Source organism: Cucumis melo, chromosome 10 (assembly GCF_025177605.1).
Source record: "Cucumis melo cultivar AY chromosome 10, USDA_Cmelo_AY_1.0, whole genome shotgun sequence".
In the NCBI taxonomy this organism is placed as follows: domain Eukaryota; kingdom Viridiplantae; phylum Streptophyta; class Magnoliopsida; order Cucurbitales; family Cucurbitaceae; genus Cucumis; species Cucumis melo.
This window is the reverse complement of record NC_066866.1, coordinates 7,470,989-7,543,077: the sequence shown is the minus strand read 5'-3', so window position 1 is coordinate 7,543,077 and position 72,089 is coordinate 7,470,989. Positions and strand designations below refer to the sequence as shown.

At 33.2% G+C, this 72,089-nt stretch overlaps 2 protein-coding genes and 1 pseudogene across 2 annotated transcripts; 2 read left to right on the top strand and 1 right to left on the bottom strand.

The window, feature by feature from the left end:
• Positions 1 to 14,844: 14,844 nt before the first annotated feature.
• LOC103500257 (cucumisin-like) lies at positions 14,845 to 43,584 on the bottom strand (annotated as a pseudogene).
• A 5,308-nt stretch (positions 43,585 to 48,892) lies between these two features.
• On the top strand, positions 48,893 to 52,308 carry LOC127151364 (uncharacterized). Its single transcript, XM_051090935.1, has 6 exons — positions 48,893 to 50,332; positions 50,428 to 50,945; positions 51,118 to 51,402; positions 51,474 to 51,579; positions 51,676 to 51,891; positions 51,952 to 52,308. Exons 1-6 carry the CDS (start codon positions 48,893 to 48,895, stop codon positions 52,306 to 52,308), a joined length of 2,922 nt encoding a protein of 973 aa, XP_050946892.1.
• A 940-nt stretch (positions 52,309 to 53,248) lies between these two features.
• Positions 53,249 to 62,907, top strand: LOC103498394 (uncharacterized). The gene is made up of 7 exons (XM_051090806.1): positions 53,249 to 53,441; positions 53,527 to 53,616; positions 53,693 to 53,800; positions 61,881 to 62,159; positions 62,248 to 62,328; positions 62,412 to 62,673; positions 62,765 to 62,907. Exons 1-7 carry the CDS (start codon positions 53,286 to 53,288, stop codon positions 62,770 to 62,772), a joined length of 984 nt encoding a protein of 327 aa, XP_050946763.1. The 5' UTR covers positions 53,249 to 53,285; the 3' UTR covers positions 62,773 to 62,907.
• The last annotated feature ends 9,182 nt before the right edge of the window (positions 62,908 to 72,089 follow it).

Here is a 72,089-nt window from a genome sequence, read left to right as displayed (position 1 = left end):
GTCGGATCACTTACGTCATGTCTATGTCAATGTCAATGTCAGACTGGTAATCCCGTCAGACTACGCAGTCATAAGTGTGAGCAACCCCGTCGGGTCTCTCCATCATGTCTGTGTCATAATAGTGGTGATCCCGAAAGACAACCATGTGGGTACGACTCTAATAAGAAGCGAACATACACCCTACCCATAGCATGTAAACAACATCGCATCAATCACATCATAACTTATCATACATGTCATAATTACGTCAATTCATGCTATAACATAACAAACCATAGTGTACCAACCCTAACATATCATATCAGTCATGCTCAACACTACAACCATGTCGTTAGGACGAAGACGGTAGCATCGACATACTATTCACACTAACCATAGAGTAAATCAGCAGGCACAATGTCAATATCAATCTCTCTCTCTCAACAACCTTGAGTTAAATACTTAGCTACCATTCATACGTAACCATAAATTCAAACATGCGGTCTCCTTAATATAAATCGAAGGGCTAGTAGGAGAATCTCTTACCTGGAGGTTACTCAACAAGTCCTAGCAGTAACAACACGCTCCCCAAGCGGCGAAAGTCCTAAATGGTCAGGAACCCACAATTTAATAATTTAACCCTCAAAGAAATTTGGTCCAAAAACTCATTTGAAGTGACTTACCCAATATCAAGGCCAGACTCGGGTTGGACTTAGTTGGACAAATCCCTAGCTCGGCTTCCAATCAACTCAGTCAATTTAATCCAACAACAAACTTAGTTAGGGTCAAAATAACCTTAGTTGGATAGATTAAAACCAAAATCAACCTACCGAGGCTTACAAAAAACGTGGGTCAAAACAAGGCTGAAAGAGAGTTTGGCAGCTCAACTGGCTCGACTAAAGAAGAGAGAATCGACTGGCGGCTCGACTGGGACGAAAGCGCAGCTTGCGACAGAAGGCGTGCGGCTCGACAGAGCACGCGCGACTCACGCGACGTGCGGCTAGGCTACAGTACATGCGCGGCCCGCGTGCGGCTCGACGGGAAAGGGGGTTCGACTCGGGTCGTGAAGGAGAGGCGCGGGTCAGGTCGACTTCGCGAGGTAGTGGACTCACGGACGCGCAGGTCGCGTTTTCGGGTTCGGGCGAGGGCAGAGACGAAGCGTGGCCGCTCGACGACGACTTTCAGGTGGGAGGAGATGCGGGTCGGGTTTTCGATCTGCAGAGGTCGGGCGACTGGAGGCACGGTCGACGAAGCGTTTCGCTTGGCTACACGATCGGCTGTGCGGGTTGAGTTTTCGATCTACGGGGAGCGATCGGCTGGCGACGCGGAGACGGAGCGGCGGAGACGCGGCGAGTGGTGGGCGGAGACGCGACGGTCTACGGCAGCGGCAACCTAGGGTTTTTCAAGAAGGGATTTTTTTTCTTTTCTTTTTCTTTTTCTTTCTCAAAGAATGTGATGATGGCTTGCACGGGTCCCAAAGGTCCTTTTTAAAGGGAAAATAATAATAAGCTTGATATTATTCTCCTTTTCTCTTTTCCTAATTTAACCAATTAAATCACTTAATCTTTTTCTTATTTAAGCCCAACAATCTCCATCAAAATAACAAAATCACCCAATCACCTTAATCCTTTCCTAAATAAATATCACCCTTAGATATTTTCTTGATGTCTGAAAATCAAATGTTCATATTTAATTCAAAACATCCCAAAATTAAAATGACTACACTTAAGATAATAAATTAAATTCCAAATTGTTGGGGCGTTACATTCTTCCTCTGTTTTTCCTTCTCAGATGATATCGTTATGTTTTCCTTTACTTTGGGGTGTATCAGCATTACTGTGTTGTTGATGATTTGCGTTTCGTAAATCAAATTCTGATCAGCAATGTTGACTATTGGCTCAAAGGCTGTTAAAGTCATCTGAATTGAACTAATTATCAGCAATTGATAGTGACCCCAGGTTGACTTCCGATAACTTATCCTCAATCTTCCCTTCCTTTATGCTGATAGATTGAAGTTGCTGCTAGGATGAGGAGGATGCTTGCTGTCTTTTAATGCAGTAGCAGGTCTTCAATGGTTTCTTTTTTGTTTTTCTTTTCGGTTAAAAAATTCTTTCTGTTTGTCCTCAGCTGGGCTTCTAATTCTTAGCTTTCTTCTACTGGCATGGTTTGAGCTACGGGATGATGAAATTTGGGGAGAGAAAAAGGAAACATTCCTTGTTTAGGATTTTGAAAAATCCTTTCCATCATTTGTCATAATTGCTTTGCTCTTCTCTTTCGTTCTTGCATTCAATTTTGAATCTAAAAAATTATTTTATGAATCCATTGATTTACTATCTTGGTCTTTGCGTGATCTGAGTCAGAGGAATCGTCAGTCACTACTACAAAAATAGACGCTCTTGACGTTTTTAAACTGTCAAGAATTATTATTCTTAACGATTTTAAAACTATCATGGAAACTAGCGTCAAGAAAGTCGAAATTCTTGATGCTTGACAAAAACGTCAAGAATAGTGAAAGTTGACGTTTTATAAACGTCAAGTATACAAATTTTCATGACAGTTTAAAACCGTCAAGAGTATAATGTTCATGAACGTTTAAAACCATCAAGAGTATGAGTATTCATGGCATTTAATAACCATCGACAAATTGATTGTTTATGACATTGAAAAATCGTCAAGAATATATTTATTTATGAAATTTTAAAAACGTCAAGAATGTACTTCTTTATGACATTTTAAAACCATCAAGAATGTACTTTATGATGTTTTAAAACTATCAAACATGTTCCAAACTTTTTAAAAATTGTAATTCAATTATATTTTTGTTCCTGTATTGTGCTCTCATTGTCTTGTATAGTGGTCCAACAACAATTTCATAAATATATATAAACGACAATATTCATCAAATATAGTTGGAAAAATCGAACATAAACATTCGAGGACACTTTCAAAACATTAACATATATTAACATTTTACCATATATGTATCAACATTTCAAAAACTTTGTTCGATATTGTCATATATAAAACATCACTTCTATCAACTCAACTTAATATGATAATTCCAAAATTAAAAAATCAATCAAACTATGCTATTCCAAAAATCATAAGACTACAATTCTAGTTCAAAGAAACACAAACTTAACTAGGGGTGTAATTGGGTCACGTCCGGTTCAGGTTTCCTTTAAAACCGACCCGACCCAAAATATACGGTTAGTTTGGTGGTAGAACCCTACCCGACCCGAACCACATTCAGGTCGGGTCGGGTTTTTTTCCCTCAAGTAGAAGTAAAAGTAGAACTCCTGAACCCTTTAATCTCTATATCTCCATCAGCAAGTACAAGTAACATTCTCACAATCCCTTAAATTCCCCTTACACCTATTCAATTTAATGGATTGGAACAACAACCTGGGAAGATTTATATTTTATAGCATTCCTTGTTGCCTTCCTAGATGCCTTGATTTTGTACAAACATCATCGGAATTCATCTCAATACTCAACTATAGCCAACACTCTCACCGTTATGGTGACTAGAGATCAACATTCCTTTGTCCTTCATGTCAAGATCCTTCGTAACAATGGTCGTTCACAAAATGGTAGATTCCAAAACCATGTACTTTGTCCCTAAAATATTCACCAGCGTATCTATCTCCATTTCTACATATGCAATTTGGGATCTTAGTTAAATTTATGTACTCCCAACAGAAAACCAGCCCAAGATGTCTTTCTCTCACGCTGATTGTCATCACGTACACACCCCTCTTTCTTTTCTTCAATTGCATAAAAATGATTAGCCCTAAATAAATGGGTTGGGCTTTACTACAAAGGGAAATAATAAAATCCCATCAAATCTCCCCCTATTTCACTTTGAGGAGGAACTTTTCATTCTCACTGTGGAACGACAAAACTCAAGTTTCGCTCTTGGTACATTCTTTGTCAACATATCTGATCCATTATGATCGGTATGTATCTTCTCAAGCTCAAACAATTTATCATTTAAAGCATCTCTAAGTCAATGGTATCTCACATCAATATGCTTTGTTCTAGAATGAAATGTAGCATTCTTAACAAGGTGAATAGCACTTTGATTATCACAGTATATCACATATCGTTGTTGCTTAAAGCCAAGCTTCTGTATAAAGCGCTTCATCCACAACATCTCTTTACACGCTTCTGTTGCTACAATATACTCTGCTTCAGTTGTAGAAAGTGCAACACATTTCTGCAACCTTGACTGCCAAGACGCTGCACCACCTATAAATGTCATAAAGTAACCAACAGTAGACTTTCTGCTGTCTATGTCTCCTGCCATATCTAAATCAGTATACCCAATAAGTACTAGCTTTCCATCCCCAAATGTGAGCTTCAAACTAGAAGTACCTCTCAAATATCTCATGATGCACTTGACTGCCTCCCAATATTGTTTTCCTAGATTAGACATAAAACGACTAACAACACCAACTTCATGAGCAATATCAGGTCTAGTACATACCATGGCATACATTAAGCTCCCTGCTGCTGAAGCATACGGGACCTCACTCATATCCTCCTTCTCTTTATCTGTAGAAGGGCTTTGTTTACAACTTAGTTTGAAGTGACTAGGTAAGGGAGAACTAACTGATTTTGCTTGACTCATATTGAAACGTTCAAGTACTTTCTCTATGTATTGCTCCTGTGACATGTATAACTTTTTGGATGCTCTGTCTCGAACTATTCGAATTCCAAGAACTTTCTTAGCTGGCCCCAAATCCTTCATGGCAAAGGATTTGCTCAACTGTTTCTTCAAACTATCAATTCTGATAACATTCCTGTCAACAATCAAAATATCATCAACATAGAGTAATAATATAACAAAATCATCATCAGAAAATTTCTAGACAAAAACACAGTGATCAGAAGTAGTTTTTTTGTAGCCTTGCTCCCCCATAACTGACTCAAACTTCTTGTACCACTGTCTCAGTGCCTGTTTTAACCCATAAAAACTTTTCTTTAATTTACACACCAGATGCTCTTAGCCTTTCTGCTCAAAATCTTCTGGTTGTTCCATATAGATTTCTTTATCTAAATCCCCATGAAGAAATGCAGTCTTAACATCCATCTACTCAACCTCTAAGTCAAGACTAGCTGTCAAACCTAGAACAACACGTATGGAGGACATCTTGACAACTGGAGCAAAAATTTCATCAAAGTCGATACATTTCTTCTGATTGAACCCTTTGACAACCAATCTCGGTTTGTAACGTGGCTGTGAGGTATGTTCTTCTTGTTTAATTCTATAAACCCATTTATTTCTCAATGCAGTTTTTCCTAAAGTGTGGTTTGCATGTAAAGACTCCATCTCATCTTTCATTGCATCGTTCCACTCTCTTTTGTGCTCATCCTCTATAGCCTCTTCATAACTCTTAGGTTTTCCCCCGTTAGTCAATAAAAAATATTCATTAGGTGAATATCTTGTTGACGGACGTCGATCTCTGACAGATCTCCTGAGTGAAACATCTGTAGGAACAACTATTTCTGCTAACTGTTCTTGAACACTATCCTCTACCCCAATCTGTTATGAACTCTCATCTATATCAAAAACTATTCATTCTGAATCTCATCTTCTATCTCTGTAGAAGGCGATGTCAAAGAAGTTGAACTCAAATCAATGCGAGTATCACTGTGTTTAGACTTTGGTTCATCTATTTTCTCAATGTCTGCTATTGTTTGGTCTTCAACAAATACAACATCTCGACTTCTTATGAGCTTTTTCTTAACTGGATCATATAATCTATAACCATATTCATTTTGACCATAGCCAAGGAACACACATGGTTTAGTTTTTGCATCAAGCTTTGATCTCTCATCTTTAGGTACATGAACAAAAGCTTTACAACAAAAAACACGTAAGTGACTATAAGATATATCCTTACCTAACCATATTTTGTTTGGAACTTCTGATCCCAATGGAACACATGGTGTGAGATTCAAAACATGTACAATTGTATTTAATGCTTCGCCCCAAAATGACTGTGGCAACTGTGACTCAGATAGTAAGCATCTCACTCTCTTAACCAATGTTCTGTTCAATCTTTCAGCTATCCCCATTTAACTGTGGGGTCTTAGGAGGTGTCTTTTGATGTCGAACGCCATGATTTCTACAATATTCATCAAAAGGTCCACAATACTCATCTCCATTATCAGTTCTAATGTACTTAAGCTTTTCACTAGTTTCTCTCTCAATAGAGGCATGGAATTGTTTAAACACTTGCAACACTGGATCTTTAGTCTTCAAGGTGTAAACCCATATTTGCCTTGAATGATCATCAGTAAATGTTACAAAATACAATGCACCCTCAAGCGACTTTGTTTTCATGGGACCACACACATCAGAATATACCAACTCTAGTACATTTGGCTTTCTTGAATGCTGAGATGATTTAAAGGTAACCCTCATCTGCTTTCCTGCCAAACAATGAGGACACAGTTTTAAAGGTGTACTCTTTAAATCAAGAAGATGATTTTTCTTGGTTAAAATCTTTAAACCCTTCTCACTCATATGGCTAAGTCTCTTATGCCAAAGCTCAACATTCGCTTCATCATTTACTGTATTTATATCAGAATCCATGATTTTAGCATCCATGTAGTACAGTGAAGAAAATTTATGTCCCCTTGTTATAACCATAGAACCTTTAGTAAGCTTTCATATGCCATTATCGAAGGTGTTGCAGAAACCTTCGTCATCAAGCTTACCTGTAGAAATCAAGTTCATACGAATATCGGAAATATGTTTCACATTTTTCAGAATCAATCTAGAACCATTTCTGTTCTTCAAGTGTACATCTCCAATGCCAACTACATTTGCTGATTCGTCATTGCCCATCCTAACACTCCCAAAATCACCAAGAGTATAGGATGCAAAAACTTCCCTCTTTGAAGTAGCATGAACGGAAGCACTACTATCAATCACCCAACTGCTCTATTGTATGGCAAGATTTACAACATCACCATCAGACAATATGTAAAAAATTTCAATGGCTACAGTGATTGTATTAGTATCACTGTCATCATCGTTCTTTTTTTCCTTGCCCTTGTGATTTTTACTATCTCTTTTCAATTTTCGACAATACTTCTTTATATGCCCTTTTTCATGGCAATAATGACACTCAACATTTGCAAACTGGTCACTCTTGCTTTTGCTTTTGCTTCTGCTATTACCTCTCGAACTTTTACTTCTACTCCTCCCCCTTCTTTCAGTAACTAGAACATCTGACTGTAAATAAGAACTCTGAGATTTTCTTCTCATCTCCTTGTTCAACATGCTACTTTTTACTAAGTTCATACTTAGTATACCATTTGGGGCAGAGTTCGATAAGGAAGCTCTAAATATTTCCCACGAGTTTGGCAATGTACCAAGCACCCATAATCCATGTATCTCATCCTCAAACTTAATATTCATCCTAGATAACTGATTCAAAATACCTTGGAATTTATTTAAGTGATCTAACATAGGCGCTCCATCTTGATACTTTAACTCCATCATTTGTTTAATCAAAAACATTTTATTATTACCAGTTTTAAGGGCACATAGCGATTCGAGCTTATTCCACATAGTTCGTGCATGAGTTTCTTCACAAATATGGTTTAGAAAATTATCTTCTACCCATTAGCCTCATAAACCCACACACTTTCCTATGACATAATTCTCATTCTCTATCAGTTTTGTCGTCAGGTTTCTCATCAGAAAAAACTGGAATATCTCACAATATGTTGCATCAAACAACAATAACAATGAGAAAAATAAGAAATATCTCACAATATGTGGTAGCCAACTATCCACTAGAATCTGACTGTAGATAGCTCCAAACGAAATCTCCACTGTTCAGAATGAAGAACCTCGTGCCAAGAATATACTGTCAAAATTTCAACCCGATCGGACCATGGATCAATCCCCAAATAGCTGAAGAACGGAACTGCAGAATATTCTTTTTCTATTTTCTCTCACGCTGATTGTCGTCACGTACACACCCCTCTTTCTTTTTCTTCAATTGCATAAAAATGATTAGCCCTAAATAAATGGGCTGGGCTTTACTACAATGGGAAATAATAGAAGCTCATCAAATCCTTCATATTTTGGTTAAATTTACAGCTCCTCCTCAACCATAGTTTTTCACCTTGTAGCCTGGCTTAAGGAGGAGATTTTACTTCCCTTGTAAGTAACACTTGGAGATATGAGATATAAACCAGGTTGAATTTGAGGCAAAAACTTAAAAGTGGTACTCAAATCTGCTAGACAAGATCTTAACTGCTTTGTTGCATCAATTGATAGGAGTTGTCTTTCTCTTTTCTCACGTTGACATTCTCCACACCACCTAGAGAAATCTTTTTCGTATTTCTTCAACTCTCTAACACATAACTACAACAAGATTTTGCCAAAAAGAGGAGATAAAATGAGAACACCAAAAGCAGCTGAGCACGATATATATGGTATTTAAAGTTCAAAGATCAAACTCTTTCTAAGCATTTTAATCTCAGCCTCTTGAGTTTCTTGTAACAAAGCGGCTTACTCATAAAAAGAATCAAATGTTGAACAAATTAAAGTGAAAATAGAAACAGTGATACCTTGGACTTTGCCTGTAAAGTTTTCTTTTCTACTTCTTGGCTTGTATCTTTTCCTTAAGTTTCGAATAGAACTGTCCCACATTATATATAGAATTAATGATGATGATAAAAAATGTCAACATTGAAATCGTTGGAGAAGAGTAGAGTAGCACTAAAAAATTACAAAACAAAAATGCATTCAAATGTATGAAAAAACAAACCTCTTGTCTTTTCTCAGCACACTCATTGCATCTAAAACTAAAACCATAGTTAAGGAAGTTTCCCAACCCTATTTGGTTTTTCATCTCCTGCTCTGGGACTTCTACTAACAATTCAAGAATAAAATCTTGTATCCAACAAACAACAAGAAACAAAATAACGTGAAGCAATGTATAAATAGCACTACATTTTTTAATTTATTTTAAGGAAAATCAATATATAGTAGGGTAGGTAAGAAACAAAGGATACATAGAAGATTCCAACTCTCCTTCTGATTTACTAGGCAGCTGAGCAAAGAGGGGAAGCGGCGTTCGCGTTCGCGTTTGCGTTAGGCGTTCAGATGGAAGTTAGCGTTCGGCGTTCAGTGGTGTTCAGAATGGGTGAGCACGGGAAGCGTCGGCGGCGTTCCGCGACATTCGGTGGCATTCTAGATGGGTGAGTTTAGGATCATGTGGGTAGTGAGAAAGGAAGAGGGAAATTGGGATTTTGCATGGAGGGAAAGGGAAAATTAGGTTTTTTTTAAAAAAGAATAAGTTTTTTTATTATTATTATTTAGTAATTCTTGACGTTTCTAAAACGTCAAGGAAAAGTATCTTACTTAACATTTAAAAATTGTCAAGAAATTTAAAAAATTAATCCCCTCCACTTTTTCATAAAAATTCGAATTTAATCGATATTACTTAACGTTTTTAAAACGTCAAAGATAAGTACATATCATTTGACGTTTAAAAAACGTCAAGAATATCGAATTTATAAAAGTTCTTGACATTTTAAAAACATCAATAATTTAATAGATAATACTTGACGGTTTTACAATGTCAAGAAAAAATGCATATTACTTGACATTTCAAAAACGTCAAGAAAGCTGCAAATTGACTACCGTCTGTCGTTTCATAAAAATTATTAACGGTTTTTCTTTTAAATCACCCATTTTTTGACGTTTTTTCAAAAACCGTCAACAAAAACTATTTTTTTTAGTAATGAGTCATTATTGTCCTATTTTCAAATTTGCTATCTGAGACTTTCGGTGGGATGGCATGGTTTCTGGTGAAAGTGAAAGTTTCTACCTTTGCATTGTACTCATTGAACTCCAAAGCTGCTTCCTTCTTGAATGTGCCATGGATTCTTAAATTCCTTTCTATTAACCATCTACTATCTGGAGGGGAACTGTGCTAACAATGAAACCTTGTCCTTTAGCATGGTTAATAAGAATTGATGTAGGAACAAAACCAGAATAGTTGTAACGACTTTGATTTTGGCTTCAATCAAGTTGCTTAACTCTATAGTTTCCTTTGCCACGGCCAGAGAACCTCTACATGCTTTTCCAATATCTATGAAAGTTTTGTAGTTCTACATGTGTAGAGGCACTCCTTTGAATAATTCTAGTCAACCTCCATAACTGGGAATGAGAGTGTGTACTGCGTGAGAGGCTGAGTTCCACTTTTCAAATTTAACATAAAGCCTTCCAACTGTAGACCAACGCTCGCTGACACACTCGTTACTACATAATAGTAATGCATGTTCACAAGCAATGTTGATAATTGCTTTATCTGTATGGAAAGGTTTGTATGAGAACTCAAACTCAGTCTGTCGTTTTAATGTTGTCATGATCTTGCTCCAGTCATCGTTAAAGAACCTCCTAGTGATAGTCACCGAGTCCAGCTCCAGAGGATTATCCATTACACTTGCTGATTTATGCTTTGTTGATGAGCTTCTTTTGCTTATGCTTTCATCAGAGTGATTCTTGTGTCTTTTCTTTTTCTCTTCACCACTATTGTCTGAAAGTATATTTGCATAGGATCTTTTGGGTGTCACAAAATTAGAAGAAGAAATATACCTTGTTTCATGAACATTTCTAAGTGTGGATCTTGATCTTTTTGGAACCCAATATGAGGAGAAAGTAATGAACGAAAGTTAAAAGATCCATCCTTTTTTATCTTATCCCTCTGGCACCAAAATGCTACACTTTCTTCCCTTGTTATCAATTCTAAAGATCTCCTTAGTGTTTCCTGATATGTTTTTGTCTTTTGTTTTCCTTACCCACATGCAGTTATCAGATTGCCTCCTTTGAACAAAGAAATTTTTTGTGGATGGATTTTCCAGCAATGACTTGAAAGACTTCCTTACCCAACCGAGAGTTTCTGGGTGTGATATACATTGAGAAGGATTTGTGATGACATACTTCCTTTAACCACATGGGCAAGTATTTTGTCTTGCTATCTAGAGAAAGGATGAACTCCTTCCTTTCAAGTTGATAGTTTTGTGGAGCTGTTTGATAAACGACATTCTTCTTGTTTACTTGAAAAGGAAAGATTGAAAAGGATAGGAGAGGAATGCTCGATACCTTTTTTGGCAACCTGTTTTTACTTTTATCCTTGCAACTGTTGATCTCAAATGATTGAGTTTCAAATAGCCAAATAAACACATTTAAGAATAATTTTCAATTAATTAGAGTAAGATAGCTCATTTTCGATGTTGTCAAACATATTAGAGGAGAGGAGATGAGCAGATGCATCAAGATTTTTAAATAGGTTGATACACCTCCTTAGCATCCTTATCATCTCATAAAACCAAAAATTGTTGTTTTCATTACTTATACTATTTGGATCATAAAATTTAAAATGTCATTAGACAATGGAATCAAGATTGTCTGCCAAACACATAATTCCTCAATTCATTTTATCAAAAAAGAAAAATAAACAAAACAAAACAGAATTTTGATTATGAACTAATCAAGGGGTGTTTCATGTCTTTATATGAAAATATGTTATGATTAAAATTATAATTTAAATGAAATTTTATATTTATCAATATTTTTAAAGTTAATTGGTCTTTGAACTTTTCATATGAATACTTTTAATATGCTCCCTTAAGTTCTAATATATACATATCCGTGAGTGTTCGGGCCAGTTTACGTGCACCTTGACTAATCTTACGAGACAACCCACATGTCCCTACAATATTTGGGTGTCAAAAGAACTCGTAGAAAATTAATTCCTAAATAGGGGGCTATCATGGATTATATATCTTAGTTTTCAATTTATTTTGAAAAACATTCCATCTGCATGATCATTTTAATTTTGCCTTAAACAAATTTATAGTTTTATTCAAGTATGTATACCTAACCAAAACATGTATTCAAAGTATATACTGGTAACTAACAAGCTAGTAAAGCAATTTTGAAATTTTTTTTTATCTCTAGTACATAAACACTATAAGAAAAAACAAATAAGTTAGTATATACTCTAATAAATATTATGAAACTAAAGCTCAACTTTCAACCCGCTCAAATATTACATACTAATTATGATATTCTTTTTTGAGAAGAGTACCAAAGATCAAAGGATCAGTCTTACATCCGAACATCTTCAACTAGGTTGACATCTCATTTATGTTATCATATCACGTCCCTACATATTTATATATGTAGTAATTAAATTCAAAGTATTAGCATAAATAGCAACATTATATTTTTAAAACATTGCAAATATAGCAAAGTCTGTCTGGATATCTATTATTAATAAACTGTAAGAGTCTGAGCATTATAAGTCTATCCTTGATAAACTTTGTGATATTTGTTATTTTTTTAAAAAAATGTTATTATACTCTCTATTATTATCCTTAAACTTGTTATCCATCATAATTGCCCTAAAATCTCGCATTTCTTGCATATCTAACAAAATCAGTTTATAGGCTCATAGCACGAACTTATTTACTTTTGAAAAAAAAATGACAAAAAAATAAGTCCAACCCAGGTGATACACACTTGATACATCGAATATACTCTTGATACACCACTTTATTTACTCAAATGTCATTAGACATATTTACTTAGTTTCCGTTAAATTAAAACCCTTTTAAAAAATTTTATTTTCAACATTTATGTATATAAATATGTGTATAAGTATATCAAGTGTACATCATGTGTATCACTTGAGCAACCTTTTTTTGTTTTTTTGGTCATATTTGCAAAATGAGAAGAGTATATGAAAATTTCCAAATCCCTAAACTCAAATTGTCACCCATCACAATTTCTCTAAACCCTAACTCATTTAGAAAAGAATTGAGGGTTAGTAAAATAAACTAAAATATTTTCAAACTATAACAAAATTTTGGATTCTATCCACGATAGAAATTAATAATCTTTTATTAGTATCTATTATAAATATATTAGTATCTATCAATGTCTATTATTAATATAATCTTAAATTTTGTTATATTTTATAAATATTTTATCAAACTTATAATTGTTGACTACTTTCCAAAACATAATCCATCAAGAAATTTGTTCGGGAGAAATAAAGTAATCCACCAAAATAAAATAAAAAATAAAAAATAAACACGAACCGTAGAGACATTTAAATAAGGTCAACCATAATTCTCTCTCTCCTTTCAAATACTTTAATTGGAAAAGACTAATTCTCATTAAACAAAAATTCCCTCTCTTAATATTTTTAAACAACAACATACATCAAATTGATTTCATATATATTATTTAAAGGTAAAGCAGTATAGAAATATAAATAAATTTGTATAACAATTATACGAGCTCTATCCTTCGGTCAAAGTTGACCAATATGCATACGTATGTTAATTAATTCACAAGTTTTTCTGGAATTAACCTACATTTAATTGAACATTTTTTAGTAATTTAATTGCAACTTGTATATGTTTAAAATAAATTAAATTGATCAAGGTATAATATCAAACCAGAACTGGATGTACTATTTTTTATTCATGTATGATATGGTTACATGTACTTTAAATCAACAAAAAAGAAAAGAAAATGGTTCTTAAATTAACAAAACAAATACAAAAAGAGGCAAACAGACAACAAAACCAAAGAACAGCCACGCGACAACGCGTTGTACTTGTAAATAAATAATAGGAAAAGATTGCATTTCTTGTTCTTGAAGTTTAAATGAGCTTACTCCTTAATTTTTTTCTGAAGTTTTGAATAGAAGCAATTTTCAAAGGCAACTGATACTTTTATGTCCCTACCTAACTGAGGATTACTCTAGAATTGACTTGGTAATAGCACCTAAAATCTGTTGTCTAATTCTGGATCATTCCATGGTTTTATTGTTTTAATTTATCTACTTTATAGGTTTCTGCGTGGAATATGAAAAAAGAATTCAGCGTTGATGTTGATTTAGAGCTAAACTGAGCAGAAACAAAGTCAATATAGGCATGGGACGGGGCAAAGAGTAAAGAAAAGGGACAAATTGCCATATGCCTTGCGGCTCCCTGGAGATATAAAACAATAGCCTTGTGGTCTGCGAAACGAAAAACACGCATCGCGACATTACAAAGGTGATTCTCCTTCGACTTCCCGTCAGCGCGCAGCGTTGTCAGCATCGCGGAACCATCACAATATTATAAAAGATATTTTCCCTGCCTAGGTGGAGGCTCTACCAATTTCAGTCGTCCTTTGCACGATTTTGACTATGACAACATCTCTAAAACATTATGGAAACGTTTTTATAGCGTTTTTGAAATGTTGCTTAAAACACTATTGGAAGTGTTTCAGAGCATTTCTGCACAACTATTGAAACTGCTATAAAAAATGTTTTATAGCGTTTAGAAAAGTTTTCACAACAGTAATTTTTGACTATATGAAATAGACTTATTATAGTATTTGTGGAATGTCATGAACTGGCTATGATCGCGTTTCAAAATCACTATGGATAGTTTACAGTAGCAATTTAATTTTTTAACGCTATTGTAAATGATATTTGTCGAAGTGTGTATAATGATTGGTTCAAAAACATCATTTTTTGTCACTGTAATAACAGATCATACAGTACACAAAACCACATTTTTAAACCTATTACTTTCTAAATATCAGATAACAAAAAAAAAAAAACTCATAGAAGATAATAGTATTCATTAATACTAATGATAGACACACAACCTTGCTTCACGAGCCACCACACCAGCTCAACTAGATAATTAGGAATAAACAACCCAAATGTAAGAGTGAATTAAAGCAAAGAGATCAACATATTATACTTCTCTCACACTTACATTATTTATTTCAACCTTTTTGTTCTCAAACACTAAATTACACTAGAGAGAATTGATTGTTATAGGGCTTCTCACAGAGTGCACACGATCACTCCACACCAAGGAAGCAGAGACTATGGATTCTTTAATTGTTCCGCGAACTTTCAACTTAAAAGATTTCTTATCTCCAATGCCATTGAATGATAGCACATTAGGATTCACCGTGATAACAAGACCTCTCGGAGCAGAAATCATAGCTTTATATTTAGATGCTTGAGATGCCACACTTGTGAGAGTTCTTGTGAAGTATTGCTTAAAGGTTTTAGAACGGGATACAGAAAGTCCAAAAGAAGGATAATTTAAATCCCATACTCTGCCAATATTGCTAGAATTACAAGCATCCTCGTAGCTAGTGATAATTTCAACCATATCATTGGTGTAACCTTGACCACACAACAACTTGATGTAGTCAATTTCATTTGCGTCATAAACCAACCCAGGTCTTATTGCCCTTATTGGGTTCACATGACCTGACCCATATGCAAACTCCGCCTCTAAATTGAGTGTAGCATTCATAGGCAAAGCTGTACAAATTGGTTCGAGAAAAGCTTAGAGGTTGAAGTTATGCATGACTATGGAAAGGTGTATTTATACGCAGTTATATAAATATTTTGAGGTTGCTTCATGTTTTTTTTATGTAACCTTATTTTATCAGGCAGTGTTGATCTTATGAATATTATTTATGTTGAAAATCATATATGAAAAAAAAAATCTACAAACTGGATCGAAAAAACGTCAAACAAAAAGGGATGATTTATTGCTGAAATCTACAAACTAGTTGTTGTTGTACTTCAGTCTTCCAATACACAATACGTTCAGATTCTTCAACTGGTATGACAAAGGCATAAATAGCAATGGCAGGATGGATCGGTTGAGGAACAAAAGAAAGGATTGCAAAATAGAATGAGATTAGTACGACTAAGTCGCGGAACACGCTCTCTTTAAGACGTTTCGCAGCTCTGCTCTGAATTGTGCAAACAAATTGTTGCCCCGTCGTCCCCAAGATAAAACAGCCTCACCCTTCAGTTGATTTTGCATGAAAATCAACTGATAATCACTCAAAAACTGAGAGACACACACAACTCGGAAACTTAGAACGTGAAATAGGAGAAGATGGTTTTTGTGTTGTGTTTTGAGATGAAAGCTGAGGGACTTATATAGTGGTGGAAGAGATCAACAATGGTAGAATAATTAATTTAGGAAACGTTTAAACGGTCAAATGAATTCAATTTAGGAAAGGTTTAAACGGACAAATTAATTTAATTTAGGAAACGTTTAAAAACATTAAACGGTAAAATTAATTAAGTAAACGTAATCACTTAATTAACGTATAACATTTAGAAATTTATAGAAATTTTTAGTAAAATTTTATCTCTTCTCTCCACGTCCGACCGACCGAGGCGCGCGCGTGTGGAGATGTAGGCATATCCTCATTTGCCTATCTCCTCTTTCCTTCCAAAACTTGCGTGCCCTAAGGGCCCAAACCCTTTGGTCAATCAATAGGTATATAAAAGCGTCTCCACATTCTAAATTTATTTACGTGGGAATGCTTTGGAGAATAAAATAATATATTTTTTCTTTTTACAAATTTTTCATCAAATAATGCCCCACTTGAAAAAATTTTACTTTCAGTCCCCCACTTGAAAATTTTTAAAAATATTTTCATCGAGCAGTGTCTGTCTCTATAGCATGTGTCTGATGACTTGAACCTTTACGTAATGACAATGGTTAAGAGTATTGTAAAGTAACTCGTAGTTTTAAATTTTACTTCTAACGCTATCGCACACATAGCATTATTTGAGTGAAGTTCTAAAATAGCCTGTGCTTTATAGCCTTACACGTATATCCCAGTTTAGTGAATACTCTAAGGATCTGCCCAAAATTCAGCCTACTTGATATCAAGAGTACTCTTATAGCTAGGTACACTACTTGATATCAAGTATAGAATTCATTAAGAACAAAATTCAGCCTCATCATATGCTTCAGAATGTAATGCTAATCATTAAATCATAAGAATGGAACTTCTAATTATTTAGCATGATTCTCGTCATATTACTTGTGATCAGTTATTACCCATTGAACTTATTTCTTGGGATCTCCAGTCTTTCAAGTTGGGTTTACCTCACAGTAATTCAAGTTTTAATAGTCTTGAGTCCCATTCTTTCTATGGTTTTAAAAACCTTTTCTCTAGCGAGTCCTTTCGTCAAAGGATCGGCCAAGTTATCGTCAGACCGTACATAATCCACTATCACTGCACAAGTAGTGAGCAATTCTCTAATGGTACTGTACTTACAATGTATCTGTTGTCTCTTACCATTATAGTAACGGTTTTGAACTTTTGTGATATCTGCAGTACTATCACAATGGATTAGTATGGCTGGTATCAGTCTTTCCTATGAGGAAATCTCTGATAGCAAGCTTCGAAGCCAACTTACTTCTTCACTAGCAGTAGCTAATGCTATTATCTCTAACTTCATAGTTGACTGGGCTAATATTGTCTGTTTCTTGGATTTCCAGGCAACAGCTCCTCCTTCTATATTAAAAATATAGCCACTTGTAGCCTTTAAGTCATTTGAGAGGGAGTTCCAATTAGCATCGAAGAAGAGGTTCAAAGAATTTTCAAGCTCATTCCTTATTCTTAGAAGGAGTGCATTATTCAATAACTCGACTTAAAACAATAGGGTGCGAAGCAGCTCGACTAAGAAGGAGAAATAAAAGGAGCGGTTAGGAGTTGAAAGCGAAAGTCCTTATCCCTATTCAATGGCTTGAAGGAGTGCAACTCAGAAATCTAGGAATGAATGCGTTAAGCAAATGATCTGAAATCTTTTTTTCTTTCTTTCATTGCATTTTCTCGACTTTTTTCTTGCTAAATGTTAGTTAACATACTTTCAATAATTTCCTGTCAAAATGAAGTCATCCACGTACAAACAAACCACCAAAATATCTCCATGACCATTAGCCTTAATATAAAGAGAATGTTCATAAGGGCACCTCAAATATCCATTATCAAAGAAATATTTGTTGATTCTGCTATCACACATTCTTGGTGCTTGTTTCAATTCGTATAATGTCTTCTTCAATTTCAGAACTTTATCCTCTTGGTCTTTCACAGAATAATCAGGAGGTTGTCCTAAGTAGACTTCTTCTTCTAGATATCCATTCAAAATGCTGATTTGACATCCATCTGAAAGATCCTCCAATTATTTTGAGCAACAAGCACAATTAACAACCTTATGGTTTCCAAACGAGCAATGGGAGAAAATACTTGATCCTAATCAATGCCTTTTCTTTGAGAATATCCTTTAGCAACTAATCTTAGTTTGTATCTTTCCACTTCTCCATTTTCATTTCTTTTTATCTTGAACACCCATTTGACACCTATTGCTTTTTTTCCATTTGGAAGAGTAGAAAGTTCTCACATATCATTCTTTTTTATGGCTTTTATCTCTTCATTTGTCATTTTGGGAAGCTTCTTCAAAATTCAAAGGTTCATTGTCACCAAATACACAAAGAGAGTAAGGTTTTTAAAACTTTGACTTAACTCTTCAGTTTCATCATATATGTCTCGTAAACTTCTCATGCCACTATAGTGCTAGGCCCTTCACTTGAACTTGCAGATGATGAAGATGTGTTTTGTTGGAGAGTGATTGGCGATGTTGGTGGTGTTGATGTTGAAGCAATGTCACTAGGCTCATCATGATCATCTGGAAAAACAAAAAAATTTGTAGTTTTCTGATTCGTCATTCCAATTCCATGATGCTTCTTCATCAAACACAACATCTCTGCTTATAATCATCTTCTTTGTAACATGATTATAAAGCTTGTAGCCTTTTGAGCTTGCATCATAGCCAACAAAAACATGTTTCTTACTTTTATCATCAAGCTTACTACGTTTTTCATCCGGTATATGCAGATAAGTCATACATCCAAATACTCTCAAATGAGCAATGGATGGTTTTTCTCCTATCCATGCTTGTTGAGGATTTTTGTTCCATAAGCTTCAAGTAGGGGAACGATTTGACAAGTACACTGCACACTTAATATCTTGTGTCCAAAATTCTTTTGACATCTTCTTGCTCTTCAACATGCTTCGAGCCATGTTAAGTATTGTACGGTTCTTCCTCTCAACAACACCATTTTGTTGAGGAGTGAATAGAACTATCATATGTCAACGAATTGATCCATTTTTCTGTGCAAAATGTTTTGAATTCATTTGAAGTGAATTCACCTCCCCTGTCCGATTTCAAAGCTTTAATGTAATAACCACTTTCTTTTTCAACAAGAGCTTTAAATCTCTTGAACATGCGAAATACTTCTAATTTCTCCTTGACAAAGTAAACCCAAGTTTTTTGGCTGAAATCATCAATAAATAATAAGAAATAGTTATTCTTACCAAAAGAACTTGGTTTGATCGGTCCACAAAGATCAGTGTGAACTAACTCCAGTGGTCTCCTTGCTCTCAAAGACGATTCTTGTGGAAAACTCTTCCTTGATTGTTTGTCATAAAGACAACCTTCACAAAATTGATCTGGATGTTTGACATATGGCAACCCTTTCACCATGTTCTTCCTGACTAATAGTCTGAGGTCATCAAAGTTCAAATGCTCAAATCTCAAGTGTCATATCCAATTTGGATCTTTGAAACATGACTTTAAACATTTAGCAACACTAGTTTGAATGTTTAATAGAAACATTCTATTTTTCATCATTTTCACTTCAGCAATCATTTTGTCATGATTATCTATTATTAAAAGACTATAATCCTTCATCAAAATATTATAGCCTTTCTCTAAAAGTTGCCCCAAACTCAAAATTTTGTTCTTCATATTAGGCACATAATAAACATTAGAGATATACTCATGCTTCCTATTCTTCAAATTGATCAAAATTTTACCTTTTCCTTTCATTGGAATTTTTGTGGCAACACCAAATATGATATTGCCGCCAACAGATTCATCAAGCTCCACGAACATTGATTTACTTCAATACATGTGATTGCTTGCACCACTATCGAGATACCATGCACTGTTTCACATGTTTCTGCACCTTTGCATGCTAGAAGCAACGATGAATTACCACTTTCTTCATCTTTCTCAACATAATTTGTATTTTCTTCAACTCTATTTCTTCATTTCCAGGAATAATGGCCGAATTTATGACAATTATAACATTCCACTTGTCTCTTGTCATACCTTATGTCATTCTTCGATCTTTCTCCATTTGATCTTGAATAATGTAGTCTTCCACGACCTCTTGATAAATTTGAATTTGAATTACACTCATCAAATTTTCTCTGACCGTAGTTTCCTCAACCTCAATCTCTGAAATCACCATGACCACGCTTGCCTCCATGTCCTCGACCTCAATTGCCTATTTCTAGTCTGTCTTCCTTGTCTTTTAAGTTCAACTTTGACTGAAAAAAAGTTGCTCAGTCGTCTGCTTGATCTTCTTAAGAAGCTTCTCTTAATGGGCTTGTAAATAACCCATAAGTTGATCAATGGACATTGTACTCACATCCTTTGATTCTTCAATAGCTACAATGATAAAATTGAATCTTTCATCCAATGAGTGAAGTATCTTTTCTACTACCTGCTCATCGCTTATTGTCTCACAAAATCTTTTAATTTCATTTACTACTGCTAGCAATCTTGAAATATAATTTGAAACTGATTCAGACTCCTTCATATGCACTTATTCATAATCACCTCCCAATTTTTGAAAGCGAACCTTCTTGACTCGATCTACTCCTTTATACGCATTCTTCAAAATTTGTCATGCTTGATGTGCAGTAGTTAGTCCAGAAATTTTCTCAAAATTGAAATCGTCCATGGCTTGATGAATGATGGTGAAAGCCTTTTGATCTTTTTTCCTTGTATTTTGTAAAGTTTCTCGTTGAGCTTGACTCAAAGTTGTATCACTTTCTGGTTCTTCATAACCATTATTAACAATGTCTCACACATCTTGTGAACCAAATAGAGCTTTCATGCGAATACACCAACTGTTATATATATATATATATATATATATATATATATATATATATATATATATATATATTTTTTGTAAGCCAAGTTACTAGGAAGGGAAAATTAAATTGTTGTTTGTCATTTTCAAAAACAATTTTTTTAGACTCCAAACTCAAGCTCTGATACCACTTTGTTGAAAACGTGTGATGAACACCCCAAATAAATAATCACCAAATAGAATATTTGAGAGAAAAAAAAACACTTATTGGAAGACTTTTTGTGTGTATTCAACTCACACTTGGATAATTTAGATTACAACATTATAGGATTGTCATGAGTATAACTCATACTATAGTTAAATATAAAAATTTAAACCCTATATTAACTAATATGAAACTCTTACTAAATTAGCTCTAACATTTTAACTCTCACCTCCTTTAATTTCTTAACTCTCATAAATTAACTCACATATAACTTACATGTTTAATTTTCAACAGATATTTTTAAAAAAACTGTTATTTCATAGATTTACCGACAATACAATGACTCTAATATCGTTTGTGACAGTTTTTAAAAGTTGTAAAATCCCACATTTGTATTAGTATACTATGATACTATATTAGATAAAACATATGATGTCACCATCTTAATTACCATCGATCGGCAAAAGGAGGTGTAACACTTTGATGGTATATTGTATTAGAGCCTACGAAATGACTAACACGGGAATTTGATATTAAAAAAAAAAAACATCAAGACCATATAGGAAAATTGAAGAACTAAAAGAGACACCACAGTTAGATGAGATACACTTCTCAAGTACGAAAGAGATAGAGAAATACTTATAATCTTTTTACTCTATTATTGATTAACTGAGTAGTCAAATTATGAATGGAATAATTACCTGTTGTCATCAGTGCTGACTTGATTGCAGCAGGAGACCATGTAGGATTGAATGTTTTAACATAGGCTGCAATTGCCGTGATATGTGGGCAAGACATTGAGGTCCCTGAGATAATATTATAAAGCGTATTTCTATTAATTTCACCAACTGGAGCAACTGGAGGCCATGCTGCTAGGATTTCAACTCCCGGACCACTCAAATCTGGCTGCATTATTTATGAAACCTCATGACACTTGTTAATTAAGTAATCATCTTAGCGAACCTAAAGAAAATAAAAATAGAAAATTTAAAGTAAATTTAACCTTGATAATTTCTTTGGTTAGATTATTAGGTCCTCTCGATGAAAAGGAAACTACAACAGGAGCAGGCTCCTTACGTACTGCAGTACTCCTTAAATGGATGCATTAGGAGAGCTATACACATCAAAAGTTGTTAAAATAAAGTTTAAATTTTATCGATATTGATTTAATTCAATGTATATGCTACTACATAAAATGGGGTTTTGGCCATCTAAAAACAATTGATTGTTGTTGAGGATTTACGTTGAACAAAACGTTTTTGAGATATCTCATGTTATATATCTAAAATAGTATTGGAGGCAATCAACCCAAACAGACATTGAATACAAAAATAAACTCAATTAATATTAATGTGAGAGGAAAAACAAATTAATTTACAAGGATTCAGGACTTCATGCTTTGATATATACTGTGTTAAATTACTAATTGAGCCAATTATTAAATCTATTTATATTTATAATATACTTAAACACACTTTGAGTTTACCATTTTCTTTTTGGACTGAATTCCCATGTTAGAGAAAACATGAGATAATTTAGGGTTCCCATGTAAATAGAATTCTCAATATACCTTTAAAGATGTAGTCTCCTTTTTGTTGACCATTATTTTTTATGGAATTACAATTTATTTGTATGGTACCAAATGCATTTAGACGTTACAGCTCTGTTACCGTATTATCTAATACAGGTTCCATCCCAAAACCAATTAGTAATTGGAGGATATATATGCAATGAAAACCACATGATTCAATATTCATTAATGAAAAAAAAAAGTGAAATTGGAAAAGGTATTTTGATTAAAAAACATACCGTGTTGAACGAATGTAATCGAAAATGGTAATGGCATCATGGAAATTGAGAACAGAAGAAGGCAAGGGAAAGGACAATGCATCATCCAACGGATTAACATTCACCATTAGAACACCCGCTATGCCACCAAAGCTAGAGAATAGCACGGGATGGAAACTACTTTCACAAAAAAGGATTTTTCCTTTCACCAACTTCAGATTCACCGAGTTGTTAAAACAGTATCTGTTCCAGTTTTTTAAAATATCAAATCTTATCCGCTGGTAATTTGTCATTGTCTAATAACATTTATCGATGATATTTTGTCATATTTGTTAATATTTTCATTCAATCTACTACATACAAAAAATAAACACTATTTTTTAATTAAAAAAATTAATTTTTTGTTTTAAATTGAAACTCACATTTTTTGTTTAAATTTTTTTGAAAAACTATTAACAATACAAAAGAGATCGATAGATGAATTGAGACATCTCAATTTGGTTAGCATATCCTTAGCACCCTCCTCACTTTTCAAATCAAAATCAAAATATACAATGCATTGATTTAAAAGATGTGATATAGTACAAAAGTGAACTAGAGGGGAGTTCGAAAGAGGGCAATACATATAACTAGTGAAAAGCCTTCCCATTAAAAGAGATACTAGGCAATATCATTTTTTGTTTGGATTTTAAAAATATTTTTAAAATGTACATAAAAAAACACAAAATATAATAGTGGACATTTGGTAAATAAACAACATTTATAAGACCGACTTTCTTATATAAATATAGATAGCATTTTAGTGAATTAAATTACGTTGAGGTGAGGTTATCGAAACCATTATTGGGTACATCACGCGCAGCAACAAGAGGATATTGACCCGTTGTACCAAATGTGTTAATTGAAACTCCATGCAAACATTATTATTCATAAAAATATAATTATAACCCCATGAATATTTCTTTTTTGGAACCATAATAAAGTTTTTTGGTTTTTGTTTCTTTTTAGCAATTTACTAGAACCATAATACATTGATAGTATAATTACAGCTGAGTTAATCCTTATGTAAAACAATAAAATAACAATTACAAAAGAGGTTTGGATTTAGAACTCTGTTCAGGAAATACTGAAATTATGTATGAAAATCAGCCTCACCTAAAAGCTTGGGTAACAAAACTCTAGCTTGAATCAAAGTTAACGAAACATTTGAGTTTGGTTTGCTTACGTTAGCCCAACCCATTCATTTCTTAGATTGAATATGTTTTTTTATTTTAAAAATATAGTTTCTGCTATAGAATGAAAACTAAGTTATTTTAAACAAATTAAGGTGTTTGGAAGTTATTGAAAACTATTTTTTAAGTGTATTTTAAATAATTTTACAAAATAAGTTTAAACAAAAATGAACTTTTTAAAAAACATTTTTTTAAGTTAATCCAAGCTAATCTTACGTTAACCAATTACTCATTTTAAAGTAGTGGCCTAGTAGACAACCAGTTTGAACCATCCTTGGATGGAACTAGACCCATCCAAGTACCCAATCATTGGGTCTCACTTTCTTCCGATGTAATTTTTTAGTGACATTGTATTTTATAAAACTTTTGACGTTGACGTATAAGGGGAAAAATAAAAGGTTTTTTTGGAGGCAATTTTTTAATAAATTTTTTTATTATTTTAATAAATTTCTTTTTACTAAATTTATTTTAATACATTTCTTTTTACTAAATTTATTTTAATACATTTCTTCTACTAAATTAATTTTTAATAAGGTTCTTTTGGAAAATTTATTTTAATAAGTTTATTTTAATAACATTGTAATAACTTTATTTTAGTAATTTTATTTTAATAAATTTATTTTAATAAGTTTATTTAATGGAATGAGAGAAATAAAAAATATTTTTATATTTAATATTTTGATATTTTTATATTTGACATTTTTAAAATATTAATTTTCAAAGTATCAAATAAAATTTTTAACTATACTTAACGTTATTTCCACGTCAAGTAAATGTCAACTATACTTGACGTGGAATCAACGTCAGGTAAAATCTGCACTATACTTGACGCGACAAAACCGTCAAGTACAATCTCAACTATACTTGACGTGACACAAAACGTCAAGTAAAAATAATTCAAAAATTTTTGTGAAAATTTTGTCTTCTTTAAACTATACTTGACGTTGTTTTTGTGTCAAGTAACGTTTCGCAATACTTGACACGAATACAACGTCAAGTAAAATGTCCTTTATACTTGACGCGAAAAAAACGTCAAGTAAAGGTTAGCATAAGATTATCCGAAAAAACTCCGTGAAAACTCCATTTTTTTGTGACTATACTTGACGTTTTTCCTTTAAAATTGTCAATACTTGACGTTTTTTTAACAAAAGCGTCAAGTATGTAAAAGTGCCTAGTGTCAAGTAAAGTAGATTTTGTAGTAGTGTACTCTCGAGACGAGCAATCCTCTATTAAATGAAAAGGTTATAGTGAACTTGAATGTTAGGTTAGTCTCGATACAAGTAATCGAGTTGAGCTTACGCCAAGTTTGAACCTATACTTTTAGGTCATGTGAAACGAGATGGCTTATGAGGATTGAAATGCTATAGAATACGTTGGGACAAAATCATTGAATCGTAGGAGAAGAAAAAAAAGAAGAGAAATTCATATATGACCTGAACGCTTCTTTTATTGCCAATCTGCACTTTTGTGACAAACTTTCTGTCCATGGTGCTTGCAGCGACAGAAAGAAGCCACGGAGACAAGCTTGTGACGGTGTAGACATTGGGACCCCCAATTTCCAGCAGAATTAGATGTCAATATGTTATTTTGTATTGCATGGAAAGATCCAATAGCAATGGGATCACAAAAATACTTTCGCGAGATATTCCCACCTACTGATAAAGATATAATATCGACTCCATCGCTAATAGCATCGTCAAAGGCTGCAAGAAGGTCCATAATCATCATTCCAACATATCTTGTACACAATAATGCGTGCTAAGGGAACACCTCCTCTTGCTGTACCGAGTCCAAGACCATTCAAACTTGCCTTGTTCACTAGACCGCCAGCTGCTATCGATGCACAGTGCGTTCCATGGCCATCTGTATCTCTTGGTCCTTCCACATCACCATGGGGAAGGGGACGACCAATGTGATATGCTCGTGCTCCAATGATTTTTCTAACAAACAAACACCAATTATTTTTACTTAGCATGATGTAAGAGATGTAGTGAAATCAGTAAATGCACCCAAACATCTCAACTAGGCGTTGACATATTGATAGCACGTCATCATGTCACAGACCAAAAACGATAATTCCATTAAAACAAAAGAAAAACACAAAGTGTGTTTTAAGAATCATACAAAGTCAATGAAGGAGCGGCCAGAGGAAAGCCTTCCTATTAAAATCAATAGAAAAAAACGCACACCAAATAATTTGCATATGTTTAATTAGTATTTTTTTTTCATCATGGGAAGAAAAAGGAAAGAGAGACCAAAGTTTTTCTTATATTCGGGAAGAAAAAGGAAAGATAGAGCCAGATTTTCTTTAAAAACTTTATATAAGAACATTGAAAGACATTTCAAGCAAAGAATTAGTTATTATAGTCATAGGTTGTTATATGGTTGGGTCGTAGTAATAGTTTGCATGTTTTGGATGTAAATTTTTTTAGTTTGGGTAATAATACATGGGCTTGCCTTATAAATTTTTTTAGTTTGAGAGACAAATAGTATACACTCTAGCAAATAATAAAAATAATAATGAATGTATAAAATAGATTAAAATTGTAGCAAATAGTAAATATTATTGTAATGGGCATTTGAAATAGTTGTTGACTATTAATTGAGTAGAAAATATGGGTGCATCCAATCACTAGGAGGTTTTTTTCATGATGATTGGATCAAGATCATGCCAGCTTTGAAATGACAGACAGAGTTCAAGTTCTTCTATAAACCTTTCCATGTAGACAAAGCCATTATCAACATAGCTCATGAACATGATTTGCTACTATGTAGTAACAAGTATTTCAATGGATGGTCCACAGTAGGTAAGCACTACGTTTGTTTTGAAAAATGGACCTCTGACTCTCATGCAACACATACCCTCATTCTTAGCTATGGAAGTTGGTTAAGCTTCATAAAAGTCCCACTACACGCGTGAACTACAAAACTTTTACTAATATTGGTAAAGCCTATGGAGGTGTTTTTGTCGTAGCAAGGGAAACTATGGAGCTAGAAAACCTGATTGAAGCCAAAGCTGTCAAAGTTCATTACAACTTTACTGGCTTTGTTCCTGCATCAATCCTTATTAGTGATAATGAAGGAAAGCATTCGTCGTTATCACAGTTCCCCCACCAGACAGTAGATGGTTAAATGAAAGAAATTTGGAATACATGGTACATTCAAGAATGAAAAAGCACTGAAATTCGAAGAGTACAATGCAAAATCAGAAGCTTTCATTTTCGTCAGAAACCATACCATACTATTGGAATCCTCTGATAGCAAATTTGAAAATATAACAGTAATAACAGATGGATCCTTTGAATCAGATCATGCAAAGACCAAGAAGAGAGTTATTCTATAGATACCGAAAATAACTCTTTTGTAACGACCCAAATTTTCAAGGTATGTTCTCAACATATTTACCTTGTTATGGAATTTTTTTTTTTTTTGTTTGTTGGGTGTTATATTATGTGAGTTCGGAAAGAAAAAGGAAAAGAAAGAGAAAGGAAAATATATTGTAATGGTATAAAATAATAATAATATGAAATAATATAATATAATATTATTATTGTTATTACTATTATTATTATTGTATTTTTATAAAACCTAAAAAATTTATTCTTGTTCCTCACTCATTCGCAACAGCCGCCCCCTTCTTCTTCTTGTTGTTCCGTCGTCCACTGCCTTGAATCTTTTCTTCTTCTTCGCCCGACCATTAGCTGCCAACACCGCTCATCCCTCTACCACGTCCACGTTTCGTCAAGGCGAGGCTCTATACGTCTCCTCGTCCATGAAAGCCATGTCGCCATACGTCTCCCCATCCGAGCAAAGCGTCGATCGCCTTAGCCTTAGCCTCGCTTTCTTCATCCGCCCAGTTTTGCCACCACGAGTTGCTCCCATTTTCGTCTGCCCTTCGCGTTCCTCACGAACCATGTTGCCGCATTCTGTCTGCCTCCCTCTCCATTCATGCATCCAAAATCGTCGCCACCTACAGATTCGTTAGCCGTCGAGGTTTGTGTTAGAGGTGAAACTTGTGGATGGATGTCCATTTGCATAGCCATTGTCTTTGTCTTGATGTCATATTAATAAGTTTGATTGTGGTTTAAATCCTTGAAGGTGCGATTGGAGAAGTGACATTAAATTATTCAAATTCACAATGAGATTGGTGTGGGGCTTAAGACTCCATAGATTGGGTAAGTTTGTGGAAGTCATGTTTAGGTGAATGGACGACTGTATTTACAAAAGTGATTGATTTCTTGTATATGGTTAGGTTGATTTTTTGGACTTCGCTTAAGCAAGGGATTTGCTATTTCGAGGTAAGGGAATTCCTACTACTGCACTCCATATGAAATGTAGAATGCAGTGGCTGATATGAAAGTTAGATTATATTGCCTGTACTGGACTGAATGATGTGCGTTTATTTATAGAGCATTAATAGTATACGCCTTGACTGATTTCATACAATCTAACTATTATGCGTAGTTCGTAATTTGTGTTGAGGATGTCATGTGTAGTCTATGCATACGGATGAGTAGTGTTGTTAGTTGATTATAAATGATGATCGGACTGTCGGGTGTACTTATATATTGATGGTTTATACTCTGGAATAGAATTTGATTTTTAACTATGATGTATAGTTTAGTTCCATATACTGGCTAGGAGCACTGTGACTATACTTGGATTGCTTGACTGATTATGCATAAAGACTGAACCGTACTTTGTAGGCATGGTGTCCTAGGGGATAGGGGTAACTGTTAGCTTTATCTATGGGGTACCGTACTTTGTAGGCATGGTGTCCTAGAGGATTACTACATGTTGTATATCATTCAAGATCATTAGACTGATGAGTGTCCTTCAGGATCACTAGACTAATTTGTATCCTTTGGGATCACTAGACTGATATGTGTATTCGATGGGATCACTAGACTGATATATATGTTTATCCGACGGGATAACTAGACTGATATGTGTATCTGACGAGATCACTAGATTGTTATGTTGCAGAATACCCCTTAATAGAAAGCTAACCGTTATTTTACCCTAACGGGATCAGTAGTGGGTTCCTTACTAGGTATATTTTATACTCACCCTTTTTATTGTTTAATTTTTTCAGGTAAAGGTAACATGCGAGGTGTCACAATCGTAACTTCTCAACACGATTGTGCGGCACTTGTTTAGCTCGATCAACAAGTTAGCCGTTCAAAATTCGGAATCCGCGGACAAACTCACGGTATGATGTAGCCTCCCTCCTCGTTCTTGAGAAAATGTTTTTATAAAACGGGAAAGAGAAATTAAATAGTTGAAAACATCATAAAGAAAGCATTGAAGACTGTCAATTGCAAAGAAAATAGCTTAACTTGCAAAGAGTGCGACAAGGCTTGGGCGGGGGTCGGACTAGACATGTACCCCCTATAGTACATATTGAGATTTTTGGCCTTGGCACGCTTGCATATGAAAAAGCCGAAATGTCACACTGTGACTCGGCGACACCTAAACGAAAGAATTAACCTAAACTACTTTCAAGACATAAAGATAAAGTGATTTGGGGGTATTTGAGCATACGGCCATCGATAAATAATACCTTGGACGATTATGCCCTTGACACGAGGCAGACCGGCGAGGGGCAAGAAGGATTCGTGAATGCCATACGAGGATGTCTAATTTAATGCTTCCGCTAGACGTTTCTTTTCTTTTTGTTTTATTTTGTTGACTTAAATTATTTTGAGGATGGAAATGAGTCAAATTTTAGGATATTAAATTGTTTTGTTTGATAGTTTCTTAGGAGGTCATATGAACCTTGAAATTTTGTTTTAAACAGGGCCCGAACACAGTTTTTCTAAAGTTTTGGATGTTATTTGAATTTAAACATGATTTATGAAACTACTTTTCTTTTTGGTGACGTGTCTTGATTGTAAAGTAATGACTTCAACTTAGTCTGAAAAGTTGGGCCGTTACATCTTTAGATTTAAAATTGAATGCAAGAAGGAAAGAGAGGCAAAGCAATAATGATAGATGATGAAAAGGATTTTTCAAAATCCTAAAAAAGGAAAGTTTCTTTTCTCTCTCCTCAAAACACCTTTTCCCACAACTCAGGTAATGCAGCAGAAGACATTTAAGAATTAGAAGCCCATCTAAGGACAGACAAAAGAAAATTTCTGACAGAAAAGAAAAGAAAAAAAAGAAACCAATGAAGATCTGCTATCGCATTAAAAGACAACAAGTTTCATCCTTATCCTCATCCAAGTAACGACTTCAATCTATAAAAATTAAAGAAGGGAAGCTTGATGACAAACTTTTGGAAGTCAACCTGGGGTCACTATTAATTGTTAATAACCATTATAATTCTGATGACTTTAATAGTCTTGAGTCGATAGTCAACATTGATGATTAAAATTTGGTTGACGAAACACAAATTCTTAATAGTATCAGCAATGCAGATACTCCTCAAAGCAAAGGAAAAAAGAAGGAAGTCAACTCAGAAGGAAAAATTGATGATGAGTCAGAAGGAAAAAAGTAGGAAGATGAAGAAAAAGCCTTCAAGGAGAAACTAGTTATTTGGCTCAGAGAAAACGAACTAAAACTCTCTCCAAAGCATTCGACTATTTGCCCAAGCCATCCAGTTTTAGTTCATGAAGGAAATTTTATTAATTCAGGCCAAGGGCCTTCGGGTGATTGTGGTTATAAATGAAATTTTTTTGCTGGAATGTAAGAGGGTTAGACTCTCCTAAAAAAGAGCCCAAATAAAAAGTTTAGCTTTTTTTTATATACCTGACTTTGCTATTATCTCTGAGACAAGACTTTCTTCATTCAATAACTTCATAGCAAAATCTCTATGGTCTCTTTCCCACACCAATTGCATGGCTCTTGATTCAGATGGAAGTGCTGGGGATATCTTGATAATGTGGAATGATCTAAAATATAAGTGTTTAAACACATTTAAAGGCAAGACTACTATAAAGGAGACAATTGTAGATATATGTAGACTATTTGAATCTTTATATGTCGACTTTTTTTATTCAAGAAACAAATATATGTAGACGTTTTAAGCTATGAATTTTGTATAATTATAATTTTACATTCTTACATACTTAGTTTCATCATATGTTACATAATATATTTTAAATTCAAGAAATAAATCGTATAATTCTACCCCTTGTAAAATTTTAAATTTGAATTTTCTTAAAAAAAATATTGAAAACTCTGTTTACAAAAGTTTCACTATTTAAATTCCACAATTAATCCAAACCCAACTTTAAAAAATTAATTTGCGAAATGAATATGTTCGCAAGAGGCTTTTAAAGAAATATGTTTTGTGGAGTTAAACTTGTGTTGATGTTGTGCTTGTGTTGATTTGATGCGATGTGGTTCAAAGCAATGCCAATGGTGGATATAACCTAAAGTTATTGCCACCACAACATAATTTGTCTGAGCTATTTCATCAATATATCTAGCTCGATCTTCTTTTCACGAGCCAACTTTAGAATCGGCTCATTTGACACAAAAAAAAACTTTTCAACAAGGTGTCTAATGACTCGATGGTACTTGCAGTAGTTAGGATCATCTACTTTACCTACTTGTTCTGATCATTTGCATCCCAGTGGCTGGACAAGTGTTATTTCTCTATTAATTGACACTCCAGCATGTCTGCAACATCAAATTCAGGAAATGGATGAATTTTTCTTGTCTGTCTTTGTTTAAGAGTTGGTTGTCCTTTCTCATTGACGTCATGTTTTCTTTTAACTTTTGTTTATTTTTCTTTAGAGAAAGATTTTAATAGAGTCGCATGAATTACCATAGACTATTTTATGACACTATTCACAATCTACTTAATGTTAAAGATTCTATTCTTGTCATTTTCCTCATTTTCAAAACGAAAAATATTTTGCTCCTTTGTTGGTAATGCTCAACTCCATATCAAAGGCATGAGTTGGTAGTTTTTCAAACGTGTAAGGTTTATTTTTTCCTCCCGGATGTAAAGAAGCTCATTTGTTGGCAATGCAGGCTTTGGGTGTACATCTCCACCATAAACAGTTCTGTGAGTTTGTCTTTGCAATCCAAACTTAGAGCTCTTTAGCGATTTATGTAGTCAATGATTGACTCTCCCTTCTGCTGCTTGGAGTTTTTCAACTCAATCATGCTGACGACATGTCTAGTGTTATAGAAATGGTTGAGGAACTCCTTTTTCAGTTGTTCCTAGTTATTAATCACTTTCGGCTCCATATCGGTATACCATTCGATAGCATTTTCTCTCAAGCTTCAGACAAGTCGTCTTATCGGTTTGCCTCTCCTCTTTATCCTGTGATCTCGCATGTTTCAACAAAGTGAGCAATGTATTTCAACATGTATGGATTGCCCTTTCCATTGAAATGTTGAAACTTTGGAGGCTGGTACCCAACAGGCATTCTCAGATCATCGATTCTCTTGGTATATGTCTTGGAGTACATAAAAGAAGTTTGTGGTTGTCCTGCATACTGAGCTCTTATGGAGCATGTGATCATATCCTGCAGTTGTTGGACTAATAGGGAGGCGACAGAGATGGATTTTTGCGTTTAGTTTTCCTACAACACAGCTTTTCTTTTATTGTCAGCTTTGGCAACAGGAGATTCGACTCAACTCAGTAATTTCATAAGCCTTCATATGACCTCTTAAGACAACGATTTCATGATCTTGCTGCTTGACAGCTTTCATTAGGAGATTTAAGCTTTTCTTGGCACCCAAATATTACGTTGTAGGGTAAGTCTAATTGTTCTGTGAGATTAATTGAGGTGCACAAATACTTACGGATATAAAAAAAAACTGATCTTTAGCCTAAATAAATAATATTTAGTTGGACAAAAATAATTAACTTCATCCAACGGTCATGATGAAAATACATGACATCATTAGGATTTGTCAATTTATGTCTTCAATTTCAATTTAAAACAAAGATCAACTTTTAAGTAATCCAAAATTCAATTATTTATATTTTTGTCATTAATTTGATAATTATTATTATTGTTATTATTATTATTGGCAACATTGGTTCTTTTTGTAAGGAAAGATTGTCTTAGTCAAGCAAGGTGGAAAAGATGGGGTGTAACGTATGTTTTACTTTTTTTTTCTTTTTTAATTTTAGGATTGTAGCGTGTTTTGCTTTCTTTTTTTCTTTCTTAATTTTTAATCTAAACTTAATAAATTTTCTCTTTTTTCATCAAATTACATAAATAACATTGTGGTTATAATTTTTTGCTTCATTTTGTGTTTGGTTTACCATCAAACCAATGCTTTTTATTTTATTGAAAAAGGGATATGGTTTTTGTCTTTAGTTCTAGTTCGGGTGCATTTTGGAATATTAATCAATATTTTTTTTAAAGTATTAAATAGTAATTCACGAATAATCAAATGACAATAGATATCATTGATTGTTTCTTTTTAGAGAAAAGATATCGAGGGTCAGTAGGTGCACTCAAGCATCCCCACTAGGTGGACACTTATATAGCACCATCATAATGCCCATAATATATTCAATAAAGCGCAGGGGATACAAAGTTTGTTACAAAATAGGGCTAGAGATAAGCCTGAGTAAAGTTAGCAAAAACATTAATATTAAGGGCAATACTCGAAGAAGAAAAATCTTTAAAGAGATTGTTGTTCTTTGCTCATAAGTTAGTGAGGTTGCATATGTTTTTCCACATTTGACTCAGTAGAGAATATGTCATTGAAGAGCCTATTGTTTCTCTCCACCCAAATCGACCAGACAGTGGCCACCATCAAGTTAAAGCTAATTACCTTTTTCTGGTTTTTGATACTTATGGAGCAGGTTTTGATGACAAAAATCCGTGAGGCAATTAATATTAATAGCCCATCCAATTGTACACCTTGTTCTATAGAGACAAATCCATGGGACAAGAGAAGAATAAATGATTAGAAAATTCATTCCTCATTTTGCATATAACGTATCAATTTGGATTAAGGGTATGAGTTTTAAGTCTTTGTTGAATGGTCTCCATTGTGAGTGTACCTTTATGAAGAGCCAACTAGATGAAAACTTTGCATTTTTTGGGAATCCTTGCTTTCCATAAGGAGTTGAAAGATAAAGAAACATCCAACTCGGGAGCATGGTTGTGTATAGCCTTAGTAGTGGACTTAACAGAAAATAGGCCACTACTATTGAGTTTCCAAATTGATATGTCAATACCTTTCTGATTACAAATCTAAGGAAAACTAGCCTTGATATTGTTCCATATTGTGTGTTTTCTCTGTCTCTTAAAGGCCTTCTAGGATTTAGGTCCCAATCATCAATATCATCCTCCCACATATCACTGATGGTGTCATTTTTTGTGAGAGAGAGAGCTCATAAAACCTAGGAAAGGTCTGCCTGAGGGGAGCGTTATGACACCACAAACTATGCTAAAAGGATAGATACCTGCCATTATTGACTTGTCGTTGAATGTTTGTATTGAACCTACCAATCCCTTTTATAATCGATCTCCTAGGGGCTTTGTTGTTGCTGAATCTGGTAAAAGATGGGATGCTATCAGAGTCGATTTTACTGTATCTGGCATCGATGGGTGTTCTCCAAAGAGCCTTAGGATCTTTATAGTACATCCAAAGCACTTTTTAAGCAAAACAAAGTTTGTGTAATACAAAGGAGTTATGGCAAGGCCACCTTTATCTTTAGGATGGGTGATATAAGATCATCTGATTGGATTCAGTTTGTTCTTGTGCTAACCATCCAAACAAATGTTATCTTAGTTGCCTCTCCAAAGAAAGTTCCTCCAGGATCTTTCAATTTTCTTACCAACTGAAGATTGTGCTTTAAAAATAGACAGTTGTATGTGGGAAGGATAAAAAGGGAGGAATTGATGAGGTTGAGTCTACCCCCTTTAGAAATATGAGCATATTTCCAATTATTTACCTTTTTCCCCACTTTCACTGGGATGTTATCCTAGAAAGCCAAAGAGAGAGTTTTCTCCCAAGCGGCATGCCAAGGTAAGAAAAGAGCATAAACTGAGTGTTGAAACCCCAACTATTGGTATCCATATTAGCTTTCTCTTTGTTGATACTAATATGAGAGATGGTAGATTTAGCCTTTTTGATGTTTAAACTAGTAGCACATTCAAATAGATGAATAGCAAATTGCATATTCCTAATATATTCATCATTATCCTCAACTAACAAGAAGATGTCATCTGTAAAGAGAAGGTGAGTCAGATTGAAACCATTTATTTCAATACCTTTGATCTTGTTTCTTTCCTCAAGGCGTTGAAGAATTATGCTCAAGTAATCCATGGCAGTAACAAAGATAAAGGGGGATATTGGGTCTCCTTGGTAATTCCTCTAGAGGGTTTAATCCTACTTTTGGCTTTACCATTTATGAATATAGAGTATTACATAAAGGATATACACGATTGTATCCATTTTCTCCATTTGTTCAAAAAGTTCTTCATCAGCATAAAGTCAATGAAATTCCACCTGATTTTATCAAAAGCCTTTTATTATTGAAGGATCGGTCAGGCAGTTTCTTTGAATGAAGGAGTTGAATTTGTTGATTGATAAATGTTGTTTCTTAACTCTATCGAACAATATTGAAATTCCCCGTAATGAACCAATTGGGACCACACGAGGAGGCAAGATTATTAAGCTCTTGCCAGAAGAATTTTCTCTTTTTTTCTGTTGACTGGCCCATAAATAGAGGTGAATCACTAGTTGAAGCCATCATCTTCAATAATGTTTACAGAAATAGAGAAATTTCCTTCAACCATGTTCATCACATTATGTTTAGTATCATCCGACATGAATAAGATACCACGAGATTTTCCTTCAGCAAAGCAGTAAATGAGACTCAACAAGCTCACACCAACTAAAATGAAGAGGAAAATGAAGCACATGCTGAAAATTCATGGGAGAACTTTCAAAGTCAAACCAATCAAGAGGCAATCACTATGGCTCAAGGCTTAATGACAAAAGCTAAAGCTAAAAGACTTCAAGATGGATTAAATGCTTGTTTATAAGCTAGATTTTCGGTCTTTAATAAAGAGTTCAAACTTCAAGAGTCACTTGGACACCTAAAGATCATAATGAATCTAGAAAATTAATAAGATTCATTCACATCTTTAATGCATTTTTAGATTCATTCACAACTTTAATATGTACTTATTTAATGGTATGTATTTTCATTTATTAGGGTAGTTGAAAGGACATAAATTTAAATGTTGTGTCATTTCATTTTTAGATTCATTCACATCTTTAATATGTACTTAGTATAAATAGGATTTTATTTTCCATATTTTGAACGCAACTTGAATTTGAATGAAATTTTCTCATAGAGTGTTTCTCTCAAGCTTTATGCTTTCCTTTGTATTCTTGTGTTAGGATGCATGTTTAGGACTTCCAATCGAGTTTGATCAATTAGATTGTGCAGAGTTTGAAATCTTGAAGTTAGAAACAAGTTCTTCTTTCTTCTTGATCTTTGATCAATCTTTCCAAGTCAAAATCTATTTAGCTTTCTTGGAGTTATTTAACTATTTGTTTAATCGGGGTTATTCTTATTACTATTGTGAGGGTTCACCTAGAATAAGAAAAGTTCTCAAACGTGATTGAGATAGTTCTGTTTAACACAAATAAAGTCAAGGACGTAAGAGGAAATAACAAGTTTTATTTTAGCTCTTTTTTGGACCGATATTAACCCTTTAACATTCCAACTACAGATTTTTATGGAAGACTATTCAATCCCGCTGGTTCAACATTCTCATCAACATTGGTATCTAAGTTATTTCGTGTCCATGAGGTACTTACTATGTTGTCATAAGAAGAGGTAAGCTGTAGGTTGTTGATCTTCAAGCAAAAAATAAGCTTTTTCTTGAACTCTTCTTCACTCAAATCATTTCTTCCCAACCAATTCTCATTTCTCTCATCATCTTCCTCACTATTGACAAGTGCCATAAGATTGTTTATGATGATCTTTGATTGAAGGAAAGCTCATCGCACAAGAGTGGTCATCATCGAATCTAGACTTGATATGTTTTCAATCTTCATATCATTTGACAGAGAGGAAACTTTTCCAATGTCAATTGTTAGATTAATTCCTTCCTTATTTTCCACTGTGGCAAAAGTAGCATGATCTTTTGGTTCAATCACTTAGCTAATTTGTGCTTTGGATTTTTCCCTGTATACATACCGAGGGCTCTTCTTTCTTCTCTGTGGATTCTTGTCAGCATGGGGCTAATTTGAATTGGGTTAGGTGGTGTTACCTGACTTTGATAGAGCATTTTGGTTTTGTGATGGCCTTTTAATTCTTCTTGGCTTTGCAGGGGCATTCTCAGGATTGTAGTAAAAAGTTTTTTCCTTTGGGGAAGGAAAGCTCGCTTTCCTCTATTTGGACTTAACGGTCGGCTAGGATGGTTTTTCCCATAGATCATGATGCCCTTACCCTTGTCTTTACACTCCCTAAGATGATTGATTTGAGTCTTCCATCACTTCTCCTTCCTCCATCAGAGTTGTCAGAGATAGTGATTGCTTTGTTTCTTGTGCTTTCCAAATTTAAATTTTTCGGTCTAAGCTTCTGATTCCCGCAAGATCTGGTCATCTTCTTCAATCTTGTTGTCTTTAGTTCTGGTGAAATGGTCGAGAAACCACTAAAATTGTATTGTTCGGCTTTGAGATTATACTCATCAAATTCATTTACCGCTTGCCAGGTGAAAGTCCCTAAACTACTAACATTTTTTCTTTGAACCATCTTCCTTCAGAGTATGAGATTGTCTGAACAGTAAATATGTTGTCTTTTGCATCTTTAAAAGTTACTTGTGTTGGAATGATACCTATATAATTGTCCTTGATTTTCAATCTTATTTCAATAAGATCAGTTTTCCTCCAGGTAATTGACTTTGATACTTCCATTAATCCACGACATGCATCTCCAATATGTTTGTACAAATTCATGTTCCAAGCATGGAGAGGAAGACCACTTAAGCTTGTCTACCCACCATAGCTAGGAACAAATTTAGGATAGCCATGAATTTCTTCGACCCATTTTTCAAAATTTACATAAAATTTGCCTACCGTATTCCAGTCTTTGTTGCTACAGAGGATTCTTACTTGTTCCTTGTCTTTTAGAAAAATCAAAGCTTTTTCGGCATGAAAAGGTTGGAAAGTGAGATGGGTTTCAGTCTGTCTCTTAAGTTTTTACATTAATTTTTTTCCTAAAATCATCATATAGGTACCTTCTTATAATCACTACCGTTTTCTCTCAATCAATGTGGACTTCTTCCTTCCCAGCACTTTTATCTTTGCCACTATCATCAGATAAAGATAATTTTAGAGAATCATTCTTAGAGGAACTAGCATAGGTTGAACTATCAAAAGAAATCACCTCAGCATAAGATCTTCTCTTGTACTTTCTCTCCCAAAACCCTCCAATCTCTCTATCTCCATCTCCATCTCTATCCCCTTATTGGTTATATAAGAGGTAGCTATTATTGTTGTTGATTTTGGAATAGGCCACAGATAGAAAATTTTAGTTGGCTATATTTGGATTGGAATTGTAATCGTTGATGACATTGGTGAGAACAAATAAAATTATTGTTGGTTTACTTAATTATTTTGTCATTTTCTTGTTGCGTAACTATACTGGTTCTGAAAAGTTTATTTTATTGATGGATATGTTTTATTCAAACAAAATGTACCTAATGCAAGAACCAGAAAATGAAAAATGTGTATATTTAATATATATTAATAAACAGTACTATACATAACGTTTAAATATATGTCAAGTATACGATATTCCTTTACATGTAAAAATGTCAAGTATATGTTTACTTGACACGTAGAAGGCGTCAACTATACAACATTACTTGACACATAAAAGGTGAACTTTGATGGATTACTTGACGTTAATACAGTGTCAAGTAAACGTATACTTGATAGTTTTTTAGTGTCAAGTAAACGGATACTTGACGGTGATTTAGTGTCAAGTAAACGTATACTTGACGGTGTTTTAGTGTCACGTAGACGTATACTTAATGGTTTTTAAGTGTCAAGTATACTTATACTTGACGGTGTTGTAGTGTCAAGTATATGTATACGTGACGGTTTTTTAGTGTAAAGTAATCAGACTATCTTGACAGTCGATTACTTTACGCTTTTAAAAACGTCAAGTAAACGTTTACTTGACACTGTCTTAACGTCAAGTAATTCGATTTTTGTAGTAGTGTGTTTCTATAATTCGAAGCTAAGTTTGATGTAGAGGAATAATAAGTTTCTTTGCTTGTTTGTCATGGTTGAAAAACCCTTGATGGAGTTGTAGTTTTGTAGGATAACATATTTAGGAAAGATCTCCATCATGTACGATCAACACTTTCTGGAATAAGGATACATCATTTTCTTCATCTGTCATCCACTTTGAAAAGTTCAACTAGATTCCCTTTTTTGTTTTGAGTTTTTCTCAGCCAAGAGCAGTGTCCATCTCCTCTTGTTTCTTGAAAGAATCTGTTAGTTTTTTTGGCATTGAATAGAACCGAAAAGGCGTTTTTCAACCATTCGATTTCTTATGGGTAGACAGTGATGGAATAGGTTTTGTGGTGGTTAAATTTGTTGATATGGAATCTGATACTTCTTTTTTTTTTTTTTTCTTCTTTTTGTCTAGGGACAAAGTGAATTTTTTATTCTCAACTTGACAATAGCGCAGGAATTGTTTGGAGAATGACTTTACAAGGAAAGCAGCTCAAGGACAAAAATGAGAGTACAATAAGACAAAGAACAGAGTACATTTAACACGAAAGATGATCAACTATAAAGAGAAAGAATGGGATGAAGATGAAATTGAAGGTTAAGAGGCTTGAGTGTTAATGTAGGTGGTCGGATGATTGATGTTTACTAATTGGTGATTAAGGCTATGTAACGTCTATATCCGACAATGGGTTAATGCCATCGGGAATCTGGAAAGGTCTAATCTGAAGCTGCTATCAAAACCTCTCTCCTCTCACCTCTTTCTTCACTTAACAATCTATTGCGAGCGAGAGAATTAAAACTTCTTGATATTGTGGATTGTGATAGTTAGACAAAAGTATGATCGATATTACAATTATTATCATATAGCAGTCAGTATCATTGATAACTAATATTATTAGATTGTAATCAATCAATAATCAGCAATCAGATAATTAGTAATATTAATTATTTGAATAATCAATATCACAATGCAATCAAACAACCATTAAAAAGCAAATTAGTATAAGATAACAATTAATATAATCAAACAGTAATTAGGCAACAATCAGGTAACAATCAGTATCATAAAAATTGGTTTACCGTATTGTAATTAAACAACAATCACATGGCAATTAATATAAAACGAAAATTTGATAGCAATCACATAGAAATCGAATTTCAATCCATTTTCATGATTTGTAGCAGTAGAACACAATGATTTTTATCCCATTGATTTGTGATTTCTATCAATTGTTATTAAGTATAGATGGTGGTGATTTCTTTTTTATTATTATGTGATTTCTATATGGTTGCCAATATTAGTATTATATACATATATATCAATGTGAGTTAACTAAATTTTATTTTGATTTTATAATCCACTAAAATTGAAAAGAAAAATAGAAGGTAATCAGATGATAATAAGAAGATAATCAAATGACTATTTCATAATGCTAACTAAATTGAAAAAATATTATAATAAGTAGAAGGTAATTAGATGAAATCAGAAAATAATCAAATGACTATTTCACAATGTTACTAAAATTGGAAAAAAAGAAAAGTAGAAGGTATTCATATGCCATTAAAAGGTAATCAAATGTCTATCGATCTCACACAACTAACTAAATTGAAAAAAAAAATGTAGAAGGTATGAATGCAATCACATGACAATCAAATTTCATGCATAAAGTTCACGAAACAATTAGGGTATTATAGACTTTTTCATTCCAATTCCACCTTTAAATTTGGTCTGATGCGGATTATGCTATTTTTGGGAAAAGAAAAACCTTTGGATCATGAACTTAATTTTTTCAAATATATTTTTTTACCATATTGCACAATTGCCCTTGTATGGAATAGGATATCACCTTCTCTATATATTTCATACACCTCTTCTACAAAAATTATAGAACCAAATGAGTATATAGCTCAATTAGTACTTCGCTTTTACTATTAATTTCTCAAACTTAGGGGGTTGCATTCCCTACCCCTCTACATATTGTCAAAAAAAAAATATATGAGATCAAATTGAATATATAAATAAAGGTTTTGATATAACATTAGTTTACCTGTTGCAAGTAAAGTTAAAGGCAGAACAAGTTCCCTTCCATTTGGATGGTGGAGGATCAAATCCTTTATCATTGAAACTCGGAGACTCCGGCCAGATTCCGGAGTCAAAAACTCCGACAGCTATATTGCTTCCAACTTGTTTTACACGACGTACGTTTTGTGGAAAACCCATAAAGTCCCATGATCTTGTTGTATGAAGTTTGTTAATTTCGTTTGGAAACACAGATACCACACCTTTCATACCTGAAAAAGATCTCTCTCCAATTACCACTCTTTTCTTTTTGTCTTAATTTCTAAAACAACTCAATCATGAAACAATAAGACCCCCCTCCCCCCCCCCTATTTTTTTGTTAATTGTTGTTTTTCGTTTTTAGCTTTTGAAAATTAAATATATAGACCAATTCCACATTTTTTTTCTTTATTACCTGCTATTTACTGATGTTTTGTTTTTAATTTTTTGAACAAGTTGCTTTTTTTTCTTTGAAAAGTAGACAAAGTGCCACGAAAAAGCTTTAGGAAAACCCAATTGGGAGTCCTAAAGATCTAGCGAGAACACCCAAATTTATCGATAGGATGATAGAAGTGATCAAATAAAGGGCTATGAGGAAAGTCCAAAAAGAAATCTCTTAATTGAGCAGTGCTTTGAAATTGAGAGCTATGGAATTTGGAGTATAGTTCCTAAAGAGATGGTGTCTACTACACCATTGGCCTATGTAGTTACAAACATATTCCCATATATTTAGTAGATCTTTTTGTTGGTTTGAGAAGATTCTTTTGTTTGTTTCCAACCAAATGTACCATAGAATGGCCATTGTTGCGTTGAATATGATGATGTTCTTTGTCATCTTTGTTGGTTTTATTTGGCCAAGGGAGTGGCACAGAGATTTTAAATTATCAACATGCATTTGATGACCTATTTGTCGTTTGAGGATGTCCCATAAGATTTTGACGGAGCAGCAATGAACTAAGAGATGATCTATGTTTTCACTACAAGAGTAACACAGAACGCACCAATTTGGATTGAGATAGGAATGGGGTAGTCTATGTTGAAGAACCTCCGTAGTGTTTATCCCAAATGAAGAACTTGCACTTTTGAGGAATGACAGAATTCTAGAGGTTTTTAAAAGTACGAGGGTCGAATCCCTTGTTGCAATTTGAAGGATAATTAAACACGACTTCTTTTACTAAGGCCGTAGATAAGAGATTTTCATTACTTAGAATCCATAATGGCTTTCTGATTCCTTTACCATCTCTGATTTGATCCGTTTCGAGAGAGTGATTTCTTTATCATTCATAATTCTTCTTGGAGCTATTCCATTGACCTTCATTGTTGTTCCAGACCTCCTTAACAGATTTTACCTTTGTTTAGGATAAAAAATTAAACTTTTTGGTTAATTAATGTTTTCAAAGTTATCAAATTCAGTTGGTTCAAGTTATGTTTTCAAATCTTTGTAATATTATTTTTATTTGTTAAGCCTTTCACATGTTTCGAACCCACAAGTGAGAAAGAGTATTAGATGTGACATATAATTAAATTTGTTCTTATATTTAAGTTTTTTCATTCTTTCATTTCAAAATAAATGATCACCAAACAGGGCACGTACCAGCAATCTTATCAGCTTCTTCTTTAGTGAGTTTCACTGCGAATCCATTGAAACTTCTGTTGTATGTATAGATCACAGATTCTGGAGCAAAAGGGCTGAAGTAAAAACCATACAAGATCTTCAACAATTTATTGTGCTCTAATACCTTTTTTTTTTTTTAATTGTATTATAAAATTGCAACTCTTGAGACAAAAATCAGTATAGTTTTTTTATATATATTCTTTTAAAAAGCTGAGCTTAAAAAAAACATGAACCTTAGAAAGAAATGTATAATATATACAATATATTGAATGTTTAGTAGTTTTGATGTGAAAGAGAGGAATATATACAATGAACTGTGATGTAAATTAGCTGAATCAGGATCGTCCTTTAGCTTCTTCCCCATGTAAACAATATAAATCTGCATGGTTTTTCAAAATTAACCAAAAAAGAAAAGAAAAACTTGTAGATGAAACCTCAACAAAATATATGTATATATTATAATTTATAGTTGTTCAACTTTGACTGTCTTGTACCTTTCTGCCATTATCGTCAGAATCCAAGGTAGAGGCGAGCAGAGTACTAAAGAAAAGGTTGAGAAACACAAGATTGAAGAGAAGAGAAAAAGACATAGTATTACTTCTTGTCATAAGAGGAAATATTCAATGATATCTGGGGAGATGATTCGAGAAAGTGAAGAATAAAGGAAGAAATAAGGCTTTTTATAGGAAAAAATCTTCAATTGTGCTACTGTCCTTCCTCGTAAAAATTGTTAAGATGAATTTTTTTGCCTTCTAATAATCAATAGGTATAAATTATAAGTATAGTTTTACTGTTCTGCTCTCATATAATTAGAGTTTCCTAAATTTGTTAAAGCGGTTGAGAAATACGGTTCTTGGTTATATGTACAGTAATTGTAAACACAGTTGTGTGCAATCAATGAAATTAAATTAACAGGAAGAAAAATAAATAACACGTCAAAATTTGTTATCCAGTTCCATGGTTACACATCTACATTTGGGCTTGTTTGCCCAAGATAGAAGATCTTATATATTGTGCATGCAATAATTGTTAAATACATAGTTATGATCGAAGGTACAACGGTCTACACATTTATCACTGTGTTGTACTAGAACTAACTCATCAGAACTAAATAAATAATAAGATAATAATCATAACTCATAAGGATAAAATATCCTCTTAATCTCAAAACTACGGATGATGTATTCAACTCAATCCCGAACAACTTGGTGTTTCTTCTACCGATTTTTCTTATTACTTTCTATAAAGAACTGCCGAGAAAAGACTTACCGTCAAAAGCTTAGATGCTTTTTCTTCCTTGCTTCAAACTATACATCTTCTCACACATGATTTTACCGAGATATAAGCAACAAATCAATTCCTTAACAACTCTATAACCAATCTATCAATAATGAATTAATTTGCATGTCATGAAATAAAATAGGTGGGACCATTTACTAACGGCGGTTTTACCATTTAAAATATAATTTCTCAAAAAAAAAAAAGTGATTTCTTATAGGTGAGGAAGGTGCGATTGTCCCTTTCCAACCAAATATTCCATAAACTTGGTACCCACCTGGTTTACTGTAAATGACACAGTTAGAGGAATAATAGCGAAAGTGAAAAGAATTGATCAATGATGTTGTCCAGAGAATTTAAAAGAGTGGAGGAGGAAATGATACTTTTGAGATATCTAATTTCTTCCAACAAACATCTGCTTACTGTTGGTTGTGTAGATGCTGATTTTTTTCCCCTCTATTTCTTACACTACATAATTCATATCATTTTCATGTAATAGTTTATTTTTGGTGAATTTTAATAACATTTTCCTTTAATTGAAATTTTTAAAAGAAATTGAAACTATTTCTTTTAAATGGGAAATTGAAACTAACTTTTAGACTATAAGCAGTAAATTTTTTTTTTTAATAAGTATTAGTTAACAAGGTAAAAAAAATTATTTATTCAATCAGATAAAAATATAGATATATTTACCCAAAGAAGTATTACACATATGGTTTGTTTGAGTCTATATATAATATTTTATTATTATATTATTAAGTTTGATTTCCTCTTGGAAGGACAGACCAACTATCAAAATCCTATTATTCCTAAAATTTAAAAAATCAATTACTTACGAAACAAAAGTTTACACTTTTCTATATAATAAGATAATATAAGATATAAAGTACAGTAAAATCTTATTTATAGCATAACAATTGTCGGAAAGAGGGTTCTATTGCTATAAATAACTTTGATATATAACTTTATTTGCATTTTTGTTATATATCTTAGGATTATATTCTTAAAATATCATGAATTGTGATAAAGATGATATAGATATGTTAACTTAGTTGAGATGTACTTTAGCGAATCTACTAATCCCTCCTAATCTATAATTACAAGAAAAGAAAAAGAAAAAGAAAAAAAAAACTCTTAAGGGTACTAGTCCTCGTAGTTTAAATAAGTCTTAATTAGTCTTTAGTTTTAGTGTTAGTAATTTGCGTTAGCCTTTCCAAATAAAAGCTCTTCAAGGGAGAAAAAAGAAAGAAAGAAAAAAAAAAAGTCTCTACCAACCTTACCTTTATAAATTATTGAAAAATATTTCTATCTTGTCTCATCATGACTGATATGATTTGGTCTCAAATCGATGAATTATTTGTAAAATTATTAAAGAAATACATCAAACCTAAAGAACATGTTTTGAGTGTTAATTTTTCCGTTGCTTCTATTTCTTTTATTTATTTATTTGGTTAGTTTTTTATTTATCCTAACTAATCGGAAGATTAATAGTTCTTGATTGTTTGGATTCTGCTGGATATTTTCAGGTTGGGTTTGCCGCTTGTTGTGGGTTTCTATGTGTAAGGTTGTTGGTTTGGTGTGGTATGCTTTTTTACCAAACTGAGCTTTTTGATCCTGAAGGATTTCTCATTGAAACTTGGGAGCTGTATCTCTAATCTTGGTGAGTCCATCATACGTGATACCTTACTACTATCATGGAAAGTTTTTGAGAAAGTAGGAGCGAAGGGATTGAAAAGAGTCAAGGGAACGCTTGACAGACAATGTTGCACTATGATATCTCATACACATGCTCTCGTATTCATGAGATAGGTTCAAAGTAGAACAATCCAAGAAAGTTGTATCTATAAACCTTGGATTGACAGTGTACAAGAATATTCTGTATCATGTTGATGTTTATATAGTGCACTACAACAAACTGGGCTTTTAATAGCCCTTGAAGATAGCCCAATTTAAATTGGGCTATTGAAAAGAAAAAATGAAAAAGAAAAAGAAAAATTATATTTTGCTTTGCACGCCCAAATTGAAATTTCACGCCCAAATCTCTTTTGCTCTGCGCGCGATAGGGTTTTCGTTTCAATCCATTTCTCATCTTTTTTGCTGCCCTCTCGACGACGACGACGCTTTCATCTGTGTCTTCAATCGATTTCAACCGACGACGACGTCGCTTTCATCTGTGTCTGTTGTCTCTCTGTTCGTCGTCATTGTCTCTGCCCGTCGTCTCTCTATTGTCGATTATCGTCTCTGCTCGTCGTCTCTCTATTGTCGATTATCGTCATTGTCTCTACCCGTCGTCATTAGCTTTGCAATGAACTGCTGCTGAAAAGGTATATATATCATTGCCTTAATGAGAACAGTTTGACATGAAATGTGTTAGAAGAAATTATTGTTTTTACTTATTATTCTTTTCAATTGGAAGATACATAGGTAACTTTTCTTGGGTAACATGCCATTGTTCATATTGTTAAATGGTTTTTCATAAATATGAGAATATGAAGTAATCCAATTGACATACTAAAATGTGAGGGACCAAAGATTTGTGATTAACGAAGGATGCCAAAAGAGAAAAAAAAAAAGCAAAGAAAACTCTATTTGAAATATATTAGTAAAAAATTGAATTGAATTAAATTAAATTAGTTTAGAAGAAAAAGGAGAAATGGAAGGAAGACTGACCAAGTAAACGGTGGTGTTGCTGTCTATCTCTTATATCCTTATCTCTTACTTTACAACTCATTTAATCAGATTTTCAAGTCAGTTCCTAAGCTTTCAGTCTTCTGCATAATCAAAGGAGTTATTAGTTTGTTCTTTGTATTTCACCTTTTATGAACAATATTGAGTTCTGAATCTTAAACTGCTTATTCTGGTTTACAATCTTTGAAATTTTGCCATTCCTAGCCGAGTGCATTTAATGTCTCAGGAACGATTTAGACGAAATTCTCATGTCTGATTGAAGCATTTGATATCTATCTGCACAATTGTCATTTTAGCATCTTTTTCTGCTACTTTATTTCACGCCTTTTCTCATATCTGCTATAGAATGTGCTTGTTTTGTGAGCTTGTATACTTGCTTGAGGTCGTAGACGAATCAATTTCTGCTGTGTGATATATTATTTGGTTATAGTACAGCTCCTGAGTTCTCCCTTTGTGGCATTTGAGTTCTTTGGCAATTGTTTACATTTTACAAGCATCCGTTTGCAGCTTGCATTTGAAACCAATGCTGAGAAGAACAAGAACCTTTGAAGATATCTCTATTTTCTCATATGCATGTTTTTATGAGCTTTACATAGATAATGTACACTTTTACGACTTTCTTAGCTGGCTGCTTCTGAAAGTCGAACTCATTCATTCGCCATTTATTTCCGCTGTTCCTCTCCTATGTATGTTTGCTTGTTGTTCCCTCCGTTTTCTTATGCTTAAGGAAACTTTAAGATATGACAGTAAACAAGAATGTAACTTTTCCCGAGTCACCTTTGTTAGCTCTGGTATATCATTTATACATACAGTTATAGTCAGACCGTTGAGCTCAATATGTTATAAGATCAAAAAGGTGTGCTAAACGAGCCGAGGTGGGAGTTTCTTGATGAATGCTACCTTCAGTTTTCTCAAGAAAAGGAAAAAAAAGCATGGAGTTTATTTCTCCTTTTTGTTATAATATCAAATCATTTCTAAGTTGGTTGTTCTTTGAATTTTGAAATGTTATGATTTCCTAAGTTGGTTGTTCTTAGAAGAAATCTGGATGTAATCAAAATTATCTGGAATAGAGACATATTTAGCTTAATTTTCTAGTATATTTTGATATTTTTTGGGTAATATCTCTTCTATCGTTGTTTCATTTAAGAAATATTTGTATAATTGTTTCACGTGGAAGATATTTGGACAAAATCATCCCCTAGCATTGGCTACTTGCATTTTTTGTTGGGAGCTGTTGAACAATATCGACATCTCTATGTTAATATTTTTCTTTTATGCAACCTGACTTGACTTATGTTTTGCATTTTTTGACTCAATTGTCTCATTATAAGACTCAAATTAGTGCGGTTCAGATCAAACAAGTTGTTCTTTAACTTATTGTTATTTTACTAGTTCATTTTCTTTATTTGGTGGTTTCGCTAACTCTTTGAAAACAAAGAAAAAACAGTCTCGTTATTCGTCAGCAAAGACCAAAAATTAGAGTTTGATTGGGTTAAAATTTGTGTTGGATCAAGTTATAAAAGGACCTTGTCTTAACAGGATTACCTATATATCCTGACCAACCATGATTACCCAACCTAGTCAAGTAGTTTCTTAACAGGACTTTGCCTTGCCTTTTGCTTTCCATGCAAATGGGATTACCTTGTCTCAAAATAATCAAAATATTTATGTTGTGACGATTAATTAATAAGAGTACTATCTATGTTCCTTTTCATTTCTTCTTTGACTTCTTTTCATATTCTCTTTTCTCAAGTAGTGCTTGTTGACCAAGTCATTGACGATTGAATTGGTCATTCAATTAAATGCACCAACATCTCAAAAATGTTCAACAAAGATTGGGTACATTTAAATCGGTATGAAATTAACCAACTTTTAATATTGAGCTAACCTTTAATGCATATTTAACTAAATTAACTTTATTTAATAGTGCTACTAATGAATATATGGAAGGAGCATGGAATTTTCTGCAAGAAGTGAAGAAAAGGAAGCCAAATGCCAACAAATTTTTATGTCCATGTAAAGATTGTAGAAACATGGCACATTGTGATTTTCAAATCATATATGAGCACTTGGTCATTAAGGGAATGGACCCTACATATAACTTTTGGTACCATCATGGGAAAGTATGTGAAGGAGATGAAATGGAGAATGAAGTTGATGATAGTTTTATGTGTGAAGCAACAAACTTCTATGAGAGCACGTATATGGGAAAAGAGGACATCATTCATGACAATTCTACATCAAGGAAGGAAAACAAATTTTCTCAAAAGGTGGAAGAGGCAAATACACCATTGTATGGTGGTTGTACGAAGTATACAAAGATGTCAGCAGTTGTAGCATTGTACAAACTGAAAACTTTTAATGGTTGGTCAGATACAAGCTTCACTAGCCTTTTGGGGCTTTTGCATGACATGCTCGCAATGGACAATGTTATTTCAAGATCCATTTATGAAGTTAGAAAATTATTTAAGGAATTTGATTTAGGTTACCAAAAAATTCATGCATGTGTTAAAGACTGTTGCCTATTTAGAAATGAGAATGAAAAGTTAGAAAGTTGTCCTCATTCTGCGAGTTCAAGATGGAAGATTGATGAACGAACAAACCAAATCAAACAAGGTGTGCCCGCCAAGGTATTGAGATACTTTCCTATCATTCCACGACTTAAACGTATGTTTAAAATAAATGAAGTTAGTGAAAGTTTACGGTGGCATTTGAGTCATAAAAGTACTGATGGAAAGATCAGACATCCTGTTGACTCTGTTGCATGGGAAACAATTGATAAAAAATGGCCTGAGTTTTCAATGGATCCACGTAATCTTAGGTTGGGCCTTGCTACAGACGGGTTTAACCCCTTCTCCAATTTAAGTAGTCGATATAGTTGTTGGCCGGTCATGCTTGTTACTTACAATATTCCTCCTTGGTTATGCATGAAAAAAGAAAACATAATGTTGACACTGTTGATTCCTGGTCCCAGACAACCCGGAAATGATATTGATGTATATCTACAACCCCTTGTGGAAGATTTACAACAACTATGGAAAGAAATACAAGTTTATGATATTGTAGGCAACACACATTTTAATTTGAGATCAATTCTTATGTGGACTATAAATGATTTTCCAGCATATGGAAATCTTGCCGGATGCACTACAAAAGGTAAATATGCATGCCCAACATGTGGAGATAGTACTCGTTCTTATTGGTTGAAACATAGTAAAAAATTTGCATATATGGGTCATAGACGATTCTTGTCAAGGGCTCATCCATATCGAAGAAAAAAAGCATGGTTTGACGGTAGAATAGAAGAAGAGTTACCCCCCAAAATAGCTACAGGTAGTGCAATTTATGCCCAACTTCAAAATTTTAATAATTGTTGGGGAAAACGTGAAAAGAAAAAGAGCAAAAGTCATAAAGATTTGTCAAACCAAAGGTGGAAGAAGCGATCGATTTTCTTCGATCTACCATATTGGAAGGTAAACCAACTTGAAGTTTATGATATATCTTATTACATTTCAAATTAGTATGATTCGAACTATGTCATAAACTATTTGAAACTTTGATTGTCTAGGAATTACCAATACGACACAACTTGGATGTCATGCACGTGGAGAAGAATGTATGTGAGAGTATTATAGGTACATTATTAGATATAAATGGAAAGTCAAAAGATGGGGTTAATGCAAGAAAAGACTTACAACTTTTGAAAATTCGTCCTGACTTGTATCCTCAAGATTGTGGAGGAAGAACTTATCTACCTCCAGCTCCACATACATTGTCGAAGTCCGAGAAAAAAATATTTTGTTCAAGGTTGTACAAACTGAAGTTGCCTGACGGATACAGTTCAAACATTTCAAAGTGTGTATCATTAGATGAATGCAAAGTGATGGGGTTGAAGTCTCATGATTATCATGTGTTGATGCAACAACTTTTACCAGTGGTGCTTAGAGGCTTGCTCCCAAAAGGTCCAAGACATGCAATATACAGGCTATGCTCATATTTTAATAGACTTTGCCAACGTATAATTGATAGAGAGGTTATGTTGGATCTTGAAAAAGAAGTGGTGGACATTTTATGTCTTCTTGAAAGGTACTTTCCTCCGTCATTTTTTGACATAATGACACATTTGGTAATTCATTTGGGTCGCGAAGCCTGCATATGTGGACCGGTTCAATTTCGTTGGATGTACCCATTTGAAAGGTACATGTCTTTGGTCCATTCATAATTATGATTTTTCATGTATTAATAACATTTATTTTAGATACATGAAGGTATTGAAAGGTTATGTACGAAACAAAGCACGACCAGAAGGGTGCATTGCATCATGTTACTTAGCTGATGAATGTGTTGACTTTTCAAACAAGTATTTTAAACAATCAGTTGAGGTAGTGAATAGTCAACAACGTAATGAAGAATACCAAAACGATGTCATCTTAGAGGGTCGTCCTATATCTTCTGGAACTTCAATTGAACTATTCGATGATGTACTTGAAAATGCACATCGATATGTCTTATTCAACACATCAGAGGTGGAACCATTTATAGAGTGAGATATGACCCTAAACAATATTATTAATACTGTAATTTGAGTCTATGAATGATCGTTTATTTGGACAGGATTCATATGAATGAACTCATGGTTTTAGACAAGAGACTAGAAAAAGATTCCAATCTACTTTGGAAGATTCATACAGAACAATTTCCATTGTGGTTGAAGTCTAAGGTGATACTAACTAATTTGTAAACATCCTATCAAACACTGCATATATGAAACTGTAAGATACTTTAACTAACAGGTAGATATGTTTATTCTTATCAGATTGAATTAGATTCATCCGTTGAAGGTTACTCTGAGTTGTTAAAATGGCTTGCGAATGGACCACGAAAGAATGCAATGTCTTACACTGGATACATCATAAATGGGAAAAGATTTCACACAAAGAGTGTTGAAAAATCAACTCAAAACAATGGTGTTGCTGTAGATGCTACAACATTATGTCGATCTAGTGCCAAAGATAAATCTCAAGTTATGGATGTAGTTGCTTATTACGGAGTGTTACAAGAAATCATCTTGTTAGACTATTATGTCTACTAGCTTCCAATCTTCAAATGTGATTGGGCAAATGTTCGCAATGGAGTAAAAGTTGAGGAAGGATTCACTCTTGTTAACTTACATCAAAGTCAAAGCAAGTTTGTACGAGAGCCTTTCATACTAGCCTCACAAGCCAAACAAGTGTTTTACGCTAGAGAAAATGACACTTCAAATTGGTATGTCGTATTAAAAGCACCACCAAGAGGGTTTCACGACTTGGAAATGTACGATGAGAATTATGATGATACTTTGGTTAGTAATGAAAACATAAGTAATGCAGTTGAAGATGTTGATGAAAGTGACGAGCTTACTTATGCAAGACAAGATTGTGAAGGTGTTTTCATTTCAGAAGTTGTTTGAGAAGTAGGTTGAGAAGTAATAGATTTTTGAAGAACCAAAGTGTTCTTATAACTTTTTGGTGTGCCCATCTCAATAGAGATATTGTGAATTAGACTTTTCTCTATATATCCTCTTCTTTTTTCTTCTTTCATTATAGCATTAGACTATTCGTTTTTGTGAAATGTGAATCATCAGACACAAGTATTATATTTTATGTACTCCCTTTCTGTTTTTCTTTTTATGTATTCTCATCTCACTTAAATGAATGTGCTTAACAATGGCTCTTTGTTCTTTATCTTTCAAGATACCATGTCTCTAAAAGTAAAAGGTAAGAAAAGGTCTACACGAAGGAAGCTTATTGGTGATAGTTTGCTTCTTCCAAATGAGGAAAACATGGAAAGTTCTCCCATTGATGTCCACCCCAATACTTTATCACCGAAGCCTACTGACAAGATAGTTGAAGGTAATCCTATATTAGACTCACCAGCTACTCGAACAAGATTAGCAATTCGTAGGCAAGCAACAACTTCTAACGTGAATGGATTTGAAGAACCTCAATTGGAAACGACAACTTTGCCTAATGAGAAGGCAGTTGAAGATCATGTTGTCGATGAAGAACCTCCATTTGAAACGATGACTTTGCGAAAAAAGACAAGAGGACCTACAAAAATGAAGACAATAGCCGTTGAAAAACAATCAAGAGTGGACATTGTTTTCAATGAATATGGACAACCCATTGGTAATGAATCGGTAGGATTGGCTTCTTTTCTTGGACCACTAGTGAGGGAGGTTGTACCAGTGAATCTTGAGAATTGGCTAAAACTACCAACAAGATTGAAAGTAGTGTTATGGAAATCTATCCAGGTATTAAGTTACTTTATTTTTCTCTAATAAGTTCATTACTTTATTAAGTTACATTATTTTTCATTTCTAACTCTTTTATACTTCAGTCAAGGTACAATGTGGAAGATTGGCAAAAAAAGTTTTTCTTCCAAAAGATGGGTAGATTATGGAGGGCTGGAAAATCTCGTTTAGTAAAACAAATTCGAGATGCCCCAACAAAGGATGCAATTTTGAAGCTAATGCCTGATAATTTACAATCTGTAGATGATTGGATGGATTTTGTGAGTGAGAAGACTAGTGCAACCTTCAAGGTACGTAAATCTCTACTTCAAAACATATACACTTACATTTGAATTATTAATTTGTGTGAAGTTTGAATGTCTTTTATTTGAGTAGTTGAAAAGTGAAAAGTACAAAGCCATGAAGAAAAAACAACTCCCACATACATGTAGTAGAAAAGGGTATGCTCGCTTGGCCGAAGAGATGGTAAAGTTTGTTACTATACTTTAATTTTGCATTTGTATCGTATATGTGGTTTCATTGTATAAATCTCATTTTGTAGAGAAAAAGTAGTTCGGATCCATCTTTGGTCACAAGGGTTGCATTATGGACTAAAGCTCACAAAAGGAAGGATGGACAACCGGTGAATTCACAAGTTGCTGAGACACTTGTATGTCTTCTTTGCAATTTCTGTTCGTATTCTTAGACTTGATTATCGTTATTGAATCTTTTGGTATCTTAATTATATATGTTGTTGGGTTTTTCTGTGTGCAGGAATCTTTAGCTTTTCTAATGATTTTTTATATTCAACCAAAACTCATATGTATTCATATAAACTTTATTCAAATTTTCCACAAACAATCATAACTCTCAATACACATATACACTGTGATTTTCTAACAATGTCAAATAACAAATTCAAGAAAAAGTAATACTCAAAATATTATCTTCCAAACCATCCCATAAACATTTCAAAAACAGTAGAAATTCATTAAAGGAAGATGACCGGTCGTCTTCATAAAAAGAAATTAAAAGAGGAAAACAAGTGAAAGAAAAAAGAAAAAAAGAAAAAAACAAAATCTTACCTATCAATACGATTCTGCAACTTCAACAAGAACTTTTCATTATCTTGTTCAGCAACATGGAGTAACATTTCAATCAAATTCTTCCTATCTTGAAACCCAAGCTTAAGAATATCATTGCTTCTAAATGAACACCCACCTATCTTGAAACCCAAGCTTAATGAAGATCTTGAAAATCCATCCACTACTATTGATCTAAAACTTCCATTGCTTCTAAATGAACACCCACCAATTCCCAAATCCATTCTTTCTCTTCTAATATATAAATTCTTCAACTTTTTTCATTCCAGATCAATTCAATTGTTAATTCATCAAAATGACATGAACCAGAAGTTTCGTTTCTTTTAATTTTTCGGGATTTATTAAGGGGATGCTGCAGCTTTATAGGAAGAGAAGTATTGAAGATGAAGAGATTATCAAATGAAATAAGTAGAGAAATTAGTCCAAGAGATTATCAAATAAGCAATAATGGATTTGACTAACTCAGAAAGTTGGCTGAAGAGAAGAAAACTCATAAACTTTAAAGGATGAAGAAAGAGAAAATAAATAAAAAAGACAGACTTTACATTCCAATTCCAGTTTCTTTCTTTCTCTCTTTCTTCAACTACGAAATCCAATCAATTTTTGGTCTTCCTTCACATTATTTTATTAAAAAAGACAGACTTTACATTCCAACTCATAAACTTTAAAGGATGAAGAAAGAGAAAATAAACCTTTTGTTTTCATATTGACGTGCAGATTTAGACATTTCTGTTCACCTATAATTATAGTTTATCCATCTAGTAATTAAATCCTCTTCTTGTTGTGAAAACATTCCTCTCTTCAAATCAGGTCTCAAGTAGTTTATCCATCTTAGCCTACAACTTTTCCCACATCTTTCCAAACCTACAACACACCACCAATCAAACAGTATTAAAGAATTGTTGAACATCACTTTGACTAAGTGTAATGTTAGATATGTGTTTATATATTGCTAGAAGTGTATATATTGTAACGCCCCAAAAATTTAGATAATTTTGGAGTCAGTTATCTTAATTTTGTTTATCTAGATTTAATTTATTGGGCGTTATTTTGAATCCATTTAATGAGAATTATTTGATTTATGTGGGAATTAAAATTAATTAAATATTTCTTGGATGAATATTTAATTAATTAGAGGTTTTGACACGTGGTGTTTGTTGAGTTTTTATTAAATGGTAGGTTAAGAGGATTAAGTAAAGTTGTGGATTTTTAGTGTTGTTGAACTTGAATTTAATTAAATAATTATGGATGTTATTTAATTAAATTGTCGGGTGAAAAATTTGTTGGAGATTTGATAATTATAAGTATATGTGGAAATATATATATAATTATTATGTTAATGGAAAAGATAATTATATTTGTTGAAATATAATTACTTAAGGAAAAGATAGTTGTATTTTGGGGAAAGGATATTTATTAAAGGAGAAGAAGTAAAATAATTATATTTTGGGAAAATATAATTATTTGTAAAAGGATAATTAATTACTTTGGAGAAAGATAAACAATAATTAATTATTGTGGAAGATAATTAATTGTTTTGAAGAAAGATAAATAATAATTAGTTATTGTGGAAGATAATTAATTATTATGTAGGAAGATAAATATTGTTTATGGAGTGAAGTTGTTATGGTTGAGTTAAGATAATTCATGTTGGAAGTTATAAGTGATTTATTGGAAAAGATTTGATTGATTAAATTAATTGAGGACTTAAGTTAATTTGAGATTTTGGAGGGAAAAGTTAGTTTTGGTGGAATTTTAATTAATTGAGTATATATATATAGATATATATATTTAATTAATAATTTGGAAAAGTGTAGTTAATTATATTATGGAATATAATTATATTTATTTGGAAAAGAAAATAATCCATGAAGGGAGAGATTGGTTGATTTTGATTGGACGAAAAAGATATATATTTATAAGAGAGAATAATGGTTTAAATAAATATATATTTATTGTAGATTTTGGTGAGAGAAAAATAATAATAATAAAGAAGTATTATTATTATTACTAATGGTTATAAATGCCTAAGATTAAGGCATTGATTTAGGAAAGATAATGGGAATAAAGATATATGTATATTTTTTGGTATTATATATATATATATATCCTAAAAGGAAAAGGAAAAGGAAATAATAATAATAATTATTATTATTGTTATTATTTGGGTCTATAAATAGCATTGGAATGCTTAAGATGGAATTAAAGGAAAAAGAAAAAGGTTCTTTATCTTCTTCTCTAAGATAACCCTCTCCTGTCGCCGCCTCAGTTGAAGTTAAGATTGGTCTCTTTGGAAGCTTGAGGATTTAAAGTGATGAATTTTTCATCAAGGATAAGAGGATTTTCCAACCTCCATCTGAGTAACCTTGGTAAGCCAATAAAATTAAATTAATGTTTTATTAATTTAATTTTGGATCTATTTGGGTTTTCTGTAAAAGGTTCAATTGGCTAAACTTTTTAAGATCTAAATCTTGGATTTTTCCCAATCAAGGTTGAATTGGTTTCAACCCCAATTTTTAGAAAGTTAATTAATTTGGGAGGATTTTTGGATGTTAGCCAATTGCTAATTTCATTAATTAAGATACTAAGTGTTCCTTTTATGATTAGGATCAAGTTAATTGGAGAATTTTACTGTCAACTAGGGAGTACCTTTGTTTGGCTAAAATCTCCAGGTAAGAGATTCTCCTACTAGACCTTCGAACTGAATTCAAGAGACCGCATGTAATTATGATTATGCATTGATGGTAGCTAAAATGCATAATTTGATGATAATGATTATACTGAGATTATGATGATAGTTGATGTTGATGATGATGACTGAGATTATTATGTTGATGATTGATGATGATGACTGATGTTATGTTAATGACCGGTAGTATGTTGTTGATGACTGTTGATGATTGTTAATGCATGATATATTAATCACATGATTAAGGACGTTAAGATTAATACTCATGCCATGTTATGATGTTATGTTATGCTACATGCTATGGATAGGGTGTTCTGTTAACTTTGTCTATTAGAGTCGTACCTGCATGGGTGTCCTTCGGGATCACCACCTATTTAGGACTGTGTGGTCCGACGGGACGCCAGTCTAGCATGGATATAGATATGATTCGAGTGATTCGACGGGGTCCTCGCATCCCGATCGTCTTAGTGTTACCCCCGGGTTCACTACAGACCAGCATGTCCTAGGTGCTCCCCCGGGACACCGAAGACCAGATTTTCGTTCCTACGGGAGCGCATGTTGCACGTGTTCGGGAACGTGCCAGAGATTGGGTACCATTTTCAGGACTCTAATGGGAAGTTAACAGACACCTAGCGGGACTAGTAGTAGGTCCCTTACTGAGTATATGTTTATACTCACTCTTTCTATGTTTAATATTTCAGGCGAAGGTAAAGGTAGAGGAAAGCTGGCGAGCGACAGAGAAGGATCCGTGACATGCCATATGGGGACTCAATTTTGCTTCCGCGTTTATGTTTCAGTGTTTTAATATTCCATTTTTAATGAAAATTTATTCTTCCCTCGTTTCAAAAAGTGTCTCTTGTCATTGTTCCTTTTAGTAACGACCTCAGCTTAGTATAAAGAGTTGGGTCGTTACAGTTGGTATCAGAGCGTCAGCTTTTAGGTTCTGTAGACTAACTTACGATGTGAGTCTCTGATTTTGTCTCTATATATGGCTACTACGGTCCTTCGTCACTCGCCAGGTATGTATTTTATGATACATGATTATGAATATGCACGTGACCTTGCCTGTATTAAACTAGAACTGCATGAATGTTATGATTTAATGGTGATGGCTTTGGTGGTAAAGTTTTAAGAAAAATGTTGGCACGTAAAGATGCTCAAAGGGGTGATTGAGTAGGCAAAAGAGTTGGACGTGTTCAGCGTGATGAACTGTTTTGTGATTGGATATCTAAGAAATAAGTTATGTTGGTGGTTTTAAAGGGAACTAAAGGCATGGTTAAGTTCAAGTATATCAAGCACATTTGATTGTGTTTAGAATTGAGTTGCTGGAGAAGGAACAAAGCAAACTTTAGTGCATAGTTATTTTGGTGAGACTTCAAGAAACTGTTTTTGAGTTTACCATGAAGGATAAGTTACAGCTAGTTTAAAGTACAAGTGATGAATTAACGAACTCCTTTAGAATAACTAGCTAAGTTAATGTCATTAAAGAAAGTCAATAGTTGGACATGAGTTGGAACTTTATCAAACAAGAAAAGAGAAATTAGTGAGTTCTAAATATTGCTAAATGGTGGAGAATGCCTTACTAAGGGTGGAAGTCCGAAGTTGGAAAATAGAATGTAGTTTTTGAAGAGTTATGAATTAAGTTTTACTTGGATAAGTGTAAAGAGAAGAAAAGTATTTGAGAAAAGTAATATTTTGTCAAGTAAGGTAGAGCATTGCGCAACATGAGTGTTGCACTTAAGAAAATTTTATGGCAGAGTTACCAAGTTGAAAAGGCTACTTAGGAACAAGAGTATGACAAGGGAGCTCGATACTCGAAATTGTTCAAGGACTAAAACTTTCGAGGACGAAAGTTTCTTAGCGAGGGAAGATTGTAACACCCAATAAATTTAAGGAACTTATTATGGGTATTACATTAAGTGGACTTCAAAGTTAAGGAATATATTCGGTTGTTTTGTGTTGGATTAATTAAATATATATACATGGGTGTGTATATTTAATTAAAGATTTTGGAATTCGGTAGAATTTGTTATTAATTAAGACGTGAGAGCTAAGTATCCCAAGTTGTTCAAAGATTAGAACTTTCGAGGACGAAAGTTGTTAAAGGAGGGAAGATTGTAACGCCCCAAAAATTTAGATAATTTTGGAGTCAGTTATCTTAATTTTGTTTATCTAGATTTAATTTATTGGGCGTTATTTTGAATCCATTTAATGAGAATTATTTGATTTATGTGGGAATTAAAATTAATTAAATATTTCTTGGATGAATATTTAATTAATTAGAGGTTTTGACACGTGGTGTTTGTTGAGTTTTTATTAAATGGTAGGTTAAGAGGATTAAGTAAAGTTGTGGATTTTTAGTGTTGTTGAACTTGAATTTAATTAAATAATTATGGATGTTATTTAATTAAATTGTCGGGTGAAAAATTTGTTGGAGATTTGATAATTATAAGTATATGTGGAAATATATATATAATTATTATGTTAATGGAAAAGATAATTATATTTGTTGAAATATAATTACTTAAGGAAAAGATAGTTGTATTTTGGGGAAAGGATATTTATTAAAGGAGAAGAAGTAAAATAATTATATTTTGGGAAAATATAATTATTTGTAAAAGGATAATTAATTACTTTGGAGAAAGATAAACAATAATTAATTATTGTGGAAGATAATTAATTGTTTTGAAGAAAGATAAATAATAATTAGTTATTGTGGAAGATAATTAATTATTATGTAGGAAGATAAATATTGTTTATGGAGTGAAGTTGTTATGGTTGAGTTAAGATAATTCATGTTGGAAGTTATAAGTGATTTATTGGAAAAGATTTGATTGATTAAATTAATTGAGGACTTAAGTTAATTTGAGATTTTGGAGGGAAAAGTTAGTTTTGGTGGAATTTTAATTAATTGAGTATATATATATAGATATATATATTTAATTAATAATTTGGAAAAGTGTAGTTAATTATATTATGGAATATAATTATATTTATTTGGAAAAGAAAATAATCCATGAAGAGAGAGATTGGTTGATTTTGATTGGACGAAAAAGATATATATTTATAAGAGAGAATAATGGTTTAAATAAATATATATTTATTGTAGATTTTGGTGAGAGAAAAATAATAATAATAAAGAAGTATTATTATTATTACTAATGGTTATAAATGCCTAAGATTAAGGCATTGATTTAGGAAAGATAATGGGAATAAAGATATATGTATATTTTTTGGTATTATATATATATATATATCCTAAAAGGAAAAGGAAAAGGAAATAATAATAATAATTATTATTATTGTTATTATTTGGGTCTATAAATAGCATTGGAATGCTTAAGATGGAATTAAAGGAAAAAGAAAAAGGTTCTTTATCTTCTTCTCTAAGATAACCCTCTCCTGTCGCCGCCTCAGTTGAAGTTAAGATTGGTCTCTTTGGAAGCTTGAGGATTTAAAGTGATGAATTTTTCATCAAGGATAAGAGGATTTTCCAACCTCCATCTGAGTAACCTTGGTAAGCCAATAAAATTAAATTAATGTTTTATTAATTTAATTTTGGATCTATTTGGGTTTTCTGTAAAAGGTTCAATTGGCTAAACTTTTTAAGATCTAAATCTTGGATTTTTCCCAATCAAGGTTGAATTGGTTTCAACCCCAATTTTTAGAAAGTTAATTAATTTGGGAGGATTTTTGGATGTTAGCCAATTGCTAATTTCATTAATTAAGATACTAAGTGTTCCTTTTATGATTAGGATCAAGTTAATTGGAGAATTTTACTGTCAACTAGGGAGTACCTTTGTTTGGCTAAAATCTCCAGGTAAGAGATTCTCCTACTAGACCTTCGAACTGAATTCAAGAGACCGCATGTAATTATGATTATGCATTGATGGTAGCTAAAATGCATAATTTGATGATAATGATTATACTGAGATTATGATGATAGTTGATGTTGATGATGATGACTGAGATTATTATGTTGATGATTGATGATGATGACTGATGTTATGTTAATGACCGGTAGTATGTTGTTGATGACTGTTGATGATTGTTAATGCATGATATATTAATCACATGATTAAGGACGTTAAGATTAATACTCATGCCATGTTATGATGTTATGTTATGCTACATGCTATGGATAGGGTGTTCTGTTAACTTTGTCTATTAGAGTCGTACCTGCATGGGTGTCCTTCGGGATCACCACCTATTTAGGACTGTGTGGTCCGACGGGACGCCAGTCTAGCATGGATATAGATATGATTCGAGTGATTCGACGGGGTCCTCGCATCCCGATCGTCTTAGTGTTACCCCCGGGTTCACTACAGACCAGCATGTCCTAGGTGCTCCCCCGGGACACCGAAGACCAGATTTTCGTTCCTACGGGAGCGCATGTTGCACGTGTTCGGGAACGTGCCAGAGATTGGGTACCATTTTCAGGACTCTAATGGGAAGTTAACAGACACCTAGCGGGACTAGTAGTAGGTCCCTTACTGAGTATATGTTTATACTCACTCTTTCTATGTTTAATATTTCAGGCGAAGGTAAAGGTAGAGGAAAGCTGGCGAGCGACAGAGAAGGATCCGTGACATGCCATATGGGGACTCAATTTTGCTTCCGCGTTTATGTTTCAGTGTTTTAATATTCCATTTTTAATGAAAATTTATTCTTCCCTCGTTTCAAAAAGTGTCTCTTGTCATTGTTCCTTTTAGTAACGACCTCAGCTTAGTATAAAGAGTTGGGTCGTTACATATATATTATTACAAAACAATAGGTAAAAGTTACAAAACAGTAGGTAAAAGTTACAAAACAGCAAGCCAAAATACCTACAGTCCACTAAGAATTATGTTACAGTAGCTTACATCTTTAATAAAACAGCAGCTTAAAACAGTAGCTAAAAGTTACAGCAGCTTAGATCTTTAAGAATTGTTAAGGTCTGTTTGTTTATATATTGCTAGGAGCGTATTGAACAAACTGAGGCTGAGACGACAGTTTCAACAACAAACGTGGTTGATGATGCTTTAAGTAAAGTTCTTGGCCCCGATCGTGGTCATGTAAGAGGATTTGGGTTTGGTGTGACTCGTTCAAAACTATCTCTTTTGTCTCACCAAGATCACAAGTATAAGGTTCTTGAAAAAGAATATTTGAAGATGAAGGAAGAAATGGTAGAAATGAAAACAATGAAAGATGAAATGATCGAAATGAAAACACTTATGTTATCTTATTTAAAGAAACAGGTATTTCTTTTTTTCTTTTACTAACTTAGATTCTTTTTTTTCTCGTAGTAGTTAACTATATTTTTGGTTTCATATGTGATTATCATAGACTGAACCAAGTGAGGAACTTTCAAATGCTACTACAAGTGTGCTTAAGCGACTAAATATTCCTCCAATGCCTTCTCCATCGGTAAATTTATTTGTAATAGGATGAAAATTGTTTATGATGTCATTATCTTCTTATTCTAGTATCTCATATTTGTCTTTTCACAGAGTATCAATAACAACAGTCAAACTAAGTGCAAGTTATTAGATTGGTATGGCTCGGGAGAGATTGTTGCTGAAGGAAGATGGTCTTCTAATGATCCAACTGCTATGGTCCATCATATTCCTATTGGTCCACATGCAATTAGAGTATGGATTGATGTAGCAAAGAAACCAAATGCATATTTGTGGAGGCCAACATCAGAAATGACATGTATTGAAGAAGCTTTGGGAAGTACAGTTGCATGGCCATCTGATAAAGTGATCATTAGTATGTTGTCTAATTCTAATATTTTTTGTCTACATTTTTTAAAGATTTTCTATACTTGTTTAATTAATATATGTTTTACAAATTTATGTAGGTGAATGAAATGGAGTCGTCTTCACCAGAGGACTAAAGATTGTACACTTATGACGAACTTTGCTTGTAGACTTATGATGAACTTTATTTGTATTTTGAAGGTTAATTTGTGCGGTTCATACATTATTTACTAATATGTGTATTTTGATTGGTAATGTGTATGGTTGGTACATTTAGAATGACTACATTGTTTGGTAATTTTAGTACATTATGAATGGTTTTATAGATTTTTGAGAAAAATGTTACCTATATTTTGATTGAAAACGATTAAATAGCATTATTACTCAAAATCATAGCTATAAATACTATACTGTCGAAAAAGACTATTATAGTTAAAAATTATAGTTATAAAACAATATACTATAGCATCGACAAAATGCTATTATAACTGAAAATTATAGTTATAAATATTATATTATAGCTTCGAAAAAAGGCTATTATAGCTGAAAATTATAGTCATAAATACTATATTATAGCATCGAAAAAAGGCTATTATAGCTGAAAATTATAGTTATAAATACTATACTATAGCGTCGAAAAAAGGCTATTACATCTTAAAGATAGCACATTATTTAAGCTATATAAACTTATTATAGCTCTAACGAAAAACGCTATCAAATGTTTTTATAGCAACGTATATAAGCTATATCTTCAAACTCTACGATAGCACTAGTTATAGCTTCAAAAAAACGCTATAAAAAGACCCAGACTTTTAATAACATGGGCTGTCAGGACTCGAAAAACGCTATAAAAAGTCTATTATAGCGTTTTTCGTTAGCTATCGTTTATGTTATTTCTTGTAGTGGTGGAGAATAATTTTGTACTCATGAACTATTTCATAAGACAATATATGATCTTTTCGTATGGGTGTGAGACCAACAAAATATAGATGTTGTGGTATCGAATTGGGTACCAATCTTTTGTATTTTATAATTATTTTTACTTTCGGTTACTTATGTTGTTACTTCAATTATTAGCCTTAATGTTTTTTTTTTTTTTTTGAACAAGGAAATGGACGAGCTGCAGAAGCTAAAAGGTTTTCCAAATTAAGGAAAACACAAATTTTATTTATGATAAAGTACTTACAAGAGCACAAAGAGGGTTAGAAATGTTAGTTGAAGACATCAAATTAATTGTGGGTTTTTCTTCCTTCAAAATTAAATTAATAGTCGCTTCACATCAATTTGGTATTTTAGTTTTGGTTTTGGCTTTCTTGTTTAATAAAATACAAATTCCTCGAGTAAACTCATTTGATTCGAGGAAAGGTTCTTGGGTCTCTACTTCATTGAGATTTTGGTAATATTTTTTTAGTACCAAACGTTGAGAGTGAGGAGATTGGGAAGTAAAGAAGAATATTGTTAGCCGTATTTGGTGGATTGCTAATCAATTTAAAGGAAATAAGAAAGATGGTTAATTAGAGAAAATAGACTATTTGATTTGGTAAAAGATAATTTTTTTTAAATAATGTAATTTTAAAAAATAATTGTCAAAAATAGGGTGGAGCGAAAAAAAAATTGTAAAAAATAGAGTAACGAAGTTGTGTACCCAGTACACGACTTTGGTAAATCGTGGACCGGGTCTACGACTTCGGACCGGAGTCGTGTACCCGATCCATGACTTTCGACGACTTCAGTACTGTCTGTACACGACTTCGTTCACGTGCTCTACTATATGTACAACATGCAGGAAAGTCGTGTACGACATGCTGACGTTGTGAGCGTTCAGAGATACGCTTGTGCCTACATCATGCAGTTGATTGGCAACTTTTTTTTGTCAATAAGTCAAACACCCTAGTCCATTGTATGTTTCTCCAATTCTTATTCGATTTCAACCAGACTGGTACGTATGCGTGGTGCGCTGTGACCCTCGCATGGTTGTACAGGGAACTCTGTCGAACGAGTCATGCACAATCCTTATAGATCGTTGGCCCATTAATGTTGCTACAAGTATGGACATACAACAGATTCTCCATTGTAGTGCCATAAAGAACGCTGAAGTATCCAGTTGGTTGACCTTTGAGTTTCAGGTACTATTTCATTTACATGTTGTTTTTTAATAGAATTTGCACTATCTATAATTTATTGATGGTTTATTTCATAAATTAGATGAAGCGGTGTTCTACCTGCATCTGAACAGTCAGCAAATATGTTGTTGACATATCAATGAATATTTGCTCGGCTGAAGCAGTCTCAGATATTAAATTATTATACGAATATTTTATAATTCTATTTTTTGTTAACTACTCACGTTCGTTTTTTCAGGAGGTTTTTTTTTCAACAGGTTAATTGGACACCATAAACGCCCGACATTATGTCATCGCTTCTGCCTATTTTTTACAATAGTTTGCCTAAATACACTATTTTTGTCATTTCTTCTCAACCTATTCTATTTTTGTCAATAATTTTAAAAATTACTATATTTCTAAAATTAATTTGATAAAAGAATTAATTTTGAAAAAAGGAAAAAAATCATTTGCAGTTTGAAGAGGTAGAAAGGGACAAATTTTCTGCACTACAAGGGTATACTGAATTATTTGGTACCTCTTTTCATTTATTGTGTGTCAATCACACGATCGTTTAGATTTGGCTACCCCGAATCTAAACAATTCTTTTTTCAATATTTGGTACACGATCGTTTAGATTTGGCTACCCGAATCTAAACGATTTTTATTTTTCAAAATTTGGTACACGGTCGTTTAGATTTTACTACCCCAAATCTAAACGATTTTTTTTTTAGGATTTGGTACACGTTTAGATGGGCTAAACGGTTTTTCTTAAGATTCTTTTCATACAAAATTGTTTTTTTTTTACATAATCGTTTAGATTTGGTTATTTTTTTTTTTTTTTTTGTATACGATCATTTAGATTTGACTACCCAAATCGTGGTTTTTTTTTCTAGTTTTTTATATTTATTACACGATCTTGAACAATCAAATAAGAAAATTTGAAAAAAAATAATACACGATGAACCAAATAACAGTTTGAAAGAAAAAAGAAAAGAAACAGAATAGAACAAACGAAGATGGAAGAAAAGTAAAAAAAAAAAGAAAAAAGAAAAAAGAAGAAAGACAATGTAACAGACGAAGAGGAAGAAAGACAGAAGGACAAATTTGAAATATTTAAAAATGACCAACTTTATGGGATTTGTTATACGAATTGTAAATATTTTACCGATTTGTTATATTTACGAAAGTTTAACATAGATTTACGTATGATTTTAGAGAATTTTTAACTGATCGAATTTTCAATAATTTTATACACCAAGTCTGTGTTTTTACTATGTGTTTTTTTGAATTAAAAAAAATGCAGGCTTGGAAATTATAGGGAAAAAGCATATGTTCTCTAAATGAAAGAGGCGAGAATTATGGAAAAATGTTTTTCATCTGGTACACGTGTGATTAAATATTACTCAATACACCTGGTGGATATATGTATGTGTTTCTTTAGTGTAAAACGATATGAAGATTTTTTCACAAAATCTTATGAATATATAAACAATATGATAATTTCATGATACACCACGAGAATGTGTTTTTGTGGTGTCAGAATATTGTTAGCCATAATTATCTATTTGTACTTATTGATATCCCTCTAAGCTAACATGATAGTAAGTTTTTGAGAATAAGATTGGTGATGTGTTTTACACATATTCACGGTTATCTACCAAAATTAATTTCTATCAATTTTCTAATGTTGAGAAAAGTTGGATGTTTAATTGGCTGTGATATAAAGTACAATATTACATTATTGAAATGTGTTTGGATTTTTTATGTGACACTATGAACGATCTAATATAGGAGTCTCATTGCTCCATCAGCGAGCCAAGATCTAGGTGCGGAGCGCATGTTTTGTGGGGTTCTGAGTGCCCCAATGACGTCATATTTTATATTCAAAATATTCTCATTACTGATATTTGTTCAACCTCGCATATATGCATATCTGGAACACTAAATTACAAAACATTGAAATAATAAAAGTGGAAAAAAAAAACATAAAATGAATGATTAAAATTAAACTACATATAGTATAGTGTTGGCAAAAAAAAAAGTTGTCAATTGAGATAGACAAAAATGGAACGGAAAAAGAGAAAGTAAAGATTCTTCTTTATAAATCATATTAATTTTTCTATTTTATTTGTTTTTTCTATAAAATTCAAATGAATAAAGAATGATTAGATTGATTTAAATCATACTAACACCTGATTGGGCGACCCTTTCAAACAATAAGAGAGCGTTTGGGGGAAGGGTTGGGTAATGGGGGTTAGGGTTATGTAATCCAACCCTCGTTTGGGTGAAGGGTTATGTAACCTTAGTTTTAGCCCCTTAACCCTTCCTCAAACCCTTCTTAACCCTTTTTCAACTTTTCCTCGATCATTCTCAAACACTTCTTAACCCTTCTTCAACTTTTCCTTAACTCTTCTTCAACTCTTCCTCAAACTATCATAACTCTACCCACATAACCCTTCTCCCAAACACATCTTATCAAAACATTATCATAACACTTCCTTCATAATCCTTCCCCCAAACACATTTTATCATAACACTTCCTCCATAACTCTTCTCCCAAACACATCTTATCATAATCCTAGGTTTATCATAACACTAGATTTATCATAACCCTAACCCTCCATAACCCAACCCTTCCCCCAAACGGCCCCTAAGTGATAAAATAAGTACTAAATAAAGTTAAGAAATCGTCCGTGAAATAGTTTTCCTTTCAAATGATTGATTTTTAATTTGGGGAGAAAGAAAGGAAGAAGCAATTAATAAACTTCATTGGTCATAGAGGATCTGCTATATCTCTCTCAATTTTTAGATGAATGTGTTTCTTTTCTTCTTCTTCTTTTTCTTTTTTTTCTTTTTTGATATTGTTGAGAAATGGAGCTCACTTGAATTTGCAAGTTTAGCAACAAAAATTGGTTGAAGGGTGAGATTTGGAGAGTTATTTGTAGTGTAGTTGTTTACCATATTTGGCAAGAGCATAATAGATGACATTGTTCGATATGATTCTCGAAGAAATTTAATTTCAGTGTTGTGAGTACAATTTCTAACATTTGGGTCTTTGATACTCTCTCTAAAAAAGGTAAACTTTAATCTTTAAGCTTGAGGATTATAAAATCATCCGTGAAATAACTATTTTTAATTTGGGGAGAAAGAAAGGAAGAAGCAATTAATAAACTTAATCTTAGTTATAGGAACTACAAGAAGAAGGGGTATGTCGACAGAAGCCAGGAATCGATCAAGAAAGGCTATACAGATGCAGAAATCGGTGTCGACAAAAGCAAGGATGTTGTGAGAAATGCGTCATGAAAGGCAGTCCCGACTTGCGAACCGGGCGACGTTGGTAAAAGGTTACTGCTGACACACTCTTTGCCGACATGGTCAACACGTTGGCAGTGGAGAACCACCGACCTTGTTAATCACATCGAAAATACTTCATTGTCGACGTCGCCATTTACGTCGGCGTCAATAATACCTCACTGCCGACGTCGCCATGTACGTCAGCGTCGTCTATTACGTAGCGTCAAGAATGTTATTTGATTTAATTTTTTATTAATTAACGTAAAATTAATAAAAAAATTATTAAAATTTTAAATTTTAATAATTTTAATAATTAATGTAAATTAATAAAAATTATTAAAATTCTAAATTGAATTAGAATTAACGTAAAATTGAAAAGAAATTATTAAATTACCAAATCGAATTTATTATTAATTGAAATATTAAAAAATTACAAGTTCATAGGTAATTCAAGTAATTCAAATATAAATTACCTGAATAATATAAAGTAAAATGAAAACTTAAATATAGTTCTAAGAGCCGATGCCAGTTTCTCAACTTCTGCACATTCCCTTAACATCACTGTAACTAGTATGATCATAGGGACATGGGCAGAATGTGCAAAGAGGAAAGTTGAACTTTATTACGAGTTGCGTTGGGAGAAACATGAGGTTCCTTCAAACAGAAACAACTTGTTTTATGGTGGTTCCAGAAAATTGATTAGGAAGAGAGGAGCAGAAAATCAAGATGCAAGTGGAAAACTTTCTACGGCTTACTTGTTCGGTTCTTGATCTTGTCATTTTCTAATCCTCTGGAATCGCCAGAGTAAGAGTTCTTTATGTTTGAAGCAAACTTGTATTTCTCCCAACGTGAGTCATGATAATGTCCAACTACCCTCTTTACATATGCTCTCATGTCTCTATGATCATACCAGCTAAAATAATGTTCAACTTTCCTTCCTCTATTTGAGTTCCTCTATTGCACATAATTCGGAAATATACAACAAGTTTGATATAAAAAATACATACAATATACATTCAAAAGCATGAAAATAGAACAAGCATTAAAAAAAAAAAGCATTCGAAAATACATTCAAAAGCATCAATATACGTACAACAAAACAACCATCAGAATTTTAATATAAATACAACACAAAAGAACAACCATCAATATACATACAACACAACAGAACAACGATCAGAAAAAGCATTGGAAATGAATTCACTTTCTTCTTACTCTACTTGTTTCCTCTGTATTAACGAAGTGTATTTCTATATTGCTTGCACATATGTTAAAGGTTTAATGATATCATCATTTTATATCCATTTGAACTCATTTGATCCTTCTATTAGTTACTCAGTTCGACTGTTTAGTAATAAAGCTTATTGATTATAATTCCTGGCCAGCTTCAATATGTTAAGTTCAAATAGTTCGAAGAAAGTTAGTATCAAACTATAGAGACTATTTACGAAGATTTATCAAACATGGAGAACTAAAATCAATAAATAGTCTCCGATAAAAGAATATTTTTAAGAATTTTATCAAACTATAGAGACTATTTACAAAGATTTATCAAAACAGAAGAATTAAAATCTAAACTTTTAGAATCCCATGTTTAATTCTAACTTTCATTTTATAAAAATTACACTTTATAACAAAAAAAAAGTTTTAAACTTACCAAAAATGGAAGAACGGTGGCAAGGGAGACTGCGACAATGACAAGGCATGACGGGCGCGACAAAATCTTCTCCTCTCTTTCTCTTCAAAATTTCAGTTCTGTCTTTTGGAGAACTAAAACGAAATATATAGAGGCACTCTCAACGCCATTAGCGATTCATCGAGAATAGTTAGAGATAGTTCCGATGAATCACTTATGGTATCGATAATAGGTAAACTATTCCTGAAACCATTCATGGAGCGTCGAGGATCTTGCTTTAACACATAATTAATGTTCGAGTTTATCCTAACGCCCGTGCAAGCCATCAGAAACTATATTACATATTTTCGATGCCGGTTGAGAACCATAAAAAATAGGTATCCCTATTCCCGACGACATGCATGGAGCATCAGGGATCTTGCTCTAACATATAATTAATGTTTGAGTTTATCCCAACAACCACACAAGTCATTGGGAACTATATTACCTATTTCCAACGTCGGTTGAGAACCATCGGGACATGTGTCCCCATTCCCGACGTCATGCATGAAGCATTGAGAATCTTACTATGACACATAATTAATGTTCGAGTTTATCCTGACGCCCTTTGCAAGTAATCGGCAACTATGTTCCTATTTCTAAAGCCGGTTGAGAATCGTCGGGAATGCCTTCTTGTTTCTCGACGTTCTTTATGAGACGTCAGGAAAAAATAAAATTAAAATAATATTTTTGTTGTGTCTCAACGTATGGAACATGACATCGGGAATAGTCGTCTGTTCTAACGTTCCTTTTCTCGACGTCGTTTGTGCGTCAGAAACCCTCCGATTTCTTGTAGTGAGAGGATATGCTATATTTCTCTCTCAATTGTTAGATCAATGTATTTCTTTTCTTGTTCTTCTTCCCTTTTTTTTTCTTTTTTGGTATTCTTGGGAAATGGAGCTCACTTAGATTTGCATGTTTAGCAACAAAAAATTGTTGAAGCATAAGATTTGGAGAGTTATTTATTATGTAGTTGTTTACCATATTTAGTAAGAACATAATAGACGATACTATTCATCGTGATTCTTGAAGAAATTTAATTTCAGTGTTATGAGTACAATTTCTAACATTTGGGTCTTCGGTACTTTATCTAGAAAAGCTAAACTTTAATCTTTAAGCTTGAGTATCTTTAGGGATGATTGGCCTTTAGGTTTTAACTTCTTAATCTGTTTGGATCTACCACTAGTTTGTTAACCGACTCGGATCAACCTCTAGCTTTTTTTGTTGGCCTGGATCGACTCGGATCGATTTTATTGAATTGGTTTAGATTGACCTTTGGTTTTCTTATTGATTTCTAGCTTGTTAACCATCAAGAATTAACTTTTGGTTTATTGATTTGCTTAGATTAGCCTTGGCTTGTTGATTAGCTTGGATAGACTTTGACTTGTTGATTGACACAGATCGACTTCTGCCTTATTAATCGATTTAGATCGCTTTTGCCTTGTTGATCGACTTGGATCCACCTCTGGCTTTAGATCTATTTGGATCAATCTCTTACTTGTTGATCAGTAAAGATTGACTTTGGTTTATTAATTTTGTTGGATCGGCCATTGCCTTCTTGTTAATCAGCTTGAATTGACTTTTGGTTTGTTGATCGACTTGGATTGGCCTTTAGCTTGTTGATCAACTTTGATTGGCTTCTAGTTTGTTGATCAACTTGGATCGTCCTTTGGCTTGTTGATCGACTTTGTTGAATATGCTTAGATAATTGACCTTCTAGCTTGTTGATCCACTTGGATCGGCCTCTAGCTTGTTGATCAACAAAAATTGACTTTTGTTTTGTTAATTAGCTAATATCCGTCTTTGGCTTGTTGATCAACTTTAAAATATGAATGCAGATTCATATTCAGAAGATCTGGTCAAAGTTGTAAAAGTCAAAATGTTGACTGGATAATCCCACTAACACTTAGTGGGACAAGTCTCTACATGTGATATAAACACTTAGCCCACTAAGAATGAGTGGAACGTGAGATGTTGGACTTATTTTAATTTTCATATGCAATAGTTGCATGTCTTTTGCCTATTAAGGGTTGTTTTCAAAATTGAAAAAACCTTTTGACCATTTTAATTTTTGAAATTAACACTACTAGAAAAAAGACCTTTCTTGACGGTTGTAGTTTTTATTTCTTGATGTTTTTTGAAAAAAAAAAAAGTCAAGAAATGGGTGATTGAAAGGAGAAATCATCAAGAATTTTTATAGAAGGTCAATTTTATGCTTTCTTGATGTTTTTTAAACGTCAAATAATATGTATTTTCCTTGACGCTAAGCGTCAAGGAATATCCATTAAATTCTTGACGTTTTCTAAAACGTCAAGAATATTTAAAAAATCAACATTTTTGACGTTTTGTAAA

Bases quoted from the DNA above. Each gene is read 5' to 3' on its own strand.
- LOC103498394 (XM_051090806.1), top strand. From the start codon at position 53,286: ATGGGTAGATTATGGAGGGCTGGAAAATCTCGTTTAGTAAAACAAATT. The intron at 53,617-53,692 runs GTAAAGTTTGTT...CTCATTTTGTAG, and splicing joins CTCGCTTGGCCGAAGAGATG to AGAAAAAGTAGTTCGGATCC. The intron at 53,801-61,880 runs GTATGTCTTCTT...ATATATTGCTAG, and splicing joins CACAAGTTGCTGAGACACTT to GAGCGTATTGAACAAACTGA.
- LOC127151364 (XM_051090935.1), top strand. From the start codon at position 48,893: ATGGCACATTGTGATTTTCAAATCATATATGAGCACTTGGTCATTAAG. The intron at 51,403-51,473 runs GTGAGATATGAC...TTATTTGGACAG, and splicing joins GAGGTGGAACCATTTATAGA to GATTCATATGAATGAACTCA. The intron at 51,892-51,951 runs GTAGTTGCTTAT...TATGTCTACTAG, and splicing joins ATAAATCTCAAGTTATGGAT to CTTCCAATCTTCAAATGTGA.